Consider the following 61639-nt stretch of genomic DNA (forward strand, 5'->3'; position numbering starts at 1 on the left):
GTTCTTCCGCATGACTGGTGTTTCAACCTAAAATATGTATGACTTTCTTTCAACAATGGTTTTCCCTTCTCCTTGAAGGTGTGACAAAGTGGTTGAGTTTTTCTTCACCACATGTCCCTTATTCTTATTTTTGATACATTTACTTTCTGTAACTGGTTATAATGCTTAAATTTAAACATTAGTTTACAACTTTGCTTCATTGACTATCCCGGGTTTGTTTGTGTTACCATTATGTTGCAGTTTCCATCTATTTATACGTTTAGTTTAAAGCTACGACAACTGGATTATTGGTTGAACTTGTTTATTTTGTTTCAAAGTATATTCATGGTATTTGTGTTCTATTTACTTACCATTGTCCCTTGTGGATCTGCGGCAGGTCAGGAGAATGGGAGCAGCCGACCCAGTATTTCCTGCCTAAATGTCTGAATGATGTCACTGATTACCTTGCTGGGTTCTACCAATTAGAGGGTTTTCTTGTCATATTGCTTTGCTTATTTTTCTTTATAGTAACTTTTGAGTTATCTTGTTTTACAGGGTTTATTTTGCAGACTATTTCATTATGTTGATGAGTTTGTAAATTAGATTGATAATGTTCGTTCACCTTGAGGATCCTTGACCACACTATCTTACAGAAGGACACTCAAAATCTTCTTTCTGAGCTTTGGATTCCTGCAACTCCTCAAGAGTTAACATGTGTCTCTTGGCTGCTTCTCTTCCTCCCCAGATTGAGGAAAGATTAACCAAATGGCCAAGTCATGAAAGGTTTGGAGCTATGCTATGCAAGGTTGTATGTTGGAAGGATGGTTTGAACTAAGTTAGATGTCCAAAGCTTGGATTGCTGTTTGATAATCTAAAACTGAATTAATCATGTCTCTTCCACGTCTCTTTCCCTGATCTTTCTGCTGTGTTGCTTGGCCTTTACAATGCTGTTTCTTCTCAAAAGTTCTCTAAAAATTTGAGGCCTTGAAGTAACAGCTGAATGATTACACACTGATAAAAATGCTCACATTATCGCCCTATTAATGACATGACTGTTAATGATAGCTGGCTCCAGTAGGCTGTGCCAGGTAACAGAATAAAGACTGAATACAAATGCAAATCCCATTTAATTATTATTTTTTTATTATTTTAAATAATTTTCTAAGAAATGCATAATTTTTTCTTAACTTTGCAATTATGGCAACACAGTGTGTTCCATAAAAGCCTTATTACTATACTTTTGAAGTCACTGCACATTTTATGTATTTGCAAGATAGGCTTTCAATTTGTGGAAAATCTAAGTGGTACAAAGTTATATTCCCATTCTCAATATGCTTTCAATCACCCTCAATGCATGCAACTCAGCAGGGAACATTTGTAACATCCAGAAAAAAAAAAAAAACAGAACACAGGTGCCAACAGTGAAGGAGACAAAGGATAAGTGAGAAGTGTAAGACAGGAAAGACTCTTGAGGGCTCCTGCCACAATTGGCGCCTCGTCCTGTGTGCTGTCTACCTGTCTCTCTCCCTAGTTGCCATGTTCTCGTCAGTGTTGACACCTTGTCAGCCCCACCTAGCTGAGGGCCTGTAGGTAGTAGGCAAGCAACTGTGGTGGAGGTACACAAAGCAGGCAGTCTGAATGGGAATGACTGGGCTTGGCTCTTATGGAGCCAGCCTTCTAGACGCACACAATAGCGAGGCCTGAGGCCGGGGCCTGTAACTTGAAGCCTCGGCCTGGTATTTTAAGAGGCCTGAGTGGCTCTGGAGCCAGTTGTCAATCACTTGGCGTGCACAATCAGGCAAAAACAAGACTTGCCTCAGTGGGAAAAAAATGAGACGTTGACAGGATAGAAAATATTGACAGAAACCCCTTAAAATGAGAATCAAATCTTTTCACACATTCCTGAAGAATGCACAACAGACTCTTTTCAGCTTAGGTTTTCTGATATCAAGAACATTAATCAATAGATAACATAGATCTTTTATTATTATTACATTCACTTGCATCATTTTATAATGAGGGAGAGTATATCTCTATCCTCTTGCTAAAACTGAAGATGTGGCAGCGCTACTCTAAAAGATGGATATCTTTGAGAGTAGAAAACTACAATAATTGTTGAGACCCTCCAGGTTTTTTTTTGTTTTGGTTGTTTCTTGTGCTGGCTATTCTTTATTGTCAGTCAGTGTGTTGTTATTCTACCTGTCCATTTGCTCTGCAGTTCGATTTCTTGGTGGTGTTGCTGATGATAATTGTACTACGCAGTCTCTTCTAATATCTTTTTATCTCTAGCATTGGAACATGTAATTCCAAAAGTTCAATTCCAACTTGAAAGAAAGAGAGGGACAAAGTGTGTACAGCTTTAGTTACGTAGCATCAACATGTGTCTTGGGCCATACTTTGCTCCTACTAGAGTCAAATTCAGGATTGCCTCATGTGAGTGAAGAAGAGCTGAGCACACCTAAAACACTCCATTGCATTATATGCAGGAAGGGATGGATCAGTTTTCTGTTAAGTGGGGTTGAACACTGTATAAATGAGCAATCAGTCTCTTACTTGCATTAAAGGGATCCTTCAGAATTCCTGCAGTTAAGTTCTGTTTAAAGGTTATAAGGAGTCAATATCTTATGTCCAGTAAATAACTCTTGTAATAGAGAACAGCGACATTGGCAGGACCCAGAATCTGATGCTAACATCTAGCTCAAAAAAGATATAGACCAAACGTGACTTCTACCTTTTTCAAACAAATCTGATCCACAGAACTTGCTGCATGAACTGTGAACCGTGTCTCAAAGAAAACATCTTCACGGTAAAAATTGGTGTGACATAAATGTGATTTAATATAGAAATGTAACTGTTTAGACATTTTGAGCAAGTTTGTATCAATCCACTTTTTTCACTCATGCTGATACAGATATCTGGTCAATACTGATGTGATACAGAAAAACAGTGCTGAATTGATTTAAAGCTTTCCTTATTTTTAAAAGCAAACATAAATGTTCTAAATTAGAAATGTATTTGATACCTCTGCACCAGTCCAGCTATAAATACACAAATAGCTTCACAAGCTTGGTCGAACATGTAAAATCAGCACAAATAACTTTTTTTTTCAGTCAGTGCAACTAAAATTATACAAGGCAATGTTAAATAATAAAACATGGAAGCTGACAAAGCAATATATTAACTACCACTGTTAAACTTATAAAAAATAAACTGCTACAACCCTGTTAAATGGTTCAGAAAGTGCAATTAGGAATTCTAAATATAATGTTATACAAATAATAGCTCAGCGCATAGAATTAAAATGAATAGATCTGCCCTTATGGATTGGGCACAATGCCCATTAGAATTTTTTTCAACACAGATACAGAAATTAATATCAGATTGGTGCATCTCTAGTTTAGAGGGATATATTTTTTTGGTTTAAAAAAAAACTTTTTACCATACCGACTAAATCCTTGCACTGGACGAGATGCAGGACAAACATTGGACAGATCACTATCCATCATATTTCAGATGGTGGAAAATTCATCTCAACGAGTGCTTTGATGAGTAAAGGTTGGAGTGACTCTGACATGAAAACTTCTGAATCTCCAAACATAAATCAGTCTCATTCCTATGAGAGTGATAATATACACAAACTTAGAAAAACAGAGGCTCCTTTAATCCTACAATAGACATTAAAATTGCAATGTCAGGACAAAAATCTTTTTTCTGGAAGATTTTGATGACTTGAATGGACAAATAAATGTATATTAACAAAAAGCTGGTAAGGAATAGTATCTTAATAATACCACTATTTATCAGTTTCCTTAATAAATAATAGTTGTCTAAATGTAATCATGTTTTTATTAAACTTTTACTTAACCCATCAAAGCCTTGCTGGTGATATGTTGGCTATCTGGAGACTGAACACAATATGTTGCATGAGCCCAGAGACACTTGAGCTGGAGGTGTCTGAGATTAAAAACATGCAGGTCTTGACTGAAGTGTTGCAACTCTTTCTGCCAGCAAGATGGAGATTAGAAGTGACCAGTGGTACCATCAGAGCGCGGTGCCTGCCACGTGTTTGTCAGTGAAACATGCATCCAGACACATCTGCAAGCACTTGACGAGGCCTTTTCCTGCCGCCCTGTTTCTGAGGGGTCTGGAAGGTTGACACGCCGATGCTGACCTTATTGTGCCCCACCTGTCACTTAACCTTTATGTTAGATGTCAGTTCTCCCTGCCACTGTCGTTCAATCGCCCCAGCCCTGATGCCAAACACCATGCACTATTTAAATAGTGACCTCAAACTTCAGCCTGTGAAGAGAAGCAGTCACAAAGCAGCCAACAAGCAAATGAAATATTCCCTTGAAGTTAACTGCAGAGCTGCTGAATTTGGAGTGATAGCAGCATGAGAGAGGAAGAAACTAGTGTGTCATGTTGGAACAAGGCTTCATGTTAACCTCTCTTTGTTATAATTAGAAAAAGACCCCCCCTACCCTGCCTCATAAAACTGAACAGGAAATTGTGAAAACTACTACTTTCTCACCCAAAGCAGTTATGTTCCTCAGTCTTTGAAAGAGCAAGGGTGAGTGTGATAAACTGTTTAAAAAAGTTTACATTTTCTTTGCCTCTGGAGCCTTAGAAACACAAGCTCACGCTGTATAAATCTGTCAGGGCTACAGGGCTGAGCATATACAGAGTCTTGATTTACACGTTCCAGATGCAGGATTAAACTTCGGCGAAGCGCTGGAGCATCACACACACTGCACTCCGTTCGTTGCCGTGCTCCCCTTTGATGAAAATCTCTCCTGCTTTGATGCCGACCATTAAGATTCCCCCAACAAACAAACAAAAGCTCAAAAGACAGTCATACATAGACTTTCAGGGTGGTATGCACTAACAATGAAACACATCTGTCCAGTTTGGGTTAGACAATGTATTTTATGATTGTACAAGAGAAATTCCCAGCTCATGAAAGCAGGAGCACATGTCAGAGTCTGACGATATGAAGATTCCCCAATGGTTTAGTACAATAAGACATTGTCGATTATGAATTCAAAAATTGCTTCACATTTGTCTCCTGAGTGAACTTGCATAATGACACATTTTAGAAACAAAAGGCTTACAGAGAGGAATACAAGGCTTGTACTGCAATGTGTGCGTGTGTGTGTGTTTGTCTGCTCTGGCTGATGTGGTGTAGCCACACTCCTACTTCCTTAAGGGTTTAGCCAGGGGTGCGTAAACAGTGATCCTATGGTGCTGGGCGGAACAATTCAGTGTCAGAGAAAAGGTCAGCCATCGCTGTTGAGCTCCATCGGGTCAAAGAGAAACACAGACAGAGAGAGCAGGCTAAAGTGGTGAGGGCCCGGAGAATATGTTTCCAATAGACCCTCGTCAGGCTGTGTTAGCATCTGTGTACAACACGTGCACCACAGGGATCATGACCCTCCACTTCCCTTTCCCTTGTTCTCCCCAGTGGGCAAAGCAGCCCTGCAAGGTCACCACAGAGCTGAATGGGGCAGAGGAAGGCACAATATAAACTGACTCCCAGCAAGCACCTTCCCCTAAACAACCAACCCCTCCTCTCTCTTTCAACACACAAATATGCATATACACCCCCTGGATATTTCTAGAGAGGAGAACACCAGAGAGGTCCTACCCCATCCCTGCCAGGGTCACTGACAGCCTGCAAAATCACACCAGAGCCCAAAGTATGAGGCCAGAAGGAATGAAGCAGGCAAGGGCCACACACATATTTCCTCAATGGCAGTGCATGTGTGGGGTTTATGTTGGTGAAACGGAGCAACAATATGCAGTTTGTGTGACAAACCATTGTTTGGGTGGCACAACGAAGTCAATGGTTTTACAACACAGACAGAACACAAAGGCCACATGACGTACTAATAGGATTACAGAGAAAGTAAATATATTGTTCTTTAGATTACAAATTAAAACCATCTTTTAGAGTCTTATTTAAAATAAGCAATATAGTTAAGGTGGTTAATTTTTGCCACAGCACTCAAAGAAACAAAAAGTGTCTTGAAAGTGTGTTCATATCCCTGGAACCATTAAATATTTAACAGTTTACATAATTTAATGTATTTTATTGGTCATTTTATGTGTAAGTCCAAGTTATTCTTAAAGAATATGCAAAACTCTCAACTCTGGGAGATTATCAATGTTTTTATGAGACAATTGTGTTTTTTTCTTATGTATTTCATAACTGATTTATATCATTAAAGTAATTTGCTCTAATTGGTAAAGAAAAACAAAATATCCAAGATGTATTGAAGTTATCTGTATTTTATTTGTTATTTCAACGTTGAAAGTATTGGACTTTCTAGGGTCCTAAAATAATTCGATCTGGATCAGAATACAAAAAATTACCACATATTTCCAAAAATGTTTAACATATGACCAAAAACATATCATTCCGCTTCACAGAGGGAAAATAATTATTAATTAAAATGCACTACCTCCTTTAATTAGCTTGTTTGTGGAGGAAATGAAAGGGAAGGAAGCCTAATCAAAATATGTGTTTTTTCTCCAATACACGGCCATGAAAATAACAGGGAGGGCTGGAGGAGGGCAGGAGGTAAAAGAAAAAGGAAAAACATTCCAGGCTAATTTAAATACAGTCTTATTAGTCTAATGACCACAGTCTGTGATCACTACTCATCACCATTAATGCCACAACTCTCTTGTGCTTTGATTGCCCAAGGCTTGGCTTTTTTCCCCCCTTAGCCCACATTCGGCTGGGGAACCAACGCATTTTCCCTTCCGCTACACATGAAATGTGACATGAGGACGCTAATACATGTGGAAAAGGGATGGAAAGCAGGGATGTGAGACACTCTGAGCTCCTCCTTTCACGGTTAATGACATGACGTGCTGCACGGAAGCCAAAAACTCCACTCTTTTTAAAAGCCATCAGCTCTGAGGCATGTTTCTATTAAGGAACACTCCTAAATGTTATAATAGGTGGCTCTAACGAGCTTTGGCCTCGCTCTCCTATCTGCCTTCTTCAACTACCATATTGGCCGCATTGCTGATGCTTATCAAAATGATGAATGCGGCATTAAGTTCAAATGAGTTGGAAGATTGGGAAAAGGGGGAATGCTCGTGTTTATCATTGCATGATTTGGTCCTGTTTTCTGCTTCACATTGCACAAAGACTGCTTGTTATTTTAACTGCATGTTTTTCGGAGGTCTTCAATTGTGTAATAAGACTATAATATATGAAAAAACATGCTATCCTTATGTGGATCATTTGGGAAATTGAGAAAAAAATCTATTTAGTGAAAGAAAGATGAAGAGAGAGAAGAGCAACTGTAGTGATTGGCTAGAAAAATGAAGATTCTGGCCACCCAAAGAGGATCACATGGCTCAACTAGACTGTTTTACTTTAACGTTCATTTTCTGGAAAATTCCCCCTCTCTCACAACTCATACACGTACATAGTGCCCTTTAACCCATCTATCTTTTGATAAGAATGAGTTAAAGGTTTTACTCATCAGTGACATAAATATTGTGGTGAAGTTGAGCTATTAATAATTTTTTGACACATTTTTTGAATTAATCTGAATCCTCTTTAAACCACACTGGGACAAAATTAAACAGACGGACCCAACTACATGCAGGCATCCAACTAATATTTGTTCATGTCATCATGATGTTGTCATCTCCTCAGGTCTCGTTTAATAGTGTTTTTAGGCTTCAAAGCCTCACCCTGACTCTTCTAAACAGGCCTAACATCAAAATTTAAGTCTGAGTTGATCTGTAAATCCTTTTCCAGAAGGCATTTGGCTTCAGTGGGTCACTGTTATATTCAGTAATACTTCAATGCATTGATGTTTTAGAAGGCTTTTTTTGTGTGTTGTTCAGTGATACTTTCTTTGTCAGTGGATATGCAAAACTGGCTTCACTGTGGACTGGGGTATTGGTGATTTATAGGTTTCCATAGTATGACAGACTTGAGCACTGATGGTTCCTGGATTATTATTTTGTGTCAAATGGGTAAAACTGGAACACATTTGGGTGTTCCACCATAAAATAATCTGAAGCACAAATCATAACCAGACAGGCTCACACTCTGGTTCTAGAAAGCTCTAAGACCTCAACCTTTTTTTAAGAATCTGTGGAGTTTGCCAATAATAATTGTTCTGTGCCAGGAAAGCAACCAGTTTAAATTCATGCAAGCAATTGCTGATAGGAAGAGTGGTCAAGTATCCTGCCATTGTCACGCCAGCTGTTATTGGCTACTAAAAGTTTGTGTTTCACGTGTAAGATGATGGGGAACATTTAGCCAAGTATTAGTGAGGGTAAATGTATGTAATAAAAAATAAAAAAAATCCAACTTTTGTGTTGAAATGTATTGCACGTTTGTATTTTTTAATCATTCTATCCTCAAAATATGTTTCAAATTACATTAATGACATTCATACCCCTGCGACAGACTGGCGACATGTCCAGGGTGTACCATGCCTCTCGCCCGAAACGTTCACTGGAAATAGACACCAGCACCTCTCCCGACCCCACTAGGGACAAGGGTGTACAGAAAATGGATGGATGGATGGATGGACATTCATACCCATGATGAGTGTATGTAGACGTTTGACAGGAACTCAGTCTTATAATGTTATAGTTTTCTCTGAAGCTGTGGAATTTTTTTTACAGATTATATATTTTATTGTTAGAAAGTGCCTTGCTACCAGTTTTACAGCCCACAATAAAGAGGTGTTGTCAAGGGCAAAACCCCAATGAAGGAAAACCTTGGTTTATAATACGACAGCAAATGGTGTCTGAAGTCATTTTAAGCCGTGGACTAACAGTTATTGTTATTTGAGTACCACCTGTGTTTCTGCTGCTGCTCTATCCCCAGTTTATGATCAATCCAAAAGGCCAGTGAACATTAGGTGAAAAAATGAAAGTCGCACGTCTAATGTCAGAATCATGCGGTGTGCTTCCACTCTGCTTGACAGAGTGACACAGCTGGCAAAGAAAAGAGCAAGCACAAAGCAGGCAGCGTGTTAAATGACCCTGGGATGTGAACAACCTTGGTGACTGGGGAAGGCCAGCACTAATTAACGCTGGGCAGCAACATTGGCTGTCAGGGATTGTTGCAGGGGCACAATCCCTAGATTCCACCCCCTAACCCTCCTGTTCCCTCATGGATGTCCTAGTCACTACCCATGCTACTACCCCAATGAAGACCCTCGGGAGAGCTTTTCACCCCCTCTCACGCCAAGCTCGACCTCACGCATGATAATGAGGGGGATGTTTGTGGGACAAGAAAACCGACCCAAACTACGCCGGTTTTAGCCGGCTCACACCCCCATCATCATTACTGTCAGCTCCTTTAATCTCCACTCCATCACTGAATCAGTGTTCTACTTTTGTAAATATACCACTTAAAAACTCATAAAACTTCAGCTTGTATGAGATTTTTCTGCAAAATATACTTGCACATTTATGCATGACAAGACTAACATTTTCGCTTCTCTTACACACCGATAGGATCTGGGCTAATTTTGCCTCGGCATGGGTGCTGGAAGTGAGAACAAACCTTGCATCAAAACATGACTGCCTATCATTTATTGAGATTTTGGAACGCTGCCTTTCATACAGTGATGTTGCAACAAACTGCATCTTCTACCACAGTGCCGCTTTCTGAGGCTGTTGCAGCACTACAGAATTATTATTCATAGCCAGCAGTTTATGGATTAATTTATCACCCACATCTTATTTGTTTCCTTTAATCAAGCCTGGGGGTGTGACTATGGCCTTGGCTGGCCACCAGTTCTGGAGCTTTATTCCTCTTCACACGGCCCTAGTGTTAACGCCGCTGGCCAAGTTCACAGATTTGACTGACTGTGGACTTAATGCTGCTTGCCTTGTTTTCAGCACTTGTCCCTCCAGATTTGCCACCCTGGCTGCACAATTTCCTCCAATTCTAATTATTCATCAGCTCATTATGCCCGTTCCCGGGCGCCTCCCCTAATTAGAGGTGACGTAAAGTTTGGTCCCGGGCTAGCCCCAAGTCAGGGAACCAGTTCAGAACCAGTCCAAAGCCTGCGCTCATGAAGACTGGGTAACTGCCAGCCTCTTCAGATGCATGGGGGTTGTGGGTGCTGTCTTGACAGTGTGATGTGACGTGCCTCAACACAATTTCCTTTTCCTCACACAACACACACATTATTCACGCCATTATGATCCATATCTGTTAGCATAACCCCTAGATATTTATAAGAGCCCTCAAACAAGGGAAATTCTTTCTATCGGTGGTGTTATGCTTTGCCTGCATGGTGTGACTTTTTTGTTGTTGTTGTGTTGGTTATGGAGCTGTGAAGCAGAAATTGGGAGACAGGGCCACTGAGAACAATGTCAATGGGCAGGGTAGAGGAGCGTAAATTATTAAATCATTGTTTCCTAATTAGCATCAGGCGTTAGAGGGAAGAAAAAAATCTTACAAGCAGTGAACGTTATTGTTAATGTGTCAGCAACTAAGTCATCACCGAATAAGCAGAACACGAGCAGCTAACAATCACTAATAACTGTGATAAGACATTTTTGTTCTAATGTTTTAAATTGCTTGATCAAGAAGAATGAACAATTTCTTATAATACTGATGCATGTCTTTTCTTATGGCGTGAACTTCTATTTCAATGTTTCTGTGTTAAGCGTGTGTTTCCTTCCTCCATGTACTCTTAGCTTTTGTCTCCAGTAAATAATGCTATTGAGTATGTAGTTTTATTTGTGACACTTTATTTAGCACGATTTTCTAACATAGCTACCTTTTACTCTATGTAGTCTTTGTTTTTCTTTTCCATAAAAATTACTTCTGGCTGTGCTTAGTTGTGTTTTCTTTTTGAATGAATCCACAGACACAGTCCTTCTGTATTTAAAACCTCAAACTGTGTTGTCTTTGGTTTTCTTTTCCCATACGGAGTGATCCAAGCCTAATAGTTTTATGCTTAGCTGTGGCTCTTTCCTGGACAAGGCCATTGACTGGACTACCTCTGCCTTTAAACCCCATCTGATATATGTCTTTCTTTTTCATAAAGAGCACACCTGGTTCGGTTTCTCTTTTTTTAAATGTGCTTCTTAAGAAACACACTAACAGAAAAATCAATTAAAATGGCTCAGATGGAGCTTTTGTTGTCAATACCTCATGTTATTTTTTTCCACAGAAAGTACTCCTGGTCCAGTGTTTGTGTTTAACTGTGGTTACACCTTGGCACAACAATAGACTGAAATGCTGCTGCTCTTAATTTTTCTGTTTCTCTTTCCCAGAGAAAGTTATCTTGGCTCAGTGTTTTTCTTCCTTCATGAGGCCTATAATAGATCTACAGCAGCCTATGTTTGCTCTTTGTTTTTCTTTCCCACAGAAGGGATGCCTAAACCAATGTTTTGTGAAGATTTTTCTGAGTCCATTTCCTGCACTCTTAATTCCCAAAGAGGGCAAATAGATGGGTCATACTGAGTCTAGGTCTACTGCTTAAAGCTAGTTTTTCTTTTGCTCAAGTTAAATAATTACTGCAAACTCAATGGCTTGATGCAAAAAAGCTGAGTTTCCAGATTGAGCACTCTTCTAGAAAAGGCCCGTAAACTAATTTTAGCTGAATGTGATTATCATTTATTTTGAATTTAACTGTATGTATGAAAACTAACAGCATGATTAAACTGATTTGATTTAATGCTGACCATTAAATGTATTTAGGGTGATAGTAAACATCTAATTATTTACCCACTGCATTTTGATTGCTTCCTGCAGGACCACAGATAGAAACTGAAGTGACAACATTTTGTCACCAGGCCTAAATTAATACTTAAATTGAAAGACCTGCTAAAATAAAGTATTTGTGACATCAATGTGAGGCTTCCCTTGATAGCCTTGAGTTTTTATGTGGCACTTCTATTCAATTAACTTTTCTGGGTGACTTTGCCTGTGTGTTTGTTTGTTCAGTGCTTTTTGCCCCCTTACCAGACCTGCTATCACCGTTAAGTGTTACTCGCCACCTTCTACTCACCTTTCTCATTTTCCCACATTTCCTACCTGATCTTGTCAACCACACCTGGCCTGCAGTCAGGGAGAATGAATGAACAATTCCATTATCACACAAACTCATGATGATGAGCAGAAAGTTTGAGGATGCAAAAGTGAATGCGACATACAGGAAAACTGCACAGACAGATACACATTTACTCACACTGTCATATGCAAACCTACGTGCAGAGAAAAAATGTAACACGTGTATGAGAACAGTAGTGCTAATTAAAGCCCTCACTGCAAGCAAAGAAATATGTAATGCTGACATTTAGTCAAGGGAGATTTGGGGAGATGAGGAGAAATTCTAGCGCTCCGCTCGAGTTGGGCCTGGGGCTGGCTGGCAGACAAAAGGACAGCGGCAGGCAAAGAGGCTGGGATAGAGAGCGGCGGAAAGGTCATCTCCGTGAAAAGGCTAACGTGTCAGTGCTTTTGTTCCTGGCCCTCGGAACATATGTTTGGCCCTCCTCCACGGCCGCCCTGGCTATCAGGATGAAATCTAACCCCCAGCACCCCAAACGCAAGAACAAAACTCACTTAGACAGACAGGCTGATACACCCACACACACACATGTGGTGGTTATGTTACTATACCACAGTTGTTTAGGGTAAATGGATGAAAGTTGGGCTGAAGGTGTTGCCTTACCAAACTCAGTGCCAGAACACCTGTCTGCTTCTGTGCTCAGAAATCAAGATAAGCAAAAGGTGACAAAAGAGGATAAATCAGCAAGTGTGTTGACGATGGATGCACTGTTTGAAAATAGGATTAAGGTCCATATACAAACATTTGCTAATTAATTGACTAATGGCAAAAGATAATTAAACAACTAACCATTTTTTTCCTTTTATAAACTGATGAGACAGCAACCTGGGAACCCACTGAAATTTGAGATGAGCGTACATAATAAGGATAATGATGAGCTGTATTTCACTCCTGGAAGGTTCTCATTTTCCTCAAGTGTTCACTTCAAATATTCTGAGATTTTCATGATTATATTCATTTAAAATAATTCATTTTAAAAAGAAACAACAAAAATGCATGTTTTAACCAACCAAGCAAGCTCTTTTGCTGATTGGCCACAGTGTTTGTTAAGAAGCATTACTAACATACGTATCTTTTTCCAAAAGTTAGCCACACTTGAAAAATTATACCATAAAGTTCAATATCTTCCCAGACTTTTCAAGACTGCATCAGAACCCCTTACAGGTAGGAGGTCTAGGTGGCTGTTTAGTGAATGTGTAATTTTGTAATGTACTAATGCTGTTTTGGCCCTGGTATTCAGTTCTTCTAGATTAGGGACTAAAGGTCCTATGCTCCTTAAGACTGGACTAGTGGCAGATTTTGTTTTAAACATGACCTGCTTAGACCTGGTCATGTTTAAAACAAAGATTCAGTCTTTCTCTAGTTGAAAACAAAGGATAATTGGCTCAAATGCATTTCCCAGAAGATGAAATGTACATCTACATCCTATAAAATGCATTTACAAGTTATAAATGTTAAAGTTGTGTTTTAGGGTGTTGTAGCAACAAGCTTGAGCTAAATTTGAAGCATGTCATTTGCATCTTCTATAGATTATATTTTTTGACTGAGTCCAGTCAGGCAAATTTCCTTCTCACACATCCCAATCCACGAACCATAAAGCAGATCAGTTATTCTGCTCCCCTAATCCCAACTCAGTTTCTGCCTCAATCTTGCCCCAACCCTGGCCCCCACCACTCTCCCCCTCAGTTAACCCTTCACACCAATTGCAAGTGCCGAGCACGATGACCTATATTTGCATGAAGACTCTGTTGGCAGATTGGGTTGAGAAAAAACTCCACCCACTAATCATTGACTGGTGGTCAGCAAGTACACCTGTCAAAAGAAGTAACAATAAGGCAGCAGCAATAACTCGTGATGTAGTGGGATCATATTCATTGAAATTACCATATTTCAATGGTAATTTCCATAAACGGTAGGGTCACTGGATGTGTAGATGTGTGCATTTAGGAACTCATCTTTTACGTTATAAATTGGGACAGATTAAAGTATTGAGATAAAAGCCAAGCTGGAAATTGTACAAATAAATAAATGATGGTGTCAGAGCAGAGTGAAAATGGCAGCAGAAGATGCAGAAGACAGAAGAAAAAGACGGTGATTAGGCAACAAGAGCAGTTTGATAGGCCATCTCTTCACAGTCTCTCTGGACCCTAGAGATGAGCCTGAAAGGAGGTAGGCAGACGACATGGCAGCCTTTCAGCCCACATCAGACTGTCGCCAGCTTCCTTGGCTCACCCAGGAGACCATAGCGTGCTCGTTGAGAGAGCGAACAGATTCATAAAAGCTATTATTGCCCAGATGGTTTGTGCTCTTCTCAGTTCAAAAGCTGTCAGAGCTCAATGTTTAGTGGTAACAAAGAAAACAGAGGAACGAGTTATAGTACCAGGCAGAAAATAATAAGTTATGATTCATTTTCAGCTCACCTTAAACTTGCCAGGCTTTAAGAAAGGCGTCACATTTTTATGTTTATATACATTGCATTGCAAAAGCACTTACTAATAGTACGTATTAAAGCTTTGTACATTTTGTCCTGTTACAACCACAAACTCTATTTTATTTCAGGAGAAATTTATTTAATAAACCAACACAACACATGATTGTGAATAGAAGAAGAAATAACGTTCATTGTCTCTCAGTGAGAAATTCTGTTGGTGTCAATGTAGAAGGAGAAGTGTAATGTAACATGCATTTCTCATGGTATCAGCCACCCATGGGTAATTTTTTTTTTCTTTTCTCAATACTTTACACTCTGTCTGAATTAAATGTGAAAAGCCAAAATTCATGATACAAATTTGTACTTAGATTTTGACCTCAACTTTAAATAGCATGTTTTGTCGTATAATTTTAGATTTACCTAATTTTGAAGAAATCGGTGTTTACTTTCACATTGAAGTTTTTTTCCCCAAAAAAGCCACATTTTGCTGATCATGACTGATTTGTAAAAGATATAAGAAGAGTACAATGTTCAAAGGCTCATCAACTACTTTGTCCCTGCTGAAGAAAAACATTCCCACAAGTTGCCTCTGCTTTCTTTCACCATGGGGATGGTGTGTTCTAAAAGTAAAGTTTTGCCAGCCACTGTATGAAGTGTTTCTGTCTAATGTCAGCAAAGCATAGAAACCTTGTGCACTAATTCTCAGAACAGCCTTAGCTTTGTGTGCTGACCAACGGAGGCGTCTCACAATCAGGGCGTGAAATGCTAAAGAGCTCCCAGCTAACACGTCTGCATGGTGTTTTCTCCCCACTACTGTTCATTTGACATTTAGTAAATCATCACTGCAGTCATGCCCTCAGGAAACACTCACTCTCTTTCTCTCTCACACACACACACAGCATGCACGCCCACATGTATGAACACACACCCTTGATGATAACTGTTTATTAACAAGTTAGGTGACCTGATTTCATCTGGTTGCCAAAATTACAGCATGCAGAGGTGTGTGATAAAATACCCTGAAGCCTGCTGACATTTCATTCAACTGATTGTCAAAACAAGAAATTGTAAGCATCTTTTAAAATAATTTTTAACTAGATTTGACTATTTTTATGCCACTCATTGTTGAAAAAGTCTAGAATTCATCAGTGTAAATAAAATGATCAAATGTTTGAACACAGTGTTACAGTCTACATGAACAGACATTTACTGACAGACGTTCACATATCATAGACAGGTGCTAAACTTCCTCCAAGCTCTTCAATCAATGTTAAGCCAAGGGGGTGGGGAGTGAAAGATGCTAAAAACCAAAGTGATATAATGGCCATAGATCTGTCTGCTTGCCTCCCATTGCTTTCCCATGCACATGCTGTCAGCAACTTGGTACCTTGAGAACATTTTCAGACATTGACAGGTGACTAAGCATTTAAAAACTCCACCAGCAACGTTTATGTAGGCATAGACTGGCAGGATGTATTTCTGCACATCATGGCAATCTTGACTATTTGTTCTGAGGTTTCATTGCATGTTGGAAATATCATCCATTTGTCCACCCATTATCCTACACGCTTATCCCTGGTGGGGTTGTGAGGGATGCTGGTGCCTATCTCCAGAGGTCAACAGGCGAGAGGCGGGCTACACCCTGGACAGGTCGCCAGTCCATCGCAGGACATCACTAAGTAAATTCAAAAAAACTTTATTGATCCCAAAGGGAAATTAATTAAATAAATTGAAGAGAAGTCATTGTCTTGCTCTAGCAACAACAATAAAATAGAAAGGCCCAGAATGTTTGTTGTACAGAATAGTATTTGGAAAAACTATTCCACAGTAAGGTGCATTAATAGGGTTAAGCTATGTGTAGGTGTTTTAAGTTGTTCATTGCAAATTATAAGCACCTTCTACCTTGAAAAGTTTTCCAAAAACCTAATTGCAGTCAGATTTGAATAATTTAGGAGCAAGCCTATTTTTAAATATACAGGATTTAAACTATGGTACTCTTTTCTCCAGCTGTTTTTTGAAGCCACACTGCTTGCACAATGCAAAAGTATCCTAGCGAGGGTATTTCCTCAATTTATCAGCAGGACTCACTTAACTGCTGCAACACAGATCACCACCCTCTTAATTAATGCAAATGCAGCAAGCAAGCATTGGACGTTGCAGATAATTCTTTGCCTTTGTCGTTATATTGTTTTATCAAAGTGCTTTAAGCCCATTGTCTACATGACTAGCTAATAAAGAGCTCTTAATGCCTTGTCTTGCACTCATAGTGCACATTTTCCTTTTAATCCATAAGCTCTTAAGGCGTCCATAACTGCCTTATTCACGTCAGGCCAGAAGTGAAACCAGTAAAGGGTACTAAAGCAACCTTTATAGTCCATACACATTCACACGCACTTAATATCCAGGAGTGAAGGGAGGAGAATTGACTGTGTAGATGAGAGCAATACCCCGCAATCAAATAAATATGAAGCTCAGAAGTGAGACATTTTAATGCTGGCCTTGAGAGCCCTGAGTGGGAAGAATCAATAGAATAAGAAAACAATATATTTTCCCTTTGTGTATACAATTTGACGGGCAAAATATACTTTGGAAATACAATAAGGCCTATAAATTATAGAAATATGAAAATGACTCTTCACTTTTACAGTGTCCTCGAGAAAACAAGGGACGAACAGTGTCTTTTACAGAGCTGCTTTTTTCCCCATTTTTGCCTTGCAGCCTTTTGGACATAAACTTAAGTGTTTGACAAAGATGTGATATATTAAAATATCCAAGGTTCCACCTTAACTCTGGCCCCTCTACCCATCCCAACCCTGCCCCAACACCTCATCATCGCTTTGGGGTAGGACCTGAGCACTCCCTTGTCTTCCTAAGGACAATGAAGCAAAATGTTATGTTTGGGTTACATTGCCCTCTCTGACACAACAAGGCTTATCTGGACTCAGATTCAGATGAGACTGAGGGAAATGTCCACGTTCAAACCCCTCAGGCAGGATGGAGAAACACGCTGAGGTGGGGACTTAAGAGGAGAGATGCTATGACTCTCACATGGCAAATCTACTGCACCTCCCCTCAGGGTGTACGCTGCATGAATGTGTGTTGTGTGGAAGTGGGAAGCGGTGGGTTTGGCCATCTCTGCAGCAGTGGAACTAACATGGGAAAGGAACAGACAGAGGGAGAGAAAGAATTGCAGAATAGGTCATTAAAATTATTAGTAAGGGCAGAGGTTGAGATATGGCCATTGCCTCGAGCCTTTGGTCATATTCATAACGCAGATGAGGAATTAAAGTGTAGAAAAACTACAACAGAGAGGGAAATCCTTACATGGGTATTTGAAAATGTTTGACACGTACTTTATTTGCCTTATGTCATGGATAGAGATATAAGAATATTCTATTAATTCAACCTTAGACCATAAAAGTTTGCATTCTTCCATTGTCTTGGCAAATATCAGGGGTCAGGTTGCAGGGGCAGCAGTCTAAGCAGAGAGACCCAGACACAGGCCAGCTCCTCCAGGGGAACCCCACAGCATTCCCAGGCCAACTGAGAAACAGAGTTCCTCCAGCATATCTTGGTCCTTGTTGTGGGTCTCCTCCCAGTGGGATGTACACCTCACCAGGGAGGCATCCTAGAAGCATCCTAACCAGATGCCTGAGTTACCCAACTGGCTCCTCTCGATGCGGAGAAGCAGAGGTTCTGCTCTGAGCCCTTCCCGGTTGACCGAACTTAGGGAGAGCCCAGAAACCAAGGAAATTTGTTCTGGCTTTTTCATCTTTTGGATCAACTCTCTCTTCACCACAACAAATTAGTACAAAGCACAAACAGTCACAACTCTTCCTACACACAGGCTGAGGAAGGCTTCAACAACCCAAAAAAATACCAATCAAATTTATTCTTGTGGTTGTAACTTGACAAAATGTTAAAAAATTCATTAAAGTACTTAGAATAGGTTTGCCCTGGAATATTTCACAGTTTATTTTCTGTGTAGTCTCCTGGTCAAACATCTTTTGTGAATGAAAAATTGTTACTCCAAGCTACACTGTCTTTGTGAGTAAATATAGTAAATAGCACTATACCTCCCAAATATCTACATGTTGGCATCATCTTGGACAGCCAAGATGTCCAAGTGCTTTAAAAGTAGTTTAAAGCACTACTTTTTTTATTAAAGACTTTACAAACTTAATAATGAGAGTTGAGAATAAACTCCAGGTATGACCACTTATGTTTGATACTTGCGACTGTTTCCAGATGCAGCATCTCCATCTTGCCCTTTCTAAATCAATCATCAGTTCAACTTCGGCCTCAGGGGACAGCTCCCTTCCCGTCCGGGGATCGATGGCTGTCTGTCTTGCATGCCTTCATCATACTTTGGCAATGGCTATGTGTCCATACATGTTGTGAGCCATTTTCCTGTCGCATGCACATAGTTGTGTAAGGTCCCACATACCTCTAAGTAGCACTATGGAGAGCACAATGATTCTGGCAGTTTTACACTTCCAAGACAACTTTCCAACACTGTGACCTTTGACATACTTCCTGCTGCGCTGAAATATCCCCTCTTGTTACGTTTCAATGGATCAGGAGTTCACAGACTATTTGTCATCGTCCCAAGGGGCTTGAGGAGTATTAAAAAGCTCAAGAAGAGGGGAAGCAGGTCTGTTGTTATGGATGGGCAAAACGGTAAGATTACTATGAGCTTTAATAAGTAATACATTTCAACAAAGCAGTTTTGACCCAGTTTCCATGTAAATCCTGAGTTTTTTTTTTTTTTTTTTTTTGCTTGAATGCAAGCAAATTAATAAAATACTTAATTTTTATTGGATTTAAATCTTGACGTATTTAAGCAGAGACTGTTCCTTTCTCAAAAAGTCCAGGAGGACTGGATTCTAAATCCTCTAATCCTGCATGGATTTTAAAATATTTATTAGGAAAGCTTGCAATGTACTCTACATTGTTTTCATAGGCAATCCGCTTTGTGAGATTTTTTTTTAATCTAATCAAAATATTAAATTTTTATTTAAAGAGTACATGTTCAGAGCATCACATTTTAAAATGAAATGTAAGAAAAAATTTGTAAAAGAAACTAAACTAATGGGAGACTTGCAAAGATAATATACCACCTATAGATAGGTAATGCTTCAACTTCTTTGAAAATGGGAAGCAAGGGTACATTTTGGTAAGATGTAGTACAGGAAGCGAGAGCTTCGTCTTTATAGTTTTGTTTGTACTGTGCAAAATGTTTTCTTTTGAATATTTATTGTTGTGGATGTATTAAGTTACCTTTGGAGAGAATTTCTCTATTGCTATGTCAATAGCGGATTCAAGATATTCTCTGACCTGGGGAAATAAAATAAAAACTATAAACAGAATGAACCTGAGCACCAATGCATATCAATATTCTATTGCATACAACAACAACAACAGTACCTTTCCTAAGACACAGCCTCTGTTAAAATTACACGTGTGTGCATTTCTTTTATCCCAGCATGTGGTCATGGCTCAAGTAAATATAAATACAGAGAGTGATGTGGTGCAGAAAAGGGAGACTGTATGCATTTGAACGGACAGAGAGCCCCTCAAACAGAAGGGCTAACAACAAGAAGGCACACCAACGCTGTATTAATTTTTCATAACATCATGCTCAATACAAAATGCAATAAGTGTTTCTTGTAAGACGACTCCTAGGCACTTATAGCACTTGAGTATGCGGCAAGGTTCTCCTCTGAGGTCCGGATTGCGTGTTTGTCTGATTTCTGTGGTGGGATGATATCTGATGCCCAAGATCTTCGGAGTGTATAGAATACTGTATGCACATGGTGTGATCTGAAACCACCAAGGAAGCCTCTGTTTCATAGTCAGTTCATAATGAACATTAAATATTTAACTCAAAATTGAATATTTAAACAGGCAAGCTTAAATAATATGATTCAAAAAATATTTAGAGTTCAGTTTGTTTTTTTTTAAATTGAAGTAATGCGACATTAGAACAGCATGAGTTTATACATTTTTACAAAAACTTCATACCTATGCATTTAATTTTCTGAAAGGATTAATCTGTACAGTGTATTAACATTTTTATTCTCATTTAACTTTTTTCACATTTTGTCATCTAACAACCATATCCCTTCAAGCCAAGTGTATCTGTTCCAAGATTTGAAAATTGTTCTTCAGCTTCCAAATTAACAATTGAATTTATGTTTTAGGTTCTACAGTATGAACCTTGATCTAAACCAATTGATGATTTTTCTGGTTATATGTTTAGAGTTGTTCTCCTTCTGAGAGGCGGTCATCTGCTCCCCTAACAGTGTCCTCCAGGATTGCCCTTTATTTAGCTTCATCTTCCCATCAACTCTGACCAGATCTGCTGTCCCTGCCGGTGAAAAGTATTCCCATAACATTATACTGCCACCATCACACTTTATCATAAAGATAAAGTTTAGGATGGTATAATCAAGGTGTTAGTTCTGTTAATGCATTTTGCATGTAGGCCTTTCAACAATTTTTTTCCCCCTGCCACTCTTCCATAAAGACATATTTGTAGAGTCCACAACTAATAGTTTTTTCTGTCAACAGATTTGCCCACCTGAGCAATGGGTCTCTCTGCTCCCCCTGAGTTACTATGGCTCTGTCGGCTTTTAATTTCTTTGTAATAGATTTGACTTTGATCCATGAGATGTTCAAAAAGGTTCTCTAAAAAGTCTCTGAGGCTGTCACATAGAAACAATATTAATGCTCAGTTTACATGATATACAGATGAACTCTATTTACTATATTAATAACAGCTGGTTGCAGTTTTATTTAGTGATATCCAATTAAATGTTGCTGAATATATTTGAAAACATTTATCATTGTTCCTTCTATTCATAATTATGTGCTGCTTTGTTTTAGTTTCAACTGTAAAAAAGAACACCAGATCATGCAAATCGTTTATAATCAGATCGGTGGTACAAAGAATAAACAGCAGTAATCTCATTGTTTCCAAGATGTACAAACATGGACAGCTATAATTCCCAGTAGTTAAGCAACCTTTTCTGAACCAATCCACCTTGTTGATATTCAACTTTTAGTTTCAGCATAAATTGAAATTTAAAGATAATAAATACCTGACATACAATTGTTCCAAAGGATTTAAATGAAATACTTCTTCATAATGAGAATGAAGTATTAGCAGAAAACTGCATCACATGAGAACTGATGAGACTAAAATAATCTCTGTAGCACATAAATTAAAATTAATATGTCAGGCCACACAAACATTGTAACTTAGTTTATGAAACCAACTTTTCCAACAAAACAAGAGTATGTTTTGAGAGAATATAATTTCTATAATTTTAACTAAAGGCTGCAACAACTATACCTACTAACCCTAATTCTTTTAATCATAGCAAACAGTTTTTTGCTAATTGGTTCAAGTCCGAAGGAATTTGAGTAATCTCACAATTTGCACAAGTCAGCTGTACGTTTGGGAAGGCCTTTGAAGAGAGGGTAAAGAGGGACATTGACATGCAAATGATTGTCTTGAACTTTATTGAGCGGGTACATTTAAGTTAATTTGCCGTTGGGAGTGGCTAATGGAAGTAGGCTCCTCCAGTAACTCTTAAGGAGTCAATCCACCTGATTTAGAGGAAGCAAGTGCATAGATCTCTTGATTGACAGAGCTGTTACTCTTTGTATGGCAACTGATGGACAGAGAGGAAACATAAGAAGATAGGAGGGAGCTTTTTCAGTAGGTCTGGGTTCTCCAGCATATCAGGACACTCATGTATGGTATATTAAAAAAATGTTAGCAATATCCAGGCAGGAGAAGCAGCCAAGTGTTGTTTTAAAGCCTTCAGGGTGAATCATAAATGTTGCAGGTGGGACTTTATGAAAAATGCAATGCACACACTCCTTAGCTAAAACAGAGTACTGCTGCACCTCTGGGAGAGAAGTATGCTGTTTTGCCATCATCCTAGGATTACACTCAGAACAAGGTATGAGCTTGTCCAGAATTACACTGTTTAAAGCAGAAACTTGTTCAATTTTGTAGCTAGAATTTAATTTTTCAACTGTATTTGCTAAGTCAGTTTTTGACTGGTCACATCACTGTAAGCTCAGGGTGGTACAGAAGATTGGTCACAATTAACAAGGCTACAGGGATTTTCTATTACTTAAAGTCCAGTTCACATGTAGGATTTTAAAATTGTCAACCAATTTTCAAAACTTGTCAGCCTACACACGTGAAGATTAAAAATATAAAAGTAACAAACCGATTTCACTCACAAACATTAAGTTTCCAGACAGTAAACTGCATAAAATCCTGCAACACCATGCATGAATTTAGAGTAAACAAACATGGCAGATGATTTAGAGACAATGGCAGTAGTTTGCAGAGTTCTCTTAAGCAATTAATTTATACATTCATTGATGTCAATGGAATGATTATAACTCATTGACATAAGTTAATTCATTTAATTACCTACATTTTAACATGTTGAAAAATCAATCACAGATTATGCCAAGGTGCCAATGGGAATCTTTGTATTCACAAGTTTATACTGTGCCCGTAAAGCCGACGCACAAGAGGCATCCGCAAAAAATAGCAATGAATTATGAACCTGCTTCTCTTGACCCAACTTGCTTAAGTTTTTGAAGTGCGTTAATTTTTGCTTCCAAAAAAAAGGCTGGAAAGGTGGTGTTCAAGTTGGGCTAAAAGAAGTTAGCTAATCAACAAAGCTTTTCATGCCTAAAATACCATCTCAGTGCACAACTTGGTGCAATCCGGATGTCCGCAATGAGGATGTCGGCATCCGCAGTCCACATTTCTAAAAAAGGGTATCTTTTCAAAGTTATATAAATGATCAGGGGTTCCTGAAACACCTGAAAACTGAGGGATAATCCTTTGCTCAAATGTCTGTCAATTATTAAGCAGCAAAAAATGGTCTGTGAATTGAGAATGCTGCTTATTTTGTTGATATAAAGTTTTTGATAAAATGCAATTATTTGCAATTATTTATTTACAGATTAAAGATTTTAATTGAGTCCCACCATTAGTAGAAAACTATACTATTTGTTATTATGGAGAGATTTGCCCAGGGCAGCTGTGGATACAAAAGCAAACCCTATTGGGTAACATGACTAACAATTTGGATAGGTGTAGGGGTCAATCACTTAACATACCATGAAAGCTAATTGAGATTAACTTTGTCTCCTTCTGAGATCACCAGGCTTCTTTTGTGTTACTCTGATACAAGGTCCATGCATGACAGTGTGACTGAGCACAAATATCTTTTCTTAAATGTGCTCGGCGCTCACACACGCCTGTCACTTCGTGTGTGTGTGTGTGTGCTTATTTGTCCTTTTATAGATGTGTGTGAAGGACCCGGCAGAGGAGCTAAAAGTAAAGCGTCAAGCCATAATTGGGTTACAGGGACCAGTGATGGATTAAAGCACGGCTTGGGAGACGCTGGAGCAACATTAGGGTGTCTGAGATGTCAGGGGCAAAGCGCTCTCATTAATCGCCTAGCCCTTACATTACTGCATTAGTTGTATTAGCAGCTAGGAGTCGGCAAGCACTTTGGGATTTCTCGCTGAGGCAGGCCTCGTGCCTTTCTTTCCTTTCTAGTTACTAGGCTGAAGTGGGCATGATCTCTCTTTTTGCCTTGGGAGAGAAGGAAGTCCAATTCATTTGTTTGAAATGCCCCTTTTATATTTACAACCATTATTTCGATTTTAGCCAATACCGAGAATATAGATTTACTATGAGAAACTCTAAAAGTCAGGAGTGTAAAGTTTCATTGAAAGTTGCTAGGTAATTTAAAGTAAGTGCATTCACACAAATACACACACACACATACAAACACTCACCCATTCTCCCAATCAGTCATCTCACTTCTTAATAACCTAATAGTCTTCCTGTGTGAAAATTGATTTTTAGGAGCCTGCTGCATGACCCAAGTCCCTGCCACCGCCAAACATAATCTGAGTTCACTTTTTCCTCTTTCATTTCCATCCATCTCCCTTGCAGTACATATCTTTACACTATAGCTGTTATTAATAAACTGAAATTGATTTTCCAGTGTGGTAAAAACATACCATGAGCGGTCAGAGCGGTGTAGGTGACTTGACCCTGTTGGTTATTGGCTGAAAAAGTGGGCGGAGTTTTAGCCTTTGCCTGATGGAGGGAGAAAAAAGGTGGAGCAGCGGTCCTGATGGAAACACAGATGAGGCAGTATTGAGTAACATTAGCGATCCGTAACATTCAACCCTAGCCTGCTCCCTTTTACAGAAGTGAGAGGTTTATCACTCCGCTAACCCCAAATATCACCAGGTCCCCCACTTCTCCAATTCTCCAGAGAATAAAATATATAATTTAATCCCTGATAGCATGGCTATGATTGCCTTAAAACTGCGAACCCCAACTGTCCATGAAATCAGATTTTATGACCATGTTATTATTCTTTGACCCTAAAGAATCATAAAGCATTCACTTTGAAGGATCGGGCTTTGTGTCTGTCTTTTCTTAATATTTTCGTTTCTTGTGTTTTCTTTCAAGTCATTTCAAGTTATGTGTGTACCAAAGCAGTTTAATTTGCTTCAAATATTCTAATGTAAATCAAACTCACGTACAACAACCAGAAAAGATTCAAAAGTAGAAAGACCAAAGTTAAAGAAATCACCAAAGAGTAAACCAGAGGGAGAAATGTACAACTTCTGGCATTGCATTTGTTCAACCGATCTCATATCGCTGGCACAATAACAATTAAGGTTTCTGCAAAACAGCAGCTTGACAGAAGAAGTTCTATATTATCTATCAGGAAAGGATTTTAAGCTCACCAGGACATCTGTGCATTGGATTTTCAGTCCAACATCTTATGCCAACCTTGTAAATTACCATGTTATCATTGAATGGTGGTGATAAGCTTAGTATGAACCTAAAAGGTCCAACTTATCCCAAACCTATCGACCTTGTGTCCAGACCTGATCCAACCTGACAGACTAACTGTAATTAGAGGTCTAAGCCAAAAGTAAATCCAACATATTTTAATCTGCTTCTGGTTTAATTCTTCCAGAACTCTTTTATTTTTTTTTTGCCATCTTTTACTTTGTAGTAAGATTTCTCAGTTTTTTAGCTTTTGTTTCACATTTTATAGCTCAATAGTTTTTGCTTATTTTAAATCACACAATAAGTCAAATATAGATCATGTGGGATGTGAAGCAGGGCAGGGCTATGAGTGCAATCGGTGTGCAATATGCTGCACTTCTTACAGTTATCAGGTCCAGTTTATCTCATGCATAAAAATTCCTTTGAAAAACAGATTTCCATTACAATGGGAGTTTTTTTAAAGTTGATACCTGATCCACTTTCGACAAATGAAAAATAACTTACAAGAACAATTGACCATTTAAACACCATTTAATCTGTACCCTCTGAGTGGGAAAAGGAAAATCCCATCATATCGTTTTCTCATGAAAGGATGAATGGTGAGGGTAGCATGTGCATGGAGATGGGCAGAGGAAGGACTGTTATAGGATAGCAATCGCATTGACTACAATTTCCCATGTGAGTGCTTGGGTACCTGATCTGTGCAAAGAAATACTAGTCCCCTATTCTTTTGTTCTTCACATACGATTGCGCTACGACAACACACACAGCCCGACACACACACACACGTACAGGTATCCGTTTGACTTGTGCCTCTGTTCACATGGAAGGGGTTGTCCTCCTGCTCTAGGATGAGGTATTGGCTTTCCCCGGAGGGAGAGTTCTAATTAGGTAATTGACTGATGTATAAAGCAGGTGCATGTATCCGTTACAGCTGGCTCGACCTGTTCATTATTAAACAGTGACCCTCTCCACCACTCGTGCCAAAGCCTTCGATACAGAGGAGAAAGTGGCCAGGAAGGGCTTTTACAGGGATCAGCATACTCGTAATTACACTTGCCGGTTACCTGAGTCTTTCCCCGTTACTGTTGCATGCTGAACAAGAGCTGTGCTCCTCCTTTTTCCCATAAACCGACTGCTACAGTGCTGTCATTAAAAGGGATTAACAAAAGTTTTCTAAGATGGAAACAAATAATTTCAATTGTGCAACAAATCAGTGTAATTTTATACTGAGCTAAACTCATGATCACTGAGCTGCTCAAAATAGTGTATCATGACAGCTCTGAAAAGTTTTCATCCTCACACATTTGTTTATTGACAGGCAAATGAAACTTGAGCTACAGTAGGTCAGAAAGGAGTGGGAAGTTTTGCCAAGAGCCAGCAGGCAGCACTTCATTCTGACACTTTGACATCAGTAAAATATATAAAGTATTGTGTTGCTGTTAGGCCTTGAGACCAGTTTACTCACATCAGTATTCCAACGAACTAGATATGGATTGATAGCGGAGAAGAAAATTGATTCAAAGGAGTGTGCGTGAACATTTTGTGTTTATGCTTCTGACAGCAGTTTTAAAATGTGAGCTGACCAATCCAACGTGTTTCTGGTTTGGAAAGACAAAAAATGGTTTTTGGGAGACTATTTTTTGAAAATGGGTCCTCCTCACCCTCTCAATTAAAAAAAAAAAAAAAAAAGATAGAGTCAACGTTGTTCTGTGCTTTTCATGTAATTCTATGCAAGTCTTACAGCGTCACCAATACCTACTACTATGGTTTCTTTAGTGCTACATCCTGTTGAAAACTGCAAACCCAATCCCTGTGTTTATATATTAATCACTTTGCATTAGTTGGCAAGTTGGTTACTTAACCGTTTAAAATGTTTTAAATTGGATCTTAATGTCGTCTCAGGAGATAAGTTTGCAAATACAATTCAAAGTAAAATGAATTGTAATACATTTAGGCAAATTGAACTTTGGCAAAAACATTACTAAGTTTCCTAAAAGATGCTGTGGAACCAAGAACAAGGTTTGAGTTCAAATCTGGAACTTAAATTATTAAAAGCACCTGCAGAAAATGGAAAGTTTGAAAGGGAATCAGAAGGTAAATCTAAATAAAACCACATGAAATAGCAAGAAAGAAAGAGACGTATGCCATGAACAATATATTAAAGGGAGCTAAACCTACATAAAGTAAAATATCTCAAAGTTGCTGAAAAAATACATTTTATTACTGAATTTTAAAATGTATAGGACCAAAATGCATGACACTTTACTTTGCAGAAACCTTTTACCGTGCCTTATAAAAGGATTCATTGTCTTTCACATTGAACCACAAATTTTACTGCATTTTATTAGGATTTTACATATTTATATCGCATTTTAATAAGCACCAACATACCTTACAAAAGTTATACATCTTAAATTCTGTTATTCTGAGCTGACCATGCCAACATTTTCCTCGTGTAAAGTATTGGTGATGACACAGACAGAAGAATTACCAGCACAGGTTTCATTCTGTGTCGGATCAGAGACAAATCTCTTGTAATGCACATCGCAAGCCTCAGATTTTTTTTGCACAGGGATTGGTTTCTGAATAATACTGATTGTTTATTTCCATACAATCTCTAATCTAATCTGATCTAGTCTAACCTAATCCCATCCACAGTGATCATTGAGATCCACACATACTAAATCTCCAATCCCTCTGAACTCTATTAAGAGTAAATATATTGTCTTAACATTTTATTAATACAAAAGACAAATAAGTTCAAGACACATTTAAAGATTTCATACAAATTGATTACTATTTTGGGTTGAATTATTTTACAGCCTTAGATTAAGGTATGCTGAATCATACTGTAGCAGAGATTTTGCTCTTTGCATCAAAGTCAGTGTTGTAGCAATACAACATTTTCAAACTTCTTTGTACTAATCCAAGATACTTTAAATCATTTTTTTTTCGCAATTATTCATTGTTCGCTCTGATATATACATCTGTTACAGACTGACTGGTAAAAAAACCCATAGCTTGAAATGCCCAAATCCAATCATGAAGGTTTTGCAGTCATGAGATTCATCAGACAGATGTAACCACTAGACTGCAGGATTGATTGATCTATAATCCAGTCAAGATTGTCTGGAGATTTGTTTGATGAAGGGTAAAATTGACATGGATTTTACATGGACTTTGTTCCTCTTTTGGGGATTTTTAAGGCCTCCGTTTTGTCAAGCATTCAAGAGAAGCCTTTCGACATTTGGCCTTACAAGTTCAGTTGTATTATGTTCTGAGTGTGCTATCTGCAAAATAATAACACAGAAAAACGACTGGCTATCCAGACAAAATGGAACTCCTCATTCAATAGTGGCCATTTAAAAACAAACAGCTTCATTGGGAAAAAAAAAAAAAAAAAAAAAAAAAGATGATGGATGCGTTGAAAAACCTATATCCAGATGTTGTAGTGCATATATCCAAATTAAAACCTTAAGTAGTAGTGGAAGTGGAGGGATCTAAGCTCACCCACTGGTTAACACAGCAGTTGGTTACCAAGGAGACTCCACTCTGGTTGGTGTTGTGAGGTTGCTGTCTGAGAAATTCAGCTGATTTTTAAGGCAATATCTCTTGGTTCCTTGGTCATGAAGAGATGGAACAGGTGATGCTCCCCTCCAAGGTGCTGTCGGATGTCCTATATATGAAGAACAATATAATAATCTTAGAAGAGAAAAAATATTCATCATTGATCAAAGCAGTCCAGTCAAGTTTATTTGGATAGCACATTTCAACTGCAGGACTGTTCAAGATGCTATACATGATTAAAACAGAGTATACCAAACAGTTCTAAAACCAGCCATAAAAAATTTATTTTGTCAAATGCCAAAGAGTAATCATTAACAAATAAGTTGACAAGCAACCAAGTTGACCCTTAGAAGTTTCCATTAATAACAAAAATGAATAAAAATGAAGCTGAGAATTCAGGGTTATCAAGGAGGCCTTCCAAATTCAAACATTTGAAGCTCATCACAAATGATAAATCAAATAAATACTATTAGGAACATTATGAGAGGAGCTTGCTTGCTGTTATATCACAAAAGATCTTCATAAGTTGTTGCAAAGGCTGTAAGTAATTTCTGTCAGACCATATCACAAAAATATAAGTGTAAGTATACTATAGCTGTCTCATTTCCAATTTAATTAAAAATCATTTTATTCCTAAATCTAAAACTTTATCTTAGAAAATTTTGGCATACGATAATTTTGCTTTAATAGGAAATATGTGCCTACACTGTCTGACATTACATATCCTAAATGGGCCTTTACGTGTTATTTTTAGATTCAGTCTTTATTGTTACTGACCCCTAACCTAATGTGGAATCTAAAAACATGCCATTAAGTCACTAAAGAATGTTAACTTTTGACTTTACTGTCTAATCACTGGAGTGAGAATGCGGTTGCTGATATTTTTCACATTAAACATCAATGTCTTGTAAAAGCATAGTTGGAATGACTTCAAGTCCAGCTGACACTGCACAGGTACCTGGGATTCAGATGAGATAAAGTGCAAACTGCTCACCTTGCTCCATCCTGACCTTTAACCCTTCAGAAAAGTAAAACTATCAGAACATTGACTCACAACCTCTTCCTTTTGGAAACACTTTGGAAACACACTGACATACATTTGAATGGAAAATCTGCAACATATGGGAGCTATGCCCTAACCCGTACAGATGGCAAGATAGGGCATCATGTAATCCCTCCTCCATGATCAAATGTCTGCCTCCATGCACAGAGGACCATTAAAGAGGGAAAAGTGCAAATAAAAATCATTTTATGAGATAGTAAAGAGGGAAGGAGCCCCCTGTCTTAGGGCCTCGTCAAGTTCGGATTTGGCGATAACGTTCCTCCCTAAAAAAGGTCTGAGCTGAAAGTATCAGCAGTGATGGTCTAGCAGCTCTGCCATAACAGATGATCATCGAAAGAAATGATCTTTTTAATGTCTTTTTTATTTTATGTTTTAAAAAAAATAACGAAATAACTCTGAAATAATTAGAGGTGAACCGCAAAATATTTTTCTTTTCTGAATCCAAATATTTTTACCTGGAGAATCCATCATCTTTCTGTCAAAAGACACCCAATCTCAGATTAAAACAATAAATCTGATTAGACCTCTCCTTCATCTTTACAAGGAGTCCAGAAAATGTGGGAGCCATTTTGGTGAGTTGGATCCAGCTTATTTAATTTCTCTCCCTGCAGGTGTGCCTGTACAGCATGTGAAACCTGAGAGTAGACTAAAGTACCAATCCCCTAAAAGGAAAAAATGCTTTTAGAAACTTTTAACACTGTGTTTAACAATGTGTTTTTAGTGCCCACTAAACCCAACACACCACATGACCAAGAAGGGGAGAAGGAGCATCCGACAGACAGTAAGAGGAGAGAAAGACAGAGGAAGGCTTAGGCTCATCACCTTGTGCATATATATTAGGGCTGGGTATTGTTAGGAACCTCACGATTCGATTTCGATTATTGCTGTTGCGATTCGATTCGATTCGATATTGATTTAAAGTTGTGAAGACACAAATGATTTAAGAAAATGGTGACATTTTTAAAATATTTATTTTCATACAAACTTCTGTAACATCACATTTCTGAGCAATGAAACAAACTTCTTTCTGCAATGCGCTTAAAGTAGAAAACTGTTCTTAATAAACAATAAAAAATAAAGTGCATGTAAAATAAAATTATGCATTGCTTATCTCTTGAAAGTCTAATATAAATAAAAATGCATTTCAATAACATCTGTGCATATTAGTGCAGATTTAAAAACAAATCATAGGGTTGTATTCAACTGAATTGCACTGAAAATGTTTAGTGCTTGTAAACATTCTTAGCTTTTGAACATGTAGTGATTAACCTCTAATTTTTGAACATATCTTGAACTGAACTATAGTACTGTAGCCAGAAATAAAGAATTGTACTGTAACAGTACAATTCTTCATTTCTGGTTACAAACTAAGTGGGCACGTGGAAATTCTTGTTCAGAAAAAGCAACTGATCCACACTGATCATCATCGTGGTTCGAGTATCTTTAGCATATTCTTAAAACCCTTGTTTTCAACAACACTGTACGGTCGTAGGTCCTTGCAAATAAACACGGCTACAGACATTGTGATTTTTTGTGCGCGGACAGAGCTTGGCGGAAGTTTAGAGATGAATGATTTGTCGATTTGTGTCTGTTTGGAGTCAACAGATTGTGCTTCGGGTTTTTGTAGCGCATCTGCGTGGTATCTGGTTAAGTGGTTGCGCAGATTTGTCGTGTTACTGCAGTACTTTAATTCTCTCTGGCACAGCTTACATACCACCTTGCTTTTGTCGACTTCTTGAGTTCCAGATTTAGACGGGAAAGCAAAATGAGCCCAAACATCTGACTTAAAAGTTGACGGAGTTAGCTTTCTACAGCTGCTCGCCATGACTGTTGTTATGCGCTCAGGTGCTCAGCACACTAACCAAAGTCGCAGCGCCCCCTACGTGTCAGGAGGTGAATCGATTCTGAGGAGCCCCCTAATCGATTATGAATTTTGCATGAAATTATTGCGATGCATCGATTCTTCAATTATTTTACCCACCCCTAATATATATATATATATATATATATATATATATATATATATATATATATATATATATATATATATATATATATATATATATATATATATATATATATATATATATAGAGAGAGAGAGAGAGAGAGAGAGAGAGAGAGAGAAAATGGTTGACATGATTAATTTAAAATGAGTGTTTCCTACAGAAATCTAATCAAATCTAAACCAAAGGTGTAGTAACTGTAGAACTAACTGGGTTATTCTCCAAACTATCAGGATAATAAAATACTCAGTATTTAAACCATGAATTTGGGTTTTTCTAACAGTGACTTTCTGTTTTTTGATACTACAGGATGTGCTATATCATACCAGCTATATATAGAAAATATCTTTTCAAGAAAACCTTTCACAAATAATGTCCTTCTTATGATTTTGTTTGAGACTTGTTAGAAACCATTTGGGAATTTATTTATTGATTTATTTCTTTTACATGTCCTATCCTGGATTGTGGCTCTCAGAATTGTTCTATGAGTGTCAAGGTGAGGCCCACCAGATCTCCGTCAATAACTGGAGTATTACAGCTTTTGCTTTGATCCTCCACTTGATAAAACTTCATTAGAAATTGCTCTGTTTATTTTAAAGGTAATGAAAGGGAAAAAGGTGGAGAGAAAGTGAAAGAAAGAGGTAATTGCAGGTCTAGAAGTGTGCAGAAAGAGAGGAAAAAACAGAAAACAGAGACAATAGCAACAAACAACATATGCATATACAATAATAACTACAACATCATAGAAAAGTACTTGGTACAAGGCAATGCAAGATGTATTTAATAGCAACCGCAGGCCAGCAATTCATCTGAAAACACCAGAATCTAAAAACATGTGTGTTTGTGTAGTTTATATATACTTTACATTATAATCTTGGTGTGATTTGCTTATTTTTATGTTCTTTTTCTGTTGATTTTTTACAAGTTCAGGGTCATCCTTCCCTGCCATGCTTCAGACATCTCAGTTCACCAAGTAAGAGATCGAAAGAATCTGTAAGAGTCTCCAGTGACGCCTTACTGGAAATCAAGTTCTGGTCTCTTATCTCATGGATTGATCGACCTGGACTTTATTAAAGCTTCATATCAACTGCAATAGTTTCATGAGAAACCTGCCCTCAGACCAGTCCAAAACACTCCACTTGCTCCAGAATTTCTCATAATTACATTTTATTACACATTAGTCCTTTGTGTAAAAAGACAAGATTTTACAAAAAGGAATACGACAGGTAATTAACAATTTTACTTGTAGCACAAAACATATAAAAATAAAAAGGTTTTTTCCTACCCAGATGCAAATACAAATACACATATATTTCCAGTTGATGAATACTTGACTTTTGTTTTTTAGAATCTTAGACAAACAAATTGCACACCAACTGCTTTAATAATCCAGTTTCCTTCAGTGGAAAGGTAAAATAAAGTGTTTAAACATAAATGTTTACTTTTATCACAAGTCCTCACAGCCACTGATCACAACTGGCAGGGTCAGAAAATCCTAAACAGGAATAATAGGTCAGGTTAAAGTTTGGAGTCAGCTAATGAGTAGCAGGGTTAAAATGGCTCAGATATGCACTGATGCAGGACAGTTGAAATATTACACAAAAGATTTTGACTATGTCCTCACAACGCACAGGAAAAACAGGAAGACTGCAGAAAAGGTTCCCGCGAGTTATGAAACAGCATGAATGTTGCTGTAACAGAACACTGAATTACAGAGCAAGGATATGCTTCTTTCTGGAGCAGTAGTTTTTTTTCTTTTTTCTTTTAATATATCAACAAGGAAATAACAGGCCGGGGAAGAAAATTGAACTTACTTTAAAAAAAAAAAAAATGTGTGGACTAAACTGTAGTAGGGCATTTTCTTAATTGTATAAAAGAAAGACGCCGCGTAATATGACAAAGCCCCCGACAAGGGTGTTTTTGACCTCTTCATACCTGTGCTTGTAAAAGCAGCCACAGGGGGTCCCAACAAGGGAAGAAATGGAAACCATGTGACACAAGACAGTGCCTATAAATATGGCAGAGATCACAGGGGCAGTTTATACAGGGGTGGGCAGACTGCCTTTTTACCAGCGCGTCTACAACATCTTTAAAAGTTTCTGTCGTGTCATATGAAACCAATAAAAAACGAAATACTTCCTCTCTTGCAGAGAGAAGCCTTAACCTAGCTCAGCCCTGTTTTTACTAATCTGCAAGACACTCTTTACCTTTGTTTTGTTTGAGTTTTTCTTAGCTTCGCTTTTATGGTGTTCAAGGTTTTATTTGTCAAACCCCTGTGCTCTTTCTTTACCCTCTAAATGCCATATGTGGGTCTCTTTGTCCTCAACACCTTTGCAGACTCTTCACAGATATGTTGAGACAAAATGTAATATATATGTTAAGAATAAAAATAGAAGCAAGTTCAAATAATGCCTTGCAAAAATATTCACAACCCTTTTTATTTTTCCTCAACATTGTCACCTGACTAAACTGATTAGCTATACAACCATCAGAAGAATATACAATATAAAAGAAAGTGCCCTGGTCAGATTAGAGCGTTTTCATCTTCTCAATTTCCATGCAAAATGGCATACAGAACAAAAAACTAACATTGAAAAGAACCCCGATAATATCACCCCTGCCTGGAAACTCTGATGTTGGCCACAGTATACTATGGTGATGCTTTACTTTCTTAGGAATCGGAGGCTTGAGTTGAAAATTGTTGTTCGCATGTGTTGCCCAGTCAGTCCAACCAAGTTTGACAGATTTTAAGCTATTTTGCAAAATTGTTTTTCTTAAATGTAAAATTGAAAATGAATGCCATGTATTTTCTCTTTCGGTTTTACAATGATGAACTACTTTGTTAATCAGATAAAATCCTGAAAAAATAAAATTTTTGACAAAATGGGAAAATGTTAGTTGGATGTGACTACTTTCTCATGTACTTCTGTTTTACTGTTCAAAATATTTAACATAATGAGCAGACAAAAATGACAAAATGACTTCTCATTTATTTATTTTATTAAATTATCTGATAGTTAGGGGAAATGCAGTAAATAGCCACAGCAGTTACAGAATATTGTTTTTCCTCCCTGAAAAGAAAGACGGGGTGAAAGACCTGCGGATAAATATTAATTTAGAAGATGTTCTAATAAGGAGCTGTAGTTTTTCTCTCAAAGAGAATATCCACTCAGACAATATCAAACAAGCAAACAATGTCATACGTTAGATTTATGCCAGTAAACTTATAAATTAAATAAAAAATTAATTTGAGAAACTTGTACTTTAGCCAAAGAATTTTAAAAACACAATAATGTGTTTCTGAAAATGTGGAGTTTAACTATATCTTATCACAGCAATGACTGCACAAAATCTAAGTTTTCCCTCGTTAAATGTTAGACTTGTCTTGAAGAGTCGACATGGTCTTAAAAACACCCCCCATTCTCCCCTTGATGTATCATTGACATGGACAGTAGTGGACTGCAGACTCCTACTCTGTCTTTTGTTGGGACAATGACCATCTTTAATCTGGCCGTAGCCTGCTAATGAATGGGGGCGGGCACACAGCCCAGGGAGAGGAAGGCAATTTCTGGAAATGATTACAGACTCATTTCCTTGTTTATCCTGCCTTTGAAAAGAGAGAGAAAGACTCCCCCCAGCTCCCTGCCCTCCACCCACAGAGGTCCTCCACTTATTGTGTCACTACCCCCACCTGACTCCCTCCTCCTCCCCAACCGACAGCACTTGTCAAATCTCTCATTGGTCGTTTGTCAAACGCCCTTGCTTTAAGCTCTTTCACTTTTGCTCCGGAGCTTTGACAGATTTGTCTCAGTCAGTGAGCTATTTTCCTCATCCCTCTACCCTTTCTTACCACCTCTTGTGTTGTCTCTCTTTCTTGCCCTCCCAACAATTGTAGAAATGAGGCTCCCACTTGTAAACAATTTCCTTACAAGATCAAGCTGGGTCCTGTACCTTTTTATATAGGAGCTCCAGCTTGGCCCGGCTCTTGTCTTCTTGAAGTGGACGAGTTGGCCCAGACTGAAGCTAATGGCTGGAAATCTCTAACTAACCTCTCCAACAGCTGTCTCCAGGGTCCCCTCTTTTTGTGTCCTCTACTTCAGCCTTGTGTCCCCTAGGGTTTTTGTCCCTCCTCGCCCTTTTGCTCTCTCCATCGCTGCCAAAAAGTAGGGGATGAGTGCACTAGCTGATTGGGGAAATAACCTTTAGGAATTTTTCCAGAAATTTGCCTTTTCCTTCAACAAGTGGCTCAAGGCCGGAAGAAAACTGAGGCGGTATAACAGGAGGTAAAATGAGGCTCAAAAGCTTTTTTTTAATTCTGTATTTCTTCTTTTCTCTCCACTCCTTTCAGTACAAGAAGAATAAGAAAAGACCCTCCACTGGACAAGTCTTTCATTTTGAAACATAGGTTCAAAGCCACTGAGAGATTTGGGGCTTTTGTGAAGGGTTCAGGGTAATGATGAGAGGGGAGGAACAACATTCAATTCGAAACAGCTTCCTGGCCTATTCTGCAGAGAATCTCTCCAAGCCCTCGGCTGTAGGACTGAGACCTAATCCACACAAATCTACTCTAGTCCGAGAAAAGCTGTTTCCAGTCTTCAAGTGGGTGAAAGTACTGCTGGAGTGGAGACTGCTGGCTGACTGAGGAGTCCTGGTGGCTGCTTGTGTAGCTTTATAGCAACTGCATAAATAGAAGGTCAACAGTCCTGCTGAATTTATAAGATAATGGGCACCATCATTAACAAACCAATGAATTTTTATGAACAAAGTGGCTGCCTAAATGGGTTGAAACAAATTTTGAAAGTAAAAAGCAAAAATGCACGAAGATACACTTTTGCAAAAAGTTGGGAGAGTTGTTTTCCCTACTTGAGAGAATTATGAACATGAGGTCAGTGTGTGAAAAGCAAGCAGTTATAGACTTATGCTTAGGATATGCCAACCTAAATATGTTTGTTGAATACAAGAGTCAAGTGTAGCAATAATAAGTCATGGTAAACCATATCAATATTTCTAAACATTGATTGAAACTTTATTTCAGACTCAAGGTCCAACCAAAAACAAAAAACAAAAGAAGAAACGGCCAAAAAGACACATGTATCCACAAACATCCAAAACCAAGATAACATAAAATTTGCCATAAAGCCATTTAAAGTTTAATAGCAACTGTACCAATATTGCCACAGCTGCGACTAGTATCGTGTCATGAACTGAGTAATTCTGTTCTGCTAGGTGCTATAGGGCATGTTCTGTGATAAGGGAATTAATAAAACCTTAGCTAAACTAGTTAGAATCTGAAAATGACCAACAGGTTGAAGAGTTCTCCTAAACCTTTAGGATTTTTTTTCTCATAAATCTAAAGAAACAAGTAGTATCCACCTCTTGTGTATTATAACATTTAAAATGCCTTTTTGTAAATGACTAGATGTAAAAAGGCATGTGAAACCAAAGCTGAAAACTCACGTTGACACACAAGACATGAGAACAAGAACCAAAAGTAAAGAAATAAAAAGAGAGTACTTTACTTTGGCCCTGTAACAAAGTGGACCAGTTCGTGTTTATCACTTGTCCTTTATTCTTATCTCTGACTACTTAAATCTTTCTATAGTTGGTCATAATACTTTTATTGAAACACTAAAGCATTACAACTTTGCTTCAACCATCATTCCGGGTTTGTTTGTGGTAGCATTATGCAATGTAAATATATGTAAACTGGCTAACACGTTTAGCTTCAGTTAAAAGTGTTAGCTTTAACTAAAAGTGTTAGCTTTTAGTTAAAGCTAACACTTCTGGACCCTTGGATGAATATGTCTCTTTTGTTTCAAGGTATATTCATGGTATGTTATTAGTTTTTGCATTTTTACTCACCTTTGTTTGTCCCTTTTAACTGTAGTCTTTCAACATCTTGAGCAGGTGTGGGGGAGGGGCCGGCTTAGCATTTCCTGCTTAAATGGCTGGATGATGTCATTGATTGCATCACTGGGTTCTACTAAATGGAGAGGTTTTTTTTCTTTTTTGTATTGTATGTTTTTCTTTAAAGTAACCTTTTGAGTTGTCATGTGTTACATGTTTTATTTTGAAGCCCATTTAGGTATGTAGATGAGTTTGTAAATAAGATGAATCTCCTTACTCCTGTTTCTCTGTTTAGATTTTATTGTTTGGTTTGACCTGTTATATTATGGTAGGGTCTAATGAAGTGCAGGTGTATTGCCAATTTGCTATAAGACCAGACATATTTCAGCTTCTCAAGATGGATGTTAGAGCCTTAAAAAATAATAACCAATAAATTTTCCCAGAATAACTTGGAACTGGGGCTGCACAGTGGCGCAGTTGGTAGAGCTGTTGCCTTGCAGCAAGAAGATCCTGGGTTCGATTCCCGGCCCGGGGTCTTTCTGCATGGAGTTTGCATGTTCTCCCTGTGCATGCGTGGGTTCTCTCCGGGTTCTCCGGCTTCCTCCCACAGTCCAAAAACATGACTGTCAGGTTAATTGGTTTCTCTAAATTCTCCCTAGGTGTGAGTGTAAGATCCTGGGTTCGATTCCCGGCCCGGGGTCTTTCTGCATGGAGTTTGCATGTTCTCCCTGTGCATGCGTGGGTTCTCTCCGGGTTCTCCGGCTTCCTCCCACAGTCCAAAAACATGACTGTCAGGTTAATTGGTTTCTCTAAATTCTCCCTAGGATGGAACTTGGAACTGGCAGCTGATGCTGTTTTTTACTCACTTGTTAGACCACTTGACTACACAATCTCACAGGCCCAACACGGTCAACATGGATTTCCTGATGCATCTGCTAGGCTAAAGCTAGTCCCCTACACTGGAGAGTCTTTTGAATGCTTAAGCTAGTTAGCATGGCCAATGATGATAGCAGATAAACAGTTTTCCAGTAATGGTAAGTTGTTTCTCTGCCCTAATCTCATTGAACAGTCTTTACACAAACACTATGTCATAAAATATGGTGTGAAAAAGCTTAAAGGCTGAATGATGCTCAAGTACTGTGGCTCTAACCACACCCAGTCATTATTTTGGCAACATGATGCTTTACTTTTATGAGCTCTAATCCGATTGTTCTTCAAATGTGCCAGCTTTTGTATAAAAATATTTACTTTCCTGTTTGTGTATTACTGGAGCCCATTTGCAGCAGGCTGGTAACACCTGATGACTGTTATCTTGCAAAATCTCTTTGTCTGCTAACAATGTCAACAAAACAGGAAAATCACTTTTATGGAGATCCCCATCTAGATCCAAACAAAAATAAAAGTATATAAACAAAACCAAAGTTGATGGGTTTTACTTGACACTTTTCAATTAGGTACACTTAATCCATAATTACAACTTTATTACCCAAAATATACTAAAAGTAGTTACTTTTGTTATACAATTGTTATATGAGTATTGCAAACAGAAATATTCACAGATAACTTGTGAATCAACTAGATGTTTTGGCTTTGGGTCAGTCCTCTTCTACATCAAGGCACACCTCCTTTTCATACCCACACATTGCTATTTTATTCCCTAAACAAATAATTTCAAATACATGTTCTAAGCTAAGGTATGCCCATACTTTCTTTAAATATTTGATACTTTATGGAAATAAATAAGAAAGCTAAAATTTCACATATAGTTTCAGTTAGTTACCTATGATTTTATATTAGAGTTTTTTTCCTCTGATTGTGGTTCCAATCCCCTGTTAGGCTAGTCAAATAGTCATGGAGGTATTATTGATTGCATTCATGTTATCATGTCATCATACAATAGACTGTGTATGTTATTGAAAAGTACTTTAAATCATCTTTGCTCCCAGGCGGTGACAGTGGGAGTATTTGTAGCAGAAATGTACAAATCTGACAAATCTCTAGTATGTGTATAAAAATTTATGTTCTTACCATTGATTAGCTCTATCCATACATAAAAACAATTTAGCTAGTAAATAAAAAGTATAGCATGAAACTTGGATTATTCCTAGATTATCATTCTGGTAAATGCCTTGAATGTTATTTCATGATTTAGTATTGTGTGTTTTTAAGATGATCAGAGACTTTCTTTTATATGAATGTCTGTAAAATGAGAGGCTCTGCTATCGTCAGACACTTTAATGCCCTGAAGAGGTAGGTGACAACCTCCCATCGTGCCCACCATGCCCTCTTATTGCGGATGACACATTTAATTTGGCCTGGCAAGTACAGTAAGCATTTGACCCAAGAATGCATTAGCTGACATTCTAGGCCAACTGGCACAAAGACGCACACTGCACAGGGCGTCACATACCTGCTCAAGCTGTACTGACAAGCTGGGAACACAGAATGCGTTTGGATTGTAGTACAAAGAAGTGCTACAGAAAATGTATTGTTTTAAAGTCCAACTCACCTACAAAATAAAATATGTTACATTTATATATAAGCAAATACTCTTATGTCAGACTTAAATACTGTTACAAAAAAAAAAAGATGCATAGTGTTACATATAACTTAAAAATACATAAATATGTGTGTCCATACTCACATTGTCCATGTGTTGTCAGAGTGATGGTGGTCACGAGCCATGAAGACTGATGAGCAAGATGCTGGCTGACATGCCCTGGAAGAAATGATTTGTTGTCATCCTTCATCACACCTACCTGCTTTTTTCACACTTGGCTTCTTTCACTCTTTTCCGTCCCTCCCTCTTACATATTTTTTTTCACCTTGCTGAGCACATATTTCACTGCTTCAGGACTTTTTGGAGCCATGTCTCCCCCACGCCTTCATCTGGTCATCAAACATGGGCACCAGCTCACGGTGCCATCCAGTTTGTCACCTGCAGAAAACAAAAACACAAAACAAAAACCTGCTTCCTTCATGTGTCCTCAGACAAAGAGCCCCTCCATCCCCTCTCTGCCCTCCCTGTCCCTTGCTCTGTCACTCCTGTCTAGCTTTTCACTTACAATTAGCTGTGGCGGGCTTCGCACTCATCAACTGTCGCGTGTTTAGCACCCAGTCATGAAGGGCCCTGACAGATCAAGCTAAGGCACCCTGACACCACTGGTGTGAAAGAAGATTCTAATTCTGGATAATTAGCTGACGAGAGCATGTAAGAGGGCGAAAGGAGGGTGGGGGTCTGCTGAGGCGAAGTGGCACTGCGTCGTAAGCACTTTCTGTCAACTTAATGTTGATCTCTGTTCAGTCTTGCCATCTCTCGTCCATGCAACAATTTATATCTCTATCTGTTTTCTATATTTTTCTTCACCTCTCCTAGCTTACTCTTATTTACACTTTCCTGCCATTTGTTCCTGAAACTGTATTCTGACTTTGATTGTAAATTTATTCAGATTGTCAGGAAATCCTTTTGTTTTGGTAGTTTCCGGTTGTCCTCACTCAACGAAGAAACACATATTTAAAATAGGACTATATAGTGTGCATGTCTTGTCCAGTGTATGACATAAAAATAAAAAAAACTGAAGATGTTTAATTTGGAGAAGGGTCTTCTTGTTTGATGGCATCCTCTCAGTCATGACGATCTAAAACTCATCTCAATATCAATAGAGACACCAGCGTTCCGATAATGTTCAGTTCGTGGCAGGCTTGTTCCACAGTGGTTTCTGGGTTGGTGCCTCCTTCAGACAGTAGTGAGAACAGTTATCACAATGCTAAAATTAAAGATATGTACTTTTTCTGTATGCCTCTGTAATGGACTGGCGACCTGTCCAAGGTCTACCCTGCCTTTCATTCCAATGAGATAAGCACCAGCTTCTCTGCGACCTTGCAAGAATAAGTCTGTACAGACATGGATGGAAAACCTTGTCTGAAGTCCTACTTTTCTTTCCCTTTTTCTTATGACACTGCATAAGAAAGCGCTTTAAATTGTTCAGCTGCTGAAATGTGACAAACAGACAAACTTCTCTTGCTTTGTATTAAATAGCAAATAGTGCAAATTAAGTGTGACCTTGTGATTTGCTTGAAGCTGATTTGGTGATTCCATATGCAGATTCTATTTGGATGCCTCTGGTGACTACTTGTTAAAACAGAATTGTAGAATGCCAAGATACATACATCCTTTATAGAAGTTGTATTTCATGCAAGAAGAATGTAGTGAAAAAGAGAGAACTATTAATGCAAGTATATTTCCAATGGTGGTGCTAAAAGCGGTAGTAATAGCTTGCAAAAACATTAGCAATCTTAAACATATAGACACTTAAACAGATTTACACCCAATAATACCAGAAAGCCTCATTATCTTGGAGCAAGTCTCGATGTAATGTGGAGATAATGCAGAGTGACACTTGTGATGTCACGTTCTTCGCACTACCGGCTGGGTAGTTAATGGCGATTAGAGGCTGTGTGGGGGTTCTGATTGGTGTAAGAGGACAATGTGACAAACTCTATAAACATGTATGTGTGCATCTATGATATCTTTATTTGTGACCTGCCCAGACCAGACACGGACCACATCAGTGCATTTATTCAAAAATTCAGAAATGTACCTCGGATGACAGGGATTATGCATGTGGATACTTTCAAGCATCCCCTCTCTCCAGCTTCCCGACCTTAACAACACATTTGCTGAGGTAACCATCCATGAGTGTCTACATATCAGACCGTGACCCAACAGTTAAGACCGGCGCTGGGACCTCCATGTGCTGGACACACAGTTTGATCCATTCAACTGTGGAGAAGGTGGGCCCCAGCCACTAGGCTCGAGCCAGACACAATGGGGAAGATGACGGATTTTGAGATGATATCTATTACTGTTAGTGACAGCAGTCCCAGAAAGCGAGCTTTGACGCTCCCAGACACTGACAAGCCATGCAGAGTGACACTGATGGCTGTGGGCACAAATCAGAATTGCTTTACCGCATCGGCAGCGCCCGGATGCGGCTATGCTCTCCCTGATCCTAGCAACAAACCTGTGCCTTGTGCTGCTATCATCTTAATCCAATAGAGAGAAACTAGTACCGGTACTAAACCTCATAGTTAAGTAGGTAGGTAAAATAAACTGAGAGAAAAACAAGTCAAACGTTAGAATTATGGCACAGAAATGGGCTTAGAGCTTTTTTTCTTGCTTTTTTTTTGCCTTTTTTTGTTTTTGTCTTGCTTAGCTCTTTAATAGATGGGAGAATAGATTTAAAAAGGCAGTCATTGCAATATCTATCATAATGGTCTAAAAAATTTCAATGATTCTTCGACTCTTTGGTGACAACAGAGTGGCAGTGCATGTAGTTTTAGAACAGATACAAGTAAAATGTACAAAAAGTGGGAACATAGACTTTCCACAATAAATTCTATTCTTATTGCAGCAGATTCATGTAATTTTCCCCAAATTCTTTTCACTGATGTTAACTATACAGATGGAAATGACAGATTGTCTGTCTAGCCATTGCTCAAAGTAGTGGCAATGCGTTAAGGCCTTGCACTCATTTTCCTTGTCAGTCCTTGTGTGGAGTTTTCACAAATTGCAAACAGCTTGTCATTTTAAAATGAAGTACTTTCTTAATTTGAACATTTTATATTTTGTGTTGGTTTTTTTTAAGAAAAAAAAAACATGGTGATTTAAAAAATATAGATACCATAAGTAATATTGGATTAAATGCCCCTTTACCAGTTGCAAGAACCAATTTAACTTTTGAAGCCAAAAATAGCTTTATTCTGATTAAATATTTTCCCTCTAATGAGAAATGATGGCATTCGTTTTGATTGCCCAATCTAAATCCAGTTTTGATGTGTTTTTGTGATCTTTGTCCTGTTGGAACAGCCAGTTCTGTCCAAATATCAACCATCTAGTTGTTGTTGTTATGTTGATATGAGAATTTCATCTTCTTCTGTTTGCCATCTGTACCGAGTCATTTTACTTGTAGTAGTGTAGAAGTGCAAAAAAATTATGACTGGCTGATTATGATGACTTCAATAGGGCGACTGTCCTGTTCTAAAAATGTTCTAAGAGAGACTTTTGGATTTGTTACGACTTTCAGACACTGCCCTCTCTGGAATCTGCTTTAGCTTAACAAGGATCCAAAAACAACTTTTTATTTCCCTTTCTTGATAATTTCCCATTGAAACACTTTGACATCTAGTTTTTAAACAAGGTGATATAAAAAAACACTTTCTGCAAAAATGCTTGCATAACTAGGTAGAGATAAGTGTGTAAAAGAATGAATAATGAGGCCACAACAGCATCAGTTGTTTAATGTGCGTGTGCGCAGGCGTGTATGTTTGTGTGTGCATATGATCACCAGCATGTAGCTCCTTAGAGCAAGAAGGGTGAGGTAGTGGTCCCCGCTGAGCTTAAAAGCCTCTGGCCACCATGCCAGCACAATCTCTTCAGCACGTCGGGACCCCCATCGCTCGCATATCTCCTTTTCCTTCTCTGCATCTCGCCTTTCCCCCAACCCGCGTTTATTTCTGTCAGCTTCCATATTCTTGTCTTCACAGCGTGTTTGCTCGTACTCACAAGACATTTCTAGTCCGTGCAGACGAAGAGCTGCCGCCAACAGTGGGGACCCCTGGTGAGATGGTAAACAGGCACACCAGCTTCTGCGGGCAGGCACTCCGGTCGTACACGGGGCCTGAGGCCATGTCGAAGTCAGACCTTCCTCTTATCGTTCCCCTCCACAGGGATGATCACTATCCCTTTTGTGGCCCTGGTTTGACACTGCCTGTCCTGTGAGATGTACCAACACGGGCACCCGGCTCTTCCCCTGCAGTCGTACGGCCTCCATATGCACACATCACTACAATGAGTGTCCTTCGGTGAAGACCCCAGCTTTCCCAATTTTAGAGATATTATCTGAAAAGATTGTTGCCCGTGGATAGCAGCAAAAGGTCAGAGAAGCATTCACTGATCATGACCATGATAAACACAATGCAAGCTCCAAGTAGCAATTGTGAATTGAGAGCTTAACTGCAATATAGCGTGCATACTGAAACGAGTTGAACATAATTAAGTGCCTAAACCTTTAAAAAAATGTATGTTCAACAACTATTAGAATTTGACAAATATTAAAAAGAAATAAAATGTACAAGTGTGTAAAAAGATATCCATAAACTCTCAGACAGTGCAATAAAAACATAACTAACATACATTGCAAACTATAGTTCAGTGTTACCATTTTACTAATTACAACCAGTTTACAACTTCATAAGTAATCTTAACATATTTTTAAGAATAACTTCCCCATGTTGAAATTCTGGTCCACACAAAAATTCTGTTATTTAGAGAAGACCATCATTCAGATTGGTAATCAATCCTAAGGTCAAGGAAATACGAGGCAGATGAACCACATAGGAGTAGGCAGACGGAAATTGAAATCAGGGTTGGACAACAGGAAAGTCATAAAAGTGGATTGCATTGCTTTAAGAACAAGAAATAATCATTTAAAAAAAGCTATGTATGCTAAAAAGTATTCAGCTCTGATCTGTATCTGAAACTATATACAGTACTTTTGTTAGATTTCATGAAGCTGCCTCAGTGTACTTTATTCCTTGTCTTTATCTTTGCAGCTTTATTATGCTTCAGTCACTGATGAACATCTTGGAGCCAGGACGGCTGTCCATCTGCCCTCTAATGAGATGAGCAGGAAGGAGGTCTTCAGGAATTGATGGCTGTCATTCTTGTAGGTTTCCTCCTGCTCCAGCCTCTGTACATCAGTTAGAGGAGGAAAAGCCCGTATATAATGACATGAGGGTTTGTTTCACTGATTTACAGCCCTGACTCACAGCATACCCTTACTGCAGAGAGAAATTAATATTTGCCAGTGAATGTGAGTATTGTAGAAACAATGTTTCTGCACAACAAACTTTTCTCATGAATATGCTGAATAATGAGCTGTGGGTGACAAAATGTTTCTTGACCTAAAAAGTTTAAGCACACATTTCCAAAATGCATCAGTTAGATTTATGACACAGGATTGTAGGGCAAATAATTGTGGAACCTCTAACACTGACTTTTTTCTCTCAAACATTAGATGTCTTCACACTGAATAAATACAAAAAATGATTTACACATTGCCAGATTTTTCAAAGTTGCATGGGGGGCTACAGTAAAAATAAATCTAACTCATGAGCAAGCAAAAAATTCAGCATCAGAGTTTTACAACATTTTTCGAAACTCACTGAATAGTAAATTATCTATTCTAACAAAAAAAATAAAAAATATAGAATGACTGTGTTTTACTTCACAGACTGGGTATCCTGGTTTAGGAACTGAAAGGGATTCATGGACAACTAGTGTATCACTTTGTAAGACCCGAATGTGGACCTCCATCGCTGCCCAACAGCCAGAGTTTTCTGACAGATCATAAAAGATAATTGCATTGCCTGGGCTTTTTAAAGTTTGGCCAAGGAGTCCTCCAGGGTGGGCTAGGAGACCTAAATGTGATCTTGCAAACACATTGAGACTAGATGCAACCACAGAACAGAGAGCAGATTACACATATATTCTGTTCAGCTACTTATGCAGGTAGAGAAAGAAGAAAGAAACACTTTCTTCTGCCACCTATAAGTTTATTTCACACTTACAGGTGTGAAATAAAAGGTAGTTTCACACCTATGTAGCATGGTGTGAAATTACCTGTAGAGGTAATTTCTAGCATACCTCTGCAGCTTGTGGCAACATGAAGCAATCCTGTAAGTGTAAAAATTTGTCAGATTACCTGTGATTACAGTTCTGCAAATGTGTGTTTGTGTGTGTGGGCGTGGGGGCGTGTGCGTGTGTATGTGTGTGGGCCTGGGCAGACCCAGACCCAGCAGCCTATAGGGAGTTGTTGCCCCGTAGGCTTATAGCCCTGCTATAACTTCATTAGGTGTAGGTAATGGCACTGAAGTCCAGGAGCTCATAATGTAGAACCAGAGGCCCCATCGGCAGCCAACTTTACCCCATCCCCCCCACGGATATTGCTCTGGTATGCATGTGTCAAATATTTTGTTGCGTGGACAGAATACATGACATTGTGTGTGAAACTGAAAGCATACTGAAAATTTGTACAAGAAAACTAAATAAATACATTCATTCTTACCAGACACATACAGGTCTACAGAATAAGACTTGTATGTGTGTGAATAAATGCTTGGATCGAATATAGATAGGTAAAAATAATTGATCCTAAACTCTTGAAAATCCATACAATTCACACCACTGATGTAATAAACGCAAGCCAAACATGGTCAAAATTCTGCTGACAGGCAGATTGAGGTTTCTCCTTTGTTGAGGTGAATGAAAGGATGAGCAAAAATGTGCTGTTTCTTCAAAAATAATATATTAAACTCCCAGTTTAAGGCAACTTAATCTTCAACCATTGCACTCTCAGGTGTAACAATCGATTTCAAGAGGTAAAGATTAAATTGCCTTATCTTATTATCCATATATCCCGTTGCTTTGTAGGTTGTCACTCACCCTTGGCAGTCAACCAGATGGAAACAAAGTCTGCAGATAAAGGAGAGTTTCTATAGAGCCGAATTGTCATTATAGAAGTAACAAGGTCGAATATTCATTAAGAAGTTGGGATGTAATGAATTATGAGGATACGGGTCACAAGAAGGAGATGTAACAATTTTGTTCAAGATAACAATATAAAATGAAAATAATAGTTTTACAAATGCGTTTTACTTTACAAACAGCTCTAAATATTATGATAAAGAGCATTATGTTTAAAAAAATGTATGACTATGTGCATCGTCCATCCATCTATCCATTTTCTGTTAACCCTTGTCCCTAATGGGGTCGGGAGGGTTGCTGGTGCCAATCTCCAGCTACGTTCCGGGCGAGAGGCGGGGTTCACCCTGGACAGGTCGCCAGTCTGTCGCAGTATTTGCATCGAATTAATTTGTTTTCTTTAGAACAAACAACATTTCCTACACATTAACTCTTTTATAACAGGATCAACAGGCCAATGTAGCATCCTGAATCAAATGTTGGGGACAAACTGGATTTAAATGTTTTTGGTCTGTTTTTTAGCAGATTTGTTGCATTGCAATTTGGGAGTAAATTATTTATTGACAAACAAACCACAGTTTGTGAAACTGAAGTGCCATGTGTCTGTCCAAGTGGTGAGCAGCACAGGAACACAACAGGGGACTGTACTCTCACCATTCCTTTTCACTCTGTACACCTCAGACTTCCAGCGCAAAACAGACTTCTGTCATCTCTAGAAACATTCTGATGACTCTGTCGTCTGCTTTATAGCTTGGTGTAGAAACAATCATCTTGAATGTGAACCAAAAAAAGGAGATGATTGTAATTTCAATGGAAACAGGGTGAGATCAAATACTATTTTCTACATTAGAGAAGAAGTGGAAGTGGTAGAGGGAAACAAATGCTTTGGTTTTCAACTGGATAATAAACAGAACAGCTTTCAGCACACTTTCATGTTGAAAAGTCATTAGAAATAGCTGTCAGATGCTGACAGGAATTGTGAGACAGAGATGTGAAATACTGTAGTCATTTTGCGAAAACTCACTCCATGAGATCTTGCTATACCTCCACTAAACAGAGTAATTTCTTATCAAGATTTATAATTTTTTTTTATTTACCCACCTTTGAAACTTTTTAGGATGTTATTTTAAAAGACAGCATTCAATAATCTCTTGGATGCTTGATATAAAACGTAAGAGAACATCCATTGGGAAGCAGAGCTTGACTTCTATGCCATCAACTACTTGTCTCTACTGGTTTTATTTGAGTGGACCAAAAGATACGTCTTATTTGAATAATCAGTCTGGTCATAGACAGCCACACACACTGATTGAGGCACACATCTCACTGCCAGCGTTGGGCCCTGTTTATTTATTTGTTATATGTCTGAACTTGCCTGTCTTGATGTTGTTGTGTTGTAAGTGAGTCAGAAAGGGGGCCCTTAATTTAATCAGTGGGCTCTCCTGTTGGATTGAGACTATCCCGCAGATCTATGGTAATACACAGCCCGGGGTGGAGGACAATTCCATTAGTGGAGGACAGTGACTGGGGCTGATAGTGCTACAGATAGGACCCCCTTCCTTCTTTCCCTGGCTCCCTTTGGCTGACTGGCGTTATAGCTCCTTCATCCTCTAGTTTTCAGACAGCTTCGTGCACCTCGGAATAAATCTAGAGCCTGCAAAAATAATGTAAAATAAAATATTGCCACCATTTTATATATAATCCGAATCTAATTTCTTTGCCATTTATTACAGAAGTGCACATGTTAGATAACATTTTTATTATTTTGGTCATCATCTTAGCATCATTTGTGTGTTGGTGTATCAAAAAATGCATCACAATTTATGTCCTGTTTTTAAAATATTTATATTACTCACTTATATGTTGCTTACTTTCTCTTACCATTTCTGATCTTTTTTCTATGTCCAAAAAACAATTTGGGCTAAATAGTGCAAGCTAAATTAATTAGAATGTAGCTCACCAGGATTTTCATTAGTGTAGACAGAGCATTTACATGACTCAGCATTAGATTGATAATGCTGTTATGGGGGTTTTCTGCTGTATTTGAGTAGCACTGAAAATAAAAATTTTTAATTCCGTGCTCTTTCCACATTTTAGAAAAACAATGGATTATATTGGTCTTAGCAGAGTTCAAGGTGTAAAAGAGCCAACCCTTTCACATTAGATCAAAACAAGATTTTTTTTTTTAAATTTACTTTTTCATTGAGACTGTGTTTACACCAACATGGACACAGAGCAAAATTGAGATTATTCTTATACAAACAGAGTTTTGGGAGCTAAAAATTAGAATTTTAAAAATACTTTAGGGTTTTAACAAAAGCCAAGGCACACTTCATTAACGACTACTATTGCTTTTTGTTGTAGAAACATAACAGCCAAAAAAGATATTAATCAGTTCTTTCCCCTGAATACCAACTTAATGATGGTATTCAGCTTCCAACATAAGCTTGAAATTTTGTATGAATAAGAAGAACTAATCAAACACATCAAATGAAACATATGAGCTACAGTTATTTTTCTGAATCTCATGAATATTAGTAGTATCTGTGCTCTGAATCTTTTTCTAGGTTTTGATGAGGTTATTGACTATGCTTTGGCCTCCTACAGGTTGAGCATTAGTATTGCACCTATTTTGACTGGACTCATCGCTGACTTTTTGAAAACCAAAATCAGTTAACAAATGTTCATACCAGTGCAGTAAAGGCCCAAGGCAGCATAAAACATGTATTGCTCCACTGTGTATGCTATTCGGAGACATTCCCAAGGCATGGCTAGATTTAGTTTGCTTTTTTCAGCCAACCTTTACAAAGCTGGGCCAGCAAGTGAGTCAGACTTGGCCAGGCTCTGATAAAGCCTGTGATGAAAGCCCACCACTCTTGTTTTTATTGTCCACTCTCCACCAGGCGGAGTGTTGTGGGAACTCTGGAGACTTGTGGCTGCTGTTTGATCACACTCTGGGAGTCTGACCTGTCACTAAGTGGTGGCAAACACAGCCCACACACAGAGCAGCGAGCATCGACAAATCTATACGTGTGTACGTGTTTCCCACACACAGTGCCGCATACCTCACCAGAGGAGGCAGGTCACAACATGTCAGAGTGTTGAGGATTCATAATGGCCATTTAGCCTTCAACAGCTAATATCAGCACTGCTGATTTACAAGGAATTGGGTTGTTCTGTTCCTGTACTCAGGAGCTGCTCAGGGCAAACCTGTTTGAAATTAGACTGTGCCACACTAAGGCACACAGATACTGCACCCATTTATATATGTACTTCGATGATAAAAATAAAAATAAACTAATTCCAGAATTTGATTTCTAACCATCACAAACCTTGGACGTGTTTCCATAGTTTGAAGAAAGCCAATTGGTAACCAGCTGTTTGCAGCCAGAAAGAGTGACAGGGACCGCAGGGACCGACTGAAACTCTAGGGAATGACAGAAGCATGGTGACAAGAGATGACGGCGCCCTCTCTCATGCTTGTGTTCCTAAACTGCATAGGACAGCACCCTCAGCAACAAGACAAGATGGAGATCATACACAATGCTAGGCTAATAGCCAGAATATGCTCTGTTGACGTCAGCTTTGATAGAGGCTTGGCTCCATGATCACTGCTGATAGGGGAACAGCGTAACTCGTGGATGTCGGATTGCATATCGGAAAACAGTAATGCATCATCAAACTGGTTTCCAAGACTACAATGAGAACTGGGCAAAAAAATTGTAAAAGTTACAATAGTGTTTAGTGATGGGTAAGCAATGACGAGCTACAGGATTTGACCTTAAATTCAACTTGAAAACAAATTTTTGAAAAGTGTCACTGAGGTGCTAATGGAGACTGTGTTTGGTGTTTGTTGGATATATTTGTGGCAGCGGTGGAGTGTACACAACATGTCCATGAAGATTTGACTAGACGGCCAAGCAGATAACATTCTGTAACAACTCTTTAAGCATGGCTTCTTAAAAAAAACATGCACATTTTACTGGCCTCTGTGACCAACTGGAGACCAGAGAGACATTGACATGACCCAGATAATAGCCCCAAAGTCTTGCCTCCACAATTTGATCAATTTGCAGTTTCCTCACAATCGCAGGCACCGTGCTGTCCCCTGCAGCTACTCTGAACCCCTCTTCCCTCCCTTCCCCAACACCCATCCATGCAGACACATTGCATAGTCGCCACAGCAACATGCGCTGCCTTTCTCCCCTTTTCCCCCCAAATCACTGTTAAGCTTGCATGATGCCTGCTGCCGGGACACAAACGTACTCCTGCTCCTGTCATCTCTTAGCAGGCACAGACAGGAGAGAAAAAAGCTGACAGTTTGTCTTGTACCATATGCCACGTGGCAGCAATGCCTAACTGATATGGCCAGAGTTTGGGTCACAGCCAACGGCTCCTTTATTCTATCTATTTTATTTTCTTTCTTCCTTGCATGTGCGTGCATCTTGAGTGGAAATGTTAAATATAATCGCTGTGCTGTCAGCAGGGTGGATTTACTGCCTCGGCCCAGCAAGTCGAAAGAGCTGTGTTGGCTGTTATTTAAAGAATAATAGTACTCCGATATCTTACTCTTTACTGAATTTGCTCCACTCACTAGACATAGGCGGTGGTATAAAAAAATAATTAACGTTTTATTTTTTATTTTTTTGCATAAAAGAAGAAAAACATTTAGTTAAATTTCCTCCTCCCCTTTGCCTGAAGAAATATAAGTTTTCAGCACATCCTCTCAGTCATGAATTTACCTGTGGGGTCTTTTCTTGCACAGAGCTAGGAGAGGAATTTGAGCAATGCTGTAGGTAGTTTAAAATTGACTTGTGTAGTTTTGGCTTAGTGAAAGCAAATTTGTTGCTGGTGATGTTTTTAACCCCTAAGATAGCACAGCTTTGATCCCTTTCCACACAGCTTAAAGAAAGGCAAGTCACAGACCCTGAGGCTGCCCACAAATGTCAGACAATTAGGTGTTTGCTTACACCTTGGATGGGAGTGAGGAGGACATGTTAGGGTGTATGTATTTAGAATATTTGGATAGCAGGTATGGGAAACTGAATGTGACATGCTCAGTGCCTCTAAAACAAGTTGTAAAGTGTAATTTTATATAAATAAATACACAAGGAGAAAAAAAGCCAGCTGAGGGACATTTAAAACAAGAAAAGATCACTAAAATCAAACAATTTCAATAAACCCCATTTGGAAATTAGACAAAAACCAACCCAAAGTGAATGAACAACATACTCAAAATCTCTATAAATACAAAATGTCCAGGTGATGATCTTTGGTTTTTATTTCATCAAACAATACAAAGCAGAATAGTCGAACACTCAATACTGCGGTTTAATATTCTTGTATTTGAGGTTAAGCTTAACTTCCTCTTCTTTTTAGGTTTCAGTGTTTTGTGTAACTTTGGTAAAACTTCACTACAAGATCTGATCAAGACATTTCTTATTGTATTTATTAAGTTGGTATTGTTGTCTGTAGTTGTCTTTATCATGTTCTAAAATGATTTAAATGACTAGTGTAACAAAGGCCAGTTCTAAATGAACCCCTTATGTAAAAAAATGGCAAAGTGGCACAGTTAATATTCTAAAAATATTTGCACCAACGAAACCTCTTCATTCGATGGTCCCTGACAGAAAGCCTATGAGTGTCAAAATTAAAGATGGTGGTGGTCAGTAGATGGTTACAGATGACATTTCAGATTAAATAAATGTTGTGAAACAGTATGTGCAAACTGGTAGAGCAACTCTCGGACTAAAATGGTCTAAAACATTAGAAGTCCACTGACAGCTGACAAGACATCTACAGAAAACAAATGAAAATAACTTTTACCTTTAACATTATGGCATACCATATTGACAATACATACAAAACATGCTTCTGTTAAAGGTGAAAACAAAATTTTTTCCTAATGTTTTGAATAATCTGTTTGAGTACAAGATGGCTATGATGCGTCATCTGTTGCAGCTGCCAAACCTGGAACAAGGACATCGTGGTCACCATTTTTGCTCGGATGGTTCCTTTCCCACCTTCGCTGAGAAATCAAAGGGGAAAACAGGAGCTGATGAAAAAAATGACAAGTGAGTGACAGATGCCTTGAGGAGCTGGAGGGACGAGGGAGGGTGATGGTGGAGGTGTGTTAGCCGGCAAGGAATAGCACTACGCCGCAGGTAAGAAGGTGCCAAAGTAGACGTCTGATGCACCTTTGATGGTGCCGGCGGGCAGCGGTGACACAGGTGAGAGGCGAAGTGAAGGGGGACCTTCCAGGCTCTTCACAGCTGCTTCTTTGCCCCTGTCATAGACATATTCACATAAAAGGATCCTGAAAAAATGCAAGTCTGTTTTTTGAGCAAGGAGGCCCAGTCAAAATTATATGACAGTTACACAGTAAAATTACAATTTCACCTTTTTGTGTGGCTATATAAGGTTTTCAAGTTAGTAATACTTGAAAGAGGTCTATAGCTGCTGGACAGATAGTGCTGGGGAAAGCTGGTTTGGGTTGCCTGGAACCACAGTTTGTCATGTGCATTGAGTTCAGCAGTTTATCACTTGTTTTCTTTCTTTAATCTTTTAACGTTCCCATTCTCATCCCACGACTTCATAAGAGGTGCCCAATGTAATTATTGACTGTCTCATTGGCTGATGCCTTTTTAAAAATATGTTTTTTCCCTATTATACCCATTCTAATTGGATAATGTGCTAATTTCTATGTAGATAACCCAAACATTAAGCATTGAAATTGAGCCTTCCTTCTGGAATTATTTAAAGTGGAGCAAACACCAATATCTACAGCTGACCTTGATATGAGCAGTGCAGCCAGTTTCTTCCAGCTTCACAACATATTTATTTCTTGTGTTGTGTGTGCTTTCCAGACTCTTTTCTGCTGATTTACTTTTGACAAGTCGACAAAATTGTACAACAATTGTGTGGTTTTTTTTAAACAAGCATAAAGGCACAGACAAAAAAGTTAATTTTGAAGTCTCATGATATCCTCCACACAAACATTTTACAAATAGATAAAATTTCCAAAGGAGACAATAACTTATTCACTAAAGTCAGTTGCCTCTTTGCATCAACAGTAAGTAAGTTATTCACTGATAAAGATTTTTTTTTGTTTATGAAACAGTGGAAATCCAGCCTTGTTCTCTTACTTGCTCTTGAGGTTTATTCTTACTTCCAAATTGGCTCAGTTTCCAGTGATTGGAAAAGCATCACCAAACACATCCTTCAAAAGGTGATATACAGTGGTGGCAGTGTGGAAATACTTTTCTATAGCAACAATAGAGAAACTGTTAGAGGGTGCAAACTAATTGAGAGTGACTGGAGATTCACCCTTCAACACAACAACAGCCCTGAACATGCAGCCATAGCTACAGTGAAATGGTTCACAGTAGATCATAAAATCATATTCAAGAAATAAAAATATGGTTTCCAGTTAGGCCAGTTTCACCAGATTAAACGTACCTTTGAATAAAATAACCTTTAAGCAGGTATAAAACAAATGTTATTTGTAAAATAAAAAAAATATCGTAATTTTCCTTTTATTTCAAAATACAGCTTTTGTTGGTCACTTAAAATGACAATGAAATAGATCAAAGTTTGTGGCTATTCCGTACTTTTTTTTTGAAGTGCTACATTCTTTTGCAAGGCACTCTATCTCTTCAAATGCAGAACCATTTAGAATAACTGAGCATTTAACATTCATTTTCTTAATAATTATTTTGCCTTTCTAATACATTTTCCAATATGTTACTTGCATTTAGAGAATACTGGAACATGTTAATAATCTTTGTCACATATTCCAATAGCTGTCAGTCAACCAGAAGTGTTGGTTGTTTCTACCATAGTTTTAGTGAATGGTAGATCACTCATAGAAAGCCCATAGTTTTCTATGGATGATATGGCGTTGAGGACAACATGCAACCCCACACTGCAGATTCTAAAGAAAGATTTGAACAATCAAAACAGCAACTCTGCTTTTCTCCATGCAGATGAACTATAAATTAATCAGAAGTTTAATATTTTATTTAGGCGCCCTCAGTGGCGAATGGGGCACCCATCTGTCTCTCTTCTCTCTAGTCAGCCGTGGCATGTTTGACTGAAGTAAAAGAGAAGGAGAACCTCTGACTGCCTGCAACGCAGCTCTTTGCTGCTGCTCAGTGTCACTGCCACTCAACCGCTGTCCTGATGTGTTCGTTTCCCTCCACCTCCATTAATGTCACTGTATCCCAACACGCTTGCAAATGGAAACCCATACAGGCCCTCAAACTGAGGAGAAGGGGGACACTTCATTTATGTTTTAGGTGTACATGGATGCTTAAAAGACAGAACAAGAGTGGTATTTTTTGGCATATAAAGTTTGCGTTAACATATCTGTCTTTGAAATTCTGCTTTAAAAATTCTTGTTTTGTACTTTGGTGACCTGGTCTACAACTGAACTCTGCCAGTTGTAATCCAACTAGGCTGGCTATGGCCCCACAGTTGGTGAATGGAGATGTTTAAAGCACACTGAGTGACAAGGTGCATAAGAGGTCAGCATTCTAGAGGGGCGACCAATTGGATCATGACCCATGAGGGACAGATATGGGCAAGGGATTTAGCCTCAAAGGTCGCACCGGGGTCAAGGAGTGTCTTGCATTCCAGACCCCTAATCCTTTCCCTGCTGTCTGGAACGCTGGCCTTCACTGTTCAACACATCATCCCCACATGAACAAAAACACACACCTCTCGAATATGCTGTGCCTAAAACAAACTTGCACCTCCTGCGTCCACATCGTCACCCTATTTGCCTTGAGCAGAGAAAGCGTGGGCTTTAGGTGCCCCCTCACTCAATTTTCTGACCTTCCACTTAACCACCCACCTCCTACAGGGCCATAGAGTTTCTCCTCTGCTGAGACATCAGAGTGGCAGGGATGTAGGTAATTTGTCAGGGGAACCCAATCCCCACTGTTCACGCATGTGTGTGTGGGTGTGTGCGTATGCGCGTGTGTGTATGCGTGTGCGGGGCCAAGCATGTGCGTGCACTGGGGGCTTTCTCTGGGAATTTCTCAGAGTGTCGCCAGTGGAGGCAATCCCAGACTGTTCAGTGTCAGCGGCTATGTAAGCAGTGACCATAATGGCAGCCATGAATTGGAAGCTAGGGCATCCTGGCCACAGTGATTCGAGCCATCCATCAGCCTTATGTGAAACGCATGTCATCCAACACCGTGGAGCATTTTAGGCAGCCTCTGTTGAACACATATATCTTACATGCAGCATAGATGATTTTGGAAGTCGAACCTGTTGACATTTACTCCCCGGTATCCTATCACACACTTAAAACCCACAAACACAGTGGCAAAACTACCCCTGCTGTGGCTTGGACTAAAACAGCTTGTGTGCAGCAACATACACTAACCATCAGCCTCTAAATGTTTGTGTTGGAGCAGCCCTCCTGCCGGGCTTTAGTTGAACCCCAACCCCCCTACTCACTTCCTATCCCACTACGCTATACCAAACAGAGCCAAATAAAACACAGGCTAACATAATGTAGCAGCATGTCAGCGGTGGGCCCTGGAGCAAGTCTGAAACATGACCCACTCTGTACCAGCCATTAGGACAAGAGTTAAAGCAGCTACGGTTTCGTTCTTGCCGCACAGCCCTTATGTTGCCCAGTGCAGGGACTGTATGTGTCTGCTAGCAGCAGATTGAGTGATGTATCCTGTGTGGCTATAGTGTGTACAGAGGACCAGAGGGAAGTCCCAGTAGGAGACTACTTCTCCCTTGGCCCACAGGCCACTGCACTTCATCAGTTTCTCCAGTGGGAAAGGCCTGCAACTGGATCTCAAGACATGACTAAGCTTACACAGAAGACAAAATCAGGTAATCCAAACAAAGACACAAGCTAAATTATAAAAGGTGTTATTTCTGTTTTAAAATTAGTAACAGTAAGTGAAACCATTAAGTGCAAGTAAATATCTTTTGAAAATACTTATTAGCTTCTGTTGTGACTATTCTCCAAATGTCAATTATGGAGGATTTGGCAGCAATGAAATCTGTAGATCACACTGTTTGTTGGAATTAAATTGTTTGGATGCTACACCCAAAGCACAGGAAGATATTTGCCTGTATGTGACACGAGCAAAGTGTGTCTGAAGAAAAAAATTATGGAGGGATTTGTAAAATGTGGTCACTTGTAATCACTTGTGTTGCTAAAGCAGGAAGAATTCTGTTTGAGGGAGCACCTCACTAATTTCTGCCTTGGAGACAGAGTTAAAAGAATCACAAGCACATGGGCACATGTCAAAGCATATGGTCTGGCACAGTTCCTAGGCTCAGATGCAGGCCACAAGCACAGATTCAGTGAAGGTGAGAAATACCTTGCCTTCTCTTGCGTTGATGATGGTGACTCCAAAACTTGAGAGGCATGTAGGGAATTTCTCATGCCTCAGCAGGAAGCAGGGATCCCTTCTCACTCTTTGCACAGATAGATTCAGAAGACATACCACTCAAAACCTTGCTAATCTTGAAGCATGCAGTGTGGCTACTGGTATCAAGTGAAACAAGGTCATCTGACAAATTTTCTACTTAGAAAAAAAATAACACATGTACCAGATTCCTTTAGCTTTCATGATGCAGACATGTTTCGTGCAAGGCCTGCAGTCAGGGTTAGTATAAGCTTTACATCTTGTAAACATATTAGTCCTTATTAATATTTTAGTTTATTTTGTCATATTACTGCCACAAACCTGATAGACCAACACAAAGTTGTCTTCAATTGTGAACAGAACATGATTTTCAACATTCCTTACAGATACAAATCCCACTTTTATTTGCAAAATACTCCACTCTTAGTCAGACAGAACAGAGGACATTAGTGAATAGATTTTACAACCTGAACTGTGAATTTCTACAGCCCCTCAAAAGCTACACTTTACCTGTTGATGACTTCTTTAAAGCTTTCTTACTCAATCTGTCAGCTTAAGTGGACTATTGTGTCATATCATTTTCATTTTCAGATGCTGAACTTTGTTCAAAGCTATTTAAACATAAATAAAACTTATAATATTGTTTCACCACAAGCTTCAGGAGATAAAAGTGGGTTCTTGTTGAAGCACTAGGGCATATTTTAGAGAAACTCTTTTGATACAGACACATGGTGAGGGAAGTTTTGAGTGTAACTGAAAGAGTCTCCAAACTCACAGCAGTGATGATAAGTAGCATCGCGTCATTAAAGATGGACTCGGACAGAAATGAGGAAACAGAACTTGAGAATGGGATGGACTTACTGCACCAAGAAGATCATCTAACTGTGTGAGAAATTTAACAATCTGGCAGACAGTGGAGTCTGGACCCAGGCATTTATGTAGAGTGTGTATATGGCTGAATAGAAACAGCTGGCCTTGCTCACCAAGACCCAATTCTGAAATTAGGAGAGAGGGAGAAAAAGAGGACAGACAGCCAATGACTGGACTGTGGCAGCGCTCGCGACATGTGGAGCCTTTTTCAAGCTTTAGGGTTTGAATCATCGCTTCGTGAAGTGAAGAGGAAGCTTTGGAAGGAAAATAAGGAAAAATAATCGAGAGAAATGGAACACGAGCCAGAGCAGGCGAGGAGAGTTGGTTTACAGTGCAATCAGCATTAAGGAAATTGGTTTGCACTAGCTCTTTGAGTAGAGAGAGGTGATTGATGCTAAGTTAGGCTAGCAGGAAGGAAGTGGAGAAATTAGCAGCAGGCCAGGGCACTGAGAGCTGTCAACTACTTCCTAGTCAATCTTGGGGTGTGAGGTACCCGGAATCCAGTGCCAGACCTCACGTGCCACTTGTGTTGGCTTTTCACAGTTAGAATTGTGCTGATGTGATTCATGTACATAACGCAGAACTTTTCCACAAACTATTTTCGAGCAGTTTATGTGGCCCCTTTCCAGAGCACAGCTCACTCGCTGGACAAACCTTCAACAGCACTTCACAACAGCACAGCAGAATCTCCGGGGCACTGTGTCAAAACTTGGCTCAACCCTTGCCAACAGTGTAGCCATGTCAAGCCCCTGACAATAGTGGTAGTAGCATGCAGGCACTGTAATTAAGCACGGCAACAGAGGACAGATGCAGAAGGGGAGAAGACACAAAGATGCCCTTGATACCAGAGTGTCGTGTTGACAGCATTTCCTCTGACAGCTTCATCTCGTAGGCCACTGCAGAAGCCCTTACGTCTCCTGACATGTGCTTTACTCATCCCTGCCACAATCCTATGTTTCCTCAACTTGACGAGAAAGATGGGTTGAAAGGAAAGAGAGAATGAGTTGGATGCAAGGATATTATGACGGTCAGTGTGGGCTTATAATAAGGGGAAAAAAAGGAATGAGTGAACAGGTTTTACTGGCATAAAGAGATTTGATGGTTTATTCTGAGCTTTAGCACAATGACAATTAAATTTGTAATGTAAAAAAAAAAAACAGAATACAACAATACACTCAAGGACATGTGAATCAACAGCATATTTTCTTCAGATAGTTCAGCTCACGGAAAAGCTTAATTCTAAATATCACCCTGACATGTTACAACCAAAAGAAACATAATACACAGTCAACAGACATTCTAGTGGCTGTGGTACCTTGTAGTGCTAAATATCACATAGTTCATACATTCTACTCAATCTAATAGAGCATCCTTCAAAGATAAATAGGTCCTCAACTTCCCAGAGCATCTATTGTCAAACAGATTAAACAGAAACAGCAATAATATTTTTGTTCAGTCTACCACTGAATACAAATGACTATCACAATAGACTGAATATTCAGCAGTCTTAACTTTAAATAGAGAGTGAACAAGCTTTAAGCAACTGGCTGAAAAATCTACACATTGATTGTTTTGTTTAAATAGTGTTTTAACCAGATAGACCAGTAACATTCCTGGAAAATACATGTTGTCATGTCCTAATGATGTTATGTGTGAAGAATGTACAAGTAGCTGCACATATAATTGCAGCATCCTCCAGGAAAATGACATTTATTTCAGCCTTTAAGTGCTTTTCAAATGGAGGAAAATAGAAAGATTATTATTGAGGAAGAGCTGCATGGCTTACTGCTGAGAAGGTAACCAGCTAACTGAATGTGGACACACAGAATATAGTGTGCTTGGAGATGTTTGTGCCTTGGATTACAGGATGAGTTATTTATTGCTCAGTAAGCGAACATAGGCAAAAATACTGCTGGTTACAGGAATTACTCTACATCCATCTGCATGTATTAAGTAGACCAAAACTGTTTTGGTGCAGGTGATCAGGTGGTGGGCTTGCTGTCTGAGGCCCAAAACACATTGCTTGAATCCGATTTTTCATGCTTAAATCAGGTTTTTACACACAGAAAATGATTCAACAATCCCTCTGTAAACCACCACAGTCGCGAAAGTGACAGTATATACCGGAAATCAAGCCAACATAAACACAAGCAGATCTGGCAGCAAACTCGAGCATGATTCCTGTTTCACTCTTTTTTTTTCTTGCATTTTGTCTCACCCTAAGTAAGTAAGCTACTTCTTTTGCAAGTAAAATACCTTAGTTTATATTTTCCCTCAAAGCAAGTGTGTTTTATTTTGCCACTGTAACTCACTTTTTGTCTCATTTATAATATTCCCATCAAAATACTGTGCAGCTCAGAACAAAACAGACCTCAGCTCTATCATGGTAAACAGTCAGAGACACAGTTACAGGAAATAGTGAGCAGTTTGCCAGGCACCAGTGACCTTAGCGTGTTTTGCTACGTACATTATCCAACCCAATTTTCCGTTGAAAGATTACCAATACAGATCCGGTGTGTTTTGGGCTGTAGCCGTCTGTCCTATATCAGAGGCACTTCTCAGAGCTAAGATCCAAGGTGTTAAAGGAAATGGTGTGGACTAGTGCCATTATCTAGTGTAGCAGTTGCCTATTATGGAATCTATGGACACAGTCTGGTGGAGAGATATTGTTGGCCAAGCAGTACAACTGATTTTCTTGACAAGTTCTCCAGCTGTTTGGGTGTCAAGAGTTGATCCTCTCCTCCCAAGTCCTGTTTGATCCATTATATCTGAAGGGAAATTCTAATACAGCAATAGTCTCTCCACCAGAAGAATGCAATTTGGTTTTATTACATACTCATTTGATTAAATGGTAAAGGTTGTAGTTTTATATGAAGTATCCATCCATCCATCCATCCATTTTCTGAACACCCTCCGTCCCTAATGGGGTCGGGAGGGTTGCTGGTGCCGATCTCCAGCTGCGTTCCGGGCAAGAGGCAGGGTTCACCCTGGAC

At 38.9% G+C, this 61639-nt stretch overlaps 2 long non-coding RNA genes across 2 annotated transcripts; both read right to left on the reverse strand.

Moving 5' to 3' along the window:
- Positions 1–12209: 12209 nt before the first annotated feature.
- LOC122819480 lies at positions 12210–12929 on the reverse strand. Its single transcript, XR_006368617.1, has 3 exons — positions 12843–12929; positions 12657–12686; positions 12210–12509 (listed from the first exon to the last, which is right to left on the reverse strand). It is a non-coding gene; the product is annotated as an uncharacterized LOC122819480 (long non-coding RNA).
- An 11629-nt stretch (positions 12930–24558) lies between these two features.
- On the reverse strand, positions 24559–37915 carry LOC122819479. The gene is made up of 3 exons (XR_006368616.1): positions 37848–37915; positions 28862–29027; positions 24559–24671 (listed from the first exon to the last, which is right to left on the reverse strand). It is a non-coding gene; the product is annotated as an uncharacterized LOC122819479 (long non-coding RNA).
- Between the last annotated feature and the right edge of the window lie 23724 nt (positions 37916–61639).

Source organism: Gambusia affinis, linkage group LG17 (assembly GCF_019740435.1).
Source record: "Gambusia affinis linkage group LG17, SWU_Gaff_1.0, whole genome shotgun sequence".
NCBI lineage: Eukaryota > Metazoa > Chordata > Actinopteri > Cyprinodontiformes > Poeciliidae > Gambusia > Gambusia affinis.